This window comes from Lycorma delicatula, chromosome 11 (genome assembly GCF_047948215.1).
Source record: "Lycorma delicatula isolate Av1 chromosome 11, ASM4794821v1, whole genome shotgun sequence".
NCBI classification, from domain to species: domain Eukaryota; kingdom Metazoa; phylum Arthropoda; class Insecta; order Hemiptera; family Fulgoridae; genus Lycorma; species Lycorma delicatula.
Window position 1 is genome coordinate 3,212,704 of NC_134465.1, and position 72,089 is coordinate 3,284,792.

A 72,089-nucleotide genomic window follows, 5' to 3' on the forward strand; every position below is an offset into this window, starting at 1 on the left:
TCGTATTTTTATTATTGGACAGCGGATTCAGTGTTGTAAGGGAGTTAATAGCTATTAAAGTTGTAGGCGTAGCAGTTCAATGCGAATTTTTAATTAATCCCTTTTCCCATTAATATTCTTTTTTTTCAGCCTTTATTTCAGATTTAAAAAAGTATTTTTTAAATTATAATACTAAACAGCTAAGTACAATTCATCCCGATTCGATGTAATACAATACCTACGAGCAAATATACCAAACAATTATTATGCCGACTTTAGATGTTAAATTTGATGGGGTAGAGACAAAGCCTATATTTTATCTTAATTTTTATAATTTTCAATAACCGGGTTGAAAAAGAAATATGTATGATTAACTACTAAATTTTGCTTATTTAATGTATAGAAATAAAATAATTGAACAATTTTTTTCAACAATATGAAGAAATAAAAATGAATAAATTTCATTACTGTAGAAACACGCCAGTTAATTTTCATTTCTGAAAATCATTTTTACATTATATACATACACAATGTTGGTCTAGTACGGAATAGGTATTTTGCTTACTTTACAACGGGAACCTCCCCTTCGCTCCTGTTATTACGCCAGGAACTTACACAAACACGATAGAATCGGGATAAGTCGGGCGGAGGACTGTCACCACTGTGTGGTAGACGGTTACGTCTTTACGAAGTGCACGAACACGGTGGTGGATGGGTGGGTAGGTAAGCCAGCTAGCATAGGGCAGGTACACTTACATACATAACAAGATAGGCTCGGGCTCGGGTAGGCAGGTTAATATGTTTTTTTCTAGGAACGTTATTAGATTTTTTATTTTAAATGAGAATGTAGGCTCGGGATAAGACGAATTAGTTTTGTATCAGAGTTCATATATAGTTAAGCTAGACGTGCACTTTAATAGGGACGGGAGATAAAGAAATAGGCTCGGAAGCCCGCATCCTCACTCGCTTGACACATCTCAAACCGCAAACAAATCTTCGTTTACACATACACATATACGGTTACACATACACATATATCCCATAGGATCGCGAACGCAAGTAAGTATTTGGTGAACTGGACCCTCACCAAGTACTTCTTGCACGTAGATAAAGTGCGTTTTAGCAGGACGGAGTGGACGTTTCCCGTAAAATAATATTAATATTTTTTTTTAAATTACTAATTTACTAAATAATTAAACACAGAGAATATGCTTCCTTTATTATTTACCAATAAACTATAAATAAATCTTATTAAAAATTTAATTTTTTATTCAGAAGAATTCACTTTATTTATTATTTTTATAAGTTACCTCGAATTAAAATTTTGAAAACTTTTACAGAATTGAAACATATTTTATCCAGTAGGATAAATAAAACTAATAGTAAAATTTTGGTAATATATTATATTAATGGAATTAAAATTGTCGTTCAGCGGAAATTATTTTGGATTATTTATATTTACATATAAGAAAAGTTCCCTTTTTTTTAATTTTATTTTTTTGTCTGTTTTATATATATATATATTAAATGGTACAGTATATTTAGTACCCTCGTACAAATTAAAAAGTTTTTTAAAGCCTATTATAAATTATGTTATTTCTATATATAAAGTTTTGTTTTTATTCAATTTTAAATAAAACCAACTTTTGACCTTCCTAAATGAGGATTGAGATGTGTTCTACACACGAAGTGCATGATAAAAGTAATGAGACTGACTTTTTACTTATCAAAGTTTATATTTTTTTCAAACAACAATATTATCCCCTTCAAAATAGATCCCTTAGGCAGCTATACACCGGCGGAGTCGTTGTTGCCACTCCTGGTAGCAGCGCTCGAAGGCTTCAACTGGTAGGGCTTTTAACTAGTCGGTCACAGTCGTTTGAATGTTCTACAGAGTTCAAAATGACGTCCTTTTAAGACGTGTTTCAATTTCGGGAAAAGGAAAAAGTCACAAGAACTTAAATCAGGTGAATGGGGTGGGGGGGGGGGTGAGGAACCGTAGGAATGCGTTTTGAGGTAAGAAATTCCCCGATGGAAATGGCCCTGTGACACGGGGCATTGTTATGATGAAGCATCCACTTGTCTGCAATGTCTGGTTTCACGCGAATCACTCTTTTCCTGAGCCTTTCAAGAAGACCTTTGTAAAACACTTGGTTGAAAATTTGTCCTGCAGGAACAAATTTTTTACGCACGGTACCCCTACTGTCAAAAAAGCAAATCGGCATGGTTTTGATCTCTGATTTGCTAATTCTACATTTTTTCGGTCGAGGAGATGACGGAGTATGCCACTCTTCGTTTTGCCGCTTTGTTTCAGAATCGGACTCAAATATCCAGGATTTATCACCTGTGTTCACACGATTGAAGAATTCTTTGCCGTTGTCAGTCCTCGCAAGAAGATCAACGCACCCGTTTCTTTGATTGTTCTTCTTTTCCGTTTTGAGGTTTTTTGACACCGATTTCGCACAAACCTTTCGCACGTCCAAATCGTCTGTCAAAATATGATTTACGGTGAAAGCGTTTAAATTTAACTGTTCATTCGTCATCCTTATTGTTAAACGACAGTCTGATCTCATAAGAACACTCACAAGCTCAACGTTTTAGTCAGATTTTAAACTCGAAGGTCTCCCTGAGCGAGGTTGATCTTTAACGTGTTCTCGACCTTCCAAAAATGATTTGTGCCAGCGGTAAAATTGTGCTCTTGATAAGAAATTTTCCCCATAGGCCTGTTTCAACTTTTCCAAGGTCACACTTGCGGATACCTCAAGTTTAACACAAAATTTGATTGCACAACGTTGCTGTAAATTCCGGTGCTCCATTTTCGTAACACACAACTTTACTGATTGCGCTGTCAAAAATAATGTGTTGGCTGAACGGATTTGAAATTCGTACTGAATATGTGGAACGAATGAACAAACTGGTCTAGCACAGATCGGTAGACACAGCGTTTCCAGATCGCTCGCAGTGTTACCAATCTCATTACATTTCTCCCACATCTTGTATATCTGAAAATACAACAATCAAGAAATGTGAAGGTCTTAGTAAGCGCCTAAAATATCATTCATACAAAATTCAGTCGATGCATGCGATTGAAAATGACGATAAACCACCCTGTTACAATTTTGACGTGGATGTTCTTAATAAAGTGAACGAAGATAATGCGTTTTTGTAAAATGTAATATTCTCTGAAGACATTATCTTCCACGTTTCTGGTCAATTTAACCGTCATGTTTTGGGTAGCGATAATCCGTTTACCGTTCGATAAACACGAAGTGATACCTCGAAAACTAACATTTGGTGAGCTTTGAATTCTTATGATATTATCGGACCATACTTCTTCGCCAAGTCAACAATTAGTAGCACTAATAATTAAGATATGTTACAGCAGTATGCAGTACCACAAATCGAACGTCAGCACCCAACGTTTACTTCCAACATGATCGCGCACCAACACATTACGGTTTACATGTTAGGAACTATCTACATGAAAAGTGTCCTCGACGTTGACTTGGCTGTGATAGACCAATCCTATTCCAGTTGGAATCCCTGGCGTTACACTAATCGATTTCTTTCTTTGGGGGTTTGTCAAAAACAGAGTTACACAATGAAGGTTGTTAACATCAATGAAATAAAATGAAAAATCGAAGGTGTAATTAATAGAATATATTCTTAATGTGTGGCGTGAAATTATCCTCTAGACATTTTACACGCCACAAAATGTGCTTGTGTGGAACTTCTTTGATGTTAAAAAGTGTTATAAATAAAACTTTTTGGAGTTACCAGTACAACAGTCAAACTTCCATTAATTTCTTATATTTAAGTAACACTTAAAATGAGCTGAATAATCTAAGATATCATCTCTGTATTTTTCATACATTTTTAACATGGGATTCCGTTTTATTTTTTCATAAAAATAAATTTTTTTGTGCTCATTTATTTATTCAACCGTACGCAAAATTAGATTTTTTTTTTACAATTTAAATACAATTAAAAAATTTTAAGCTGTTTTACGTCACTAGTAACTACATAACACTGATAAGGGTATATTTTATTGAATGAAAATTTTTGGATGGAATATAATTCAGTTTGTTATTACGAAAAAATAAGATTGATAGAAGATACCTGTGTAAATCAATAGATACTATTCATCTTAAATTTTATTACCAATAAATTTTTTCTCATAGAAAATATACTTAATCACAATTTGCATAATAAAATTAATATAAAAAGTGAGAAAGTTTATAAAATATTACAACAGGTGTAAATGGTAACTGAAAATTTGCTTAAATGGTTACAAATATACCATAAATCATTTTTTTTTTACCAAAGATATTATTCTTCTTTTTTTTATAAAATACGATAAGGTGTATAATAAATTTAGTTCATATTTTTCTACCACTGAATTCGTTACTAAAAAAATAAAACGGAATTTTAGGTAAACCATATTACAGGAATTCTCGTATGAGTTATATCACTTCATAAATGCTCTTATAACGGCACCTGGGTGCACACGAATATAAATGGATGAACCAGTTAAGCTGTCATAATTTAAAAATCACGACCATGTGTGTGTGTGTGTGTGTGTTTGTATACCTTCATAATTTAAATGGGAATATTATGAATAATCGTCTGGTTTCATGATAGATAATTTATGTTTTATCTATGGCAGTAAATCGATTTTATTTTCTCGATTATTATAATTTATTAGTAAAAAAATACCATTGCTATTCTTAAAAAAAAAAAAAAATCTTCTGGAATTTTGTATTTCGTAAATTTTTAGGTCTCCTAAATTGAAAAAAAAAAAAAAAATATATATATATATATATATGTGTGTGTGTGTGTGTGTGTGTGTGTGTGTCATGAAATTTAGTAAACTGCTTTTTCTATTATACAAAACTTACTAAAACAACTCTGATGTATCAGTTTAAAATATGCAGTAGTGTCATGAAAGGGACTGAAATTAAGAAAATTTTAAATAAATTAAAATATAATTTAGCCAACAGAAAAGTTAATTATTTTCATTAAATTTTAATTTTTTAACCTATTAACAACTAAATTCTTTTTATTAAATTGGCGGTTTCTTTTAAAACTTAAAAACCATGAAATTATTTATTTTTACTTTAAAATGGAAGATATTGAAAAAAATAATTTAATTTATAATTTTCGCTTTTAATTTCTTTAAAATGTAATTCATAAATAAATAAATTTTTCCTTCTGTTCAGTACAGAATAATACATTCAAGTTAGGAATGGATTGATATGCTATTTCACAGGTAAGAAAAGGTACTTCCTCAGCATTTCCTTGAATGGATCAAGGGAAAATAGGGTAAAACCTTGATCAGAGCAGCATCACAAAATAGAAAATAAAAATCTGATGTGCATACCATATGACACCCTTGTACGCTTATTAAATTACACATACACATTTTTAAAAGTACATAAAATTTTATTTCATTAATAACTTCTGATATTTTAACTTTTGTTTCATATAGTGTTTCTTATTGATTATTATTTATTGCAATTTTTTTTTACAATCAAAGATTAATAATTATTAATAAATCAACATATTTAAATTTAAAAAAAAAAAGTTAAGAAAAGGAAGTCGGATTCGAACTGATGTGCCTTCCCCTTGTAAGATTTAAATATTTCATTAATTAAAATATTATTTGGCTATAACTCTGGAACCAATGAAAATAAGTCACTTATGATATATCGTTGAAAATCTTTCAATAACGGCTTATAACTGCAGTAAAGAAAAAGCCAAAATTCCAATTTTGGGGGATTTTGGGCATTTTTTGACACTTCTGGTCCAGTTGATTGCAATCAAAATGGAATCAATCAATCAATCAATCAATCAATCAAATTGCAATCAAGATGTTACAACAGTCCTAAATCCAAAATTTCAACATACTAAGGCTAATCGTTTTTGAGTTATGCGAGATAAATACGTACAGACGTCACGCTGAAACTAGTCAAAATGGATTCAGGGATGGTCATAATGAATATTCCTGTTGAAATTTGAAAACCGTTCACAATAAGTACAAGGTATTTAAAAGACCAAATCGGCTCAAATTTTTATGTCTTTACAATAATTTTCTCGGAAGTTATTGGAAAGATATTATTAACCCCCTTTTTGTTATTTTATTAATGAATTTATAAAAACACTAAGTTTTCCCCATAATTTAAATTTAAAGAATTTTACAGGTTAAACACAAAATTATTGAAATGTTTTGTTAGCTGTAACTCGGAAACAAAGTTTTTCCCTATCCCATGTTAGTACGATTTTTTTCTACTAAATTAATTAAAGGAAAACACGTGAAAATTTTAACAGGAACCTCCTGCATTTCTCTGTAAAACGGGAAATAAATATTTTAAAGGAATATTTTCAATCTTAATAGAAACGTTATCACTCTTGAACTTGTTTTGTATATTTATCAGCTAATTTCCGGTTTTTGTTGAAGAGAACAACTTAGTTTTGATTCAATAAATGATAAAATATATTTAGAAAATATTCGTGCAATAGAATCAGATAACTTCATGTTATATTCCCTTTTATAAATAAATTTTATCGTTGTTGAAAAATAGAATTTATTTAATGAACTTTCGTATTATAAATGTATTTTATCTCCCCCTCTATTTATGCTCTTCGATGGAAGTATGCCTGTCAGGTCGAGGTGAAGCCGTTTGGCTTGGCTCGGCTTGGTTTGTGCTCGGGGTCCTTCGGTCCTTAATAATGAGTTAATTATTACTAAATCTGTTACTAAGAAGCAAAATGCGTTTACCGAATTCCTTTTCTAATTAAGAGACCCTCAAGCATCTGAGATAGATTGCGTAATACAAATTTAATTGTACAAACATTTTATTAATTTTCCTTGTACCAACCTTAAAAATAACTACTTACAAACATCAAAGATAATGTAACCAAATATGTTCTAAATTTATTCCAGCACGCAAAGATATTATAGTCAAACGGTTTATAGCTCGTTTAATAAAAGGAAGAAGTTTCCAGAAAATGAAGCCTACTAGTGTTTTCCGTTTAAATGTATCATCCTGACCTCGTAGGGGAAGACACCCTCTGCCACCACCTCCGTTCCGAGCCATTATGTCCTTTACCGGAGGTCATCTTCGTAACCTCGGCATTTGACATATTCCAGAATGCCACGAGTGACATTCCCATTGATGTACTATTATTTAATGAACTCAAAATAAAACACATCTCACAGAGTCTTAAGCAAGACCGAAAATACCTAACTACCTACCCGTAGAAGGTAAAAGTGAGTTCAACACACAACACGAAACGTAAAAATATTACACGGAATAATAACAACACAGTAATATTGAAATAAAACAAAGGACAAGACTACAACAAAAACACAATTTATAAAAAAAAATCAACAAAAAAAGAATAAAAGAGAAATCCAACAGAGCTCTAGATCCCCTCAGTAATCCTTTTCTTTGCTAAGTACACTATAAAACTCTCCACTATTGCCCATTCGGCCTGGCTCCTCCAGGTTACACGGATATCCAACGCCGACCCGATAAGATCAAGCCGACAGACGGTATCCGTACGAATTAACTCGAACTTCGAGCACTCATAAAGAAGATGGTAGGTGTCGTCCAACTCAGAATCTACCAGTCCGAATTTCTGCAGTCTGTCCCTAAAAGCACCACGGCCGGAAAGAAATTGCATCATATATTATATGCAAATTAATGATTTTTAAAAGTATATCTATAGCTTTTAAGTTCCCTAATGATATGGCAATGATTTTACAAAGAAAGCCGGTCTGAATTTATCGTTTTAATTTTAAACGTTTTCTAATAAAATAACCGTTGAAACCATGCCTCGATCTGTCATAAAAATATTAATCAGCCGATTTCATGCAGAGATAAACACATTTAAAAGATTTAATAATCTTTGATAAACGATATTATAGAATAAATAAATACTTTTCTCTAAATACCGGTTAGCAATTGAAGACGGAAATTTACGTCTTCTTTAGTGAATCTATCTTTTGACATATTTCAGTTGAATTTCCTCCAGTCTTCTTCTTCCTGAATTTGTTTTTACTGTTTTTCTTCTTCCTTCATTTAATTAGTGTCTTCTTCCCTTCTTAAGAAGAATTACGAGTAACAGTAGTAATACTTTGTATAACGGGTGGCAAGATATTGATAAATATTTTAGTGGTACAGGTAGCGCCGTAGTATATTCTTTATTTAAATCGTTGATATATTTTAGAGGAATTTTTAGTGTTCTAATCTAATCGTATAAGAATGATTTTAATAGTTAAATACTTTTTAATATAATTTTCTTTACTGCAAATCATTTTTATTAAATCGCAATGAGGATAATATTTAAAGTAAGGTAACTTCTCGAATGGTTCGTTTGTAAAATTCCAGGGCGGGTCCGTCGGCGGTGGTCAGTGCCGTTATCGCTTTTCGGCCTCTTGGCTAAAATCAAAGTGTAGTATCTATTCTTATCGGCTTAATATCTGATACGCCCGGCATCGCTGGGCCAGAATATTAAACTGATTTTTGGAAAATGACGGAGTGCAAGGGGCTTGCTCCACCTCTGTCGCGGGTTGACTCGGTATTGCAGTACCGCCGGAACCGGCCCATCTAATTTCAAATCAATTTAAATAATTATACGGTTCGACTTTGTGTCGTGCATTATAAGCACGATTGGTAAGTAGGTAAACCACTTTATTTTTACCTATCGGAAAACAATACCATTGTGCATCGGTGTCGCTTGGATTGTGATTGTTGTTAACATTCTAGTAGGGGTTTACGGCTGGTCCATTTTTATTCTAAACACGACGGACAAACGCGGATGATAATGAAAATTATTTATTATCACCAGTTCGTTTAAAAAAAATTCCTCATCTTTTAACGACTTTGAAGAAATAACGGTGTTAATAGGAAAGACTTAAGCCACCAAATTACGCACGTATCGAGTGTTGAGTGTTAACGGTATTTAAATTTCATAACTTGCATCTGGTGGTGGTCATTTTATATTCCTTAAACGATTTTCACTGCGTGCTGGTAATAATGTAAGTCAATTGATTTGATTAATTATAATCTGCACATTTTTTTTTTACTCTGAATTACGCGCAAGATTATTTTCATTTTTCTTACCACTCTATTAACTGCGATATAAATAACTAATATCAGACCTGCGCTCTACAAAGACTACACGTTTTCCGGTACATTCACACGGATCTCGATGGGTCGCGAATCACATTCAAAATATTGATGGGGACTTAATAAGTAAATAAGATTGGTATGAAAAAAATAATAAACTAGTTTTCCTCATTTTACTATGTTGCATTGTTTAAGTTTACAAATGTAGTATGATTAACAAGTGGCAGTGTAAATCAATAAAAACTTTTTTTTACTAAAATAGAGGTTCATTAAATTAAAATTAAAAAAAAAATTACAAAATAATATAAAGTTATGGAAAAGTTAGGCAGATCATTAGCACACGCGTCAACGGCCATACCACGTTGAACACACCGGTGTCTCCTCCGATCACCGAAGTTAAACAACGTAGGGCGCGGTTAGTACTTGGATGGGTGACCGCTTGGGAATACCGCGTGCTGTTGGCACCTTTTTTTATCAAAAGAATTTGTTTCTCTTTTAAATACAGCAGGCAAATGCAGTCCAAAATGATCGCTGAACCAGCAGCTACCGTTGTTATTTTATAGAAAAACATGTACTGTAATATATTTTATTTTGTATTAAATATATATTTCACTTATTTGTTATATTTTAAGTCTCCTAATTTTTATGAAAGAAACTGTGACGGTAAAAAAGAACAATAACCAAATTTTTTAATATCTATTTATTATTACAAATTAAGAAAAAAATATTTTCGACTTTTTGAAAATTTCAAGCTTCATGGATCGGGGAGATTATATTAATAATGGACATATTCACTATAATTATTATCGTTTAATATATGTATATCAAAATTAAAAAAAAAAAAAAAATTCCGATTTAATTTAAACATCTGTGAGCTCCCCGACAAGGTTAGGGAATTCAATTATTTAAGTGGCATTCGAGCATTAAAATTTTTAAAATGCGAATAAAAGAAAACGTATTTCGCGGTTCTCATACTGCAGAGAAACCGTACGGGTAAAATTAATGTTATTTATGTAATAACGATCGTTGCTTCTAACTTCGCCGCTCAAATTCTTTCGACCTTATGTTGATCGTGACTAAAGAACGACTCTACTCGACCAGACCAATCTTCACCAAATTTTCACATGCGCAACTGCATGTGAAAATTTTGATATGATTTACTGCAGCATATCAAAATTTCGAATAGAATTTTTGTGGTTTGGAACATTTGAATAATTCTTTTCATATATTCTTTACAAGTCATTTAAATCATTTTTTTGGTGTTTTACTACCTTGGACGAAGTAAAGGAATATTGTAATCACGAAAAACTTCGGCTTTCAGATTTCATCGGAAATATCCGTTTTGACCATCCATGAATATAATTTGACTAGTTTTGGCATGACGTCTGTATGTACGTGCGGATGTACCTTCATAAGAGAAAAAAGGATTAGCCGTAGGTTGTTGAAATGTTGAATATAGGACTGTTGTAACATCTAGTTGTGCAACTCCCCTTTTGATTGCAATCGATTTGACCAAAAATGTCGAAAATAGCCCAAAATCCAAAATATTTTACCTTTTTCTTAACTTTACTAATAAGCTTTCATCGAGAGCTTTTCAACGATATGTCATAAGTGGTACTTATTTTCATTAATTCCAAAGTTATAGCGAAATGATATTTTAATTAATGAAATATTTCGATCTTACAAGGGGAAGGCACATCGGATCGAATCCGATTTCATATCCTTATTTTACTTTTAGTTTAAGTATATTAATTTATTAATAATTATTAACCTCTGATTGTAAAAAAAGTTTTACAATAAATAATTATTCAATAAAAGTAATAAAAAAAATTAAATCAACAGTTATTCGTGAAATATAATTTTAAGTACTTCTCATTTAAAAAAAATAAAAGTGTCTATGTAATTTAATAGCCTTATAAGGATTAGTCATGTGTCTACACGGGGTTTTTGTTTAACTTTCCTTAAGGACAGAAATAGTAAAAAATGACAGATTTTGTGTTGATCTATCTATAAACTTGTCGTTGTTGTTGTAATTGCTGCATATTTTGTTGTAACCGTAAAATTAAAATAACCTCTTTTTCGAAAGTTTAAATGAAAAAGACAGATCATGCTTTCTGTATTTTTAGATAACGTAGAAAAAATTATTTTGTTGGCGGACAGTTAACAATGTTGTCAGCGGCCATACCACGTTGAACACACCGGTTCTCGTCTGATCACCGAAGTTAAGCAACGTCGGGCGCGGTTAGTACTTGGATGATGACGGCTTGGGAATACCGCGTGCTGTTGGCTTTTTTATTTTTCGAAAAATTTTTTGTCATACGAAAAAAGTTCAATAAATCGGCTACAGTTATTTTTCATCGTTGTATTAAAAACAAACCTGTACTGTAATATATTTTAACGATTTTCATGGAAACAAATTTTTTTGTATTTAATTTATATCTCACTTTTTTAAAGTTCTTAATTTTTATTATTGAAGCTAATACGATTTAAAAAAACTAACTAAATTTTTTAATATTAGTTTTATCAGCATCACAAATTCGAAAAATATATTTTCTACTTTTTGAAAATTTCTAAGCTTTATGATGGATCAGCGGGAAATTTAATGTTGCAAATATTCGCTAAATTACTGAAGGTTAATAAATTAAAAACGAAATTAAATAGCAATTTTGAATTTTTTTTTAATGTCTTTAGGTTCTCCTTAGCGATGCGGTATTAAGTTATATATGTGACTTATTGTTTTAACAAAACATGTTTAGAGCATTAAAGATTTGACGTGTCCAAAAAAATAGAATTTATGTCGCGATTGCCGTACTGAGCACAAAGGGTGCGGGTAAAAGTAATGTGTAAGGCAATAATCCTCCCTAAGTCATGATAATAAGTTTAAATATTCCTTGACAGTTCTGGGCAAGACCCCGGGAGTTCTTGTTCGTTTAATTTTTTTTTATTTCTTAATTTTTTTTTTAATTGGAGTAAATGTGGCTGATAAAGAACACATAACCTTCAGCGTCCCACTTTACAGCATCGACGTTGCTTCTAACTCGACCCGGCCAAATTCTTTCGATATTACGTTGAGCATAACTCAAGAACGATTCAAGCAATCTTCACCAAAATTTCAAGTGCATTACTACAGATAATTTATTACAGTATATATAAATTTCAATGAAATTTATGTAGTTATGGAGATTTTCAATCTACAAAAGTTATACATATATATACACGTGTATATACAAGTATGTTTTTTTGTTAATTTTTTTACTAGTTTACAGGGTAAGACACCAAGTGAGATGGTAACAGCAGTACTCAGCAGAGATGTCAATGCACCTTTACGTTTATATGTATATAAGGAAACCACAATTTAATTGAATCGTATTTTTGTACTTCTCATACCTCAACAGATAATGAAAATTCAAAATTCAAACAAAGTTGTAATTTTCTAAGAATAGGAAGAGTACTTTGGCTGCTACTTTTTCTCAAAAAATACTAAAGACTGAGGGCTATTAACAGATAAAAATTTTCAGATTTTACAGGAAATTGTAAATTTCGAAATAAATTTAGAATTTAAAAAAATATGAAAATAAACGATTTTAATTTAAAAAAATTGTTTATTATCGAAATTTATTTTATTGCCGAAGGATGGGCAAAAATAATTTTTTTTTTGGTTGTGGTGAATATTAAATAATCATTTTTTAGTAATTTGGGTTAATCTTAATAATAATATACATCAAGTATAGTGAGAAAAATAGTTTCCCAAATTGCCCGAGTAAAGTTTAGCAATTTTATATCGGCCATTGCACTTCAATCCTTTTTTCAGATTTTTCAAAAAATTAATATATTAGTCCCAACCTGACGGTGTTACCGGTCTAACAAGTTTGTCGAAAATATGTATACGGACTACAGAATTATAAGATCAACGTACGTATGTGCTACACACGTATATTCGAACAAAAATAGAAATTTTGAACATTCCTTTTCGTAGATTCATTGCAATCCATTTAGTTCTACTTTTAATGTTTTTTAAGTTTTTCCTTAGTACAGAAATCGTTAAATATGACCGTTTTTTTTTTTCACTGATCTAAATACTTTTCTATTGTTGTTGCTGCTGCTACCGAGAAATTAATAAATGTCGTTTTTAGAAATTTTTAATGAAAATTAGAGGTCGAATGTTATTTTAATTAATAGACAGGGTAGAAAAAAATTAAGCTGTTGGCGAACAGTTAGCATTCATGTCAACGGCCATACCACGTTGAACACATCGGTTCTCGTCTGATCACCGAAGTTAAGCAACGTCGGGCGCGGTTAGTACTTGGATGGGTGACCGCTTGGGAATACCGCGTGCTGTTGGCATTCTTTTTTTTTGTTCAGCAATTCACATTTTGTAGCACAAGTTTAAGAAATTATTTCTGTAGATACTTTTAATACGTAAAAACTATAACAAAATTTCAATTTAAATAAATTAAATTTGTAAAACGAAAAATGAGGAAAGCGTAATTTGATTTTATACGAATCATGTTGTTGACAGATAAACCTTTTGCCAACGGCCGTACCACGTTCACGTTGTGCATACCTATCGATCACCGAATTCATGTTTATTTAAATTTGATTAATATTTTTACAAGCTACAGTTACTGGACGAGCCGTTACTAAAATTTCACAAGTTAGATTTAGACCTTTACCCAAATTTAGATATTCATTCGTGAAGTAGTTTTATACACCGCTACTGGTAGGCTAGTTGAATTTAAAATTTCAGCTGTTTTTCGACCAGTTTCTCACGTACAGACTTCTAGCCGACGTAAAGAGCGGTTTTTTTATCACTAATAAAATGAAATGATTTAGTTTAGTTGTCAGAGTAGAATTAATTTTAGTAACAAATCCTAAGGAATACACAAAAGAACGAGTGAGTATTCCAACAACCTGAAACTATTATAATAAACATAATCCATTTGCCGTCTTGTAATCTCGAATTAAAAATTGATAAAAGAATAAATTCGTAAATATATACCTATTGGTAATTGTATTATCCTGTAAAGTATTAAAATTTTTAATAAATACTGGTAAATTAATTTCGATTTAACGCAATACGTTATGAAATGATATATTTTTTAAAAGTTTAAAAGGTTGTTTTTGTTGGTGGTAATTTAAAAGTGTAATAATATAAATTAAGATCTGTGATGGATGTTGCTATTTAATGTTTAAATATTCATATTCTTCTTCCTATTTTTCCTTTCCCCTGAGCCGGACCTACAGTCCGGGGGAAACTCAGTTCAGGGGATTGTCCTTTAACTCTAATGAATCAGCTGTACTTCCGACAACTCGGTTGGATCTTTTTTTATTGTGCCAGTCTCTAACCCTCAGCGAGGAGACTCCGGATTAAGCAATTCTGCAACCTTTATCCCATCGCAGAAGGCCGGGTCTCGGTCTTATCTGTGCCTTATGTCTCAAATGAAGGGTCCCCAAGAGGATTCCTTACCGGAACTATGGTTTGAAATCTCCCGATAAGGAAGTCAGATCTTTTTCTCTTCCTATTTACGTTTTCCACCATATGTGACCCTTTGTTGAATCTACCCAAACTGAAATATTTTATTCTTCCTTTTATCATGTTTATCAAGCTCTGTTCTTCTTCTATTATTCTTATCAATTCTTAATTTGTTATTTTATCTATCCATTTATATTTTTTCTTTTCTTTTCTCAATCACATAACAAAACTATTCTAGTACTTGAATTCCTTCTTTCTGACCATCTACGATTCAGATCCATGTAACAAAACACTTAACCCTAAAGCATTTGACAAATCTGCTTCATAGTTCAATTGTAATCCTTTTTCTTTACTGAAGTTAATTTTTTTAAAGTTCTTTTCAACTGTAGATGTTCTCCTTCTACGTCCTTCGTACACCTTCCGTTCCAAAAAATAAAATGTATTCCTGTAATTATAATTTGTAAAATCAATAAATTATTTAAAATACATGCAATTACGATTTTAAATAAATATATTAAAGCTTGTCATATCTAAATACGGTAATGTTTTATAAGAACGCTTTAAATTTTAAATCGTCTATAAGAAAATATTTATCATTTTTCTTATATTTTTAATATTGTAAGTTTACAGCAACTCCTTCATTTTCCCTTAATTCTTCACCGCTAAAAAAATTAGGTTAAGTGCCCCCTGGTCGTAATGAAAGAGGAAAGAGAGAAAATTTCACTCTCTCAAACCTTCAACCATTAATTATCACAACTTAACGGCTTAACAGTATTTAACACTTTTCAACGTTATGCTTATATAAAGGAATAAACATAACTAAATATATTTTCTTTATGTTTTTTTTTTTTTTATTTATTATTTTTAATTTCATAAAATATTTAATGGATTACCTATGAATAATTAAAATCAACTAATTATTAGTAATGTATTTTGTTTTAGTTGTTTTTACATAATTATTTCTTGTTTTTTTTTTAATTTTTTAATTCGTTCTATACATTTTTTAAGGTTAGAACAGCAGGTATAACTTCAAAATTTTTGTCAAAAAAAAAAATAGAAAAAATAGCAAAAATATGAAAAAAAAAATGAAGTCGAAGATCGATTTTTCGTTATTTTATTTTCTTTCTTTTTGAAAAAATACCAACTCATTCTAATATAAACGTTTACAGAAAAACCTATGATCGACAGAAAATAGTTATCAAAAAACACACTACAACAAACAATTTTAGTGTTTAAAAATTATGTCGTGTTTAGTTAAACAACAGATATCGCAGTTAAAGAAATTTCAACGCATAATTATAACGTATCACACTTCTAACTTGCCCTGCTAAATTTTTATGACCTTAAACTGAACGTAACTCAAGAACAACTCAACGAATCTTCGTCAAAGTTTTACAAGCACAACTTCAAATACTTTCCTAGAAGATAATTAAATTTCATTGAAATTGATTGAAGTAGTTTTGAAAATCTTTGATCCACAATATTTGAGCTTTAAACTGATCATAACTCAACAACGACTCAACCAATCTACATCAAAATTTTACATGCACAACTTCCGGTACAGCATATCTACAGCATACTACAGCATATCTAAATTTCAATGAAATTGCTTTGGTAGTTTTGGAGATTTTTGAGCCACGAAATTTTATATGTAGGCCTGTAAACATATATATATATATATAAATATGGAATGGAATACAAATTTAAGTGAATGGTATTTTCGTAATCCTTATACCTCAAAACGTAAAGAAAATTGATTTTCACCCCTTCCTTCACACACATCATGCGACCGAAATTAATACCGTATTTTTCTTCGAAAAATCTGTAAGATGTTTTTATTATTTTGTTATTGTTAATGAAAATTATAATTGTTATTAACATTATTTTGATTAGTATTGTTTTTAACTTAAATATTTCTTTTATATGCATGAACTTCCTTAAAAGAATTTGGAACAAAATTGTATATCAAAAAACTACTTTAATCCATTTAAAGAGAATTTTTTGATTCTCAGATATCTGTATTTAATGTTTCACTACCATGATATGTTATCTCTTCACTAAACACAATATGATCAAGAAGGTTACCTCTTCCCGCTGTATCGTTTTTGATTTTATTTTCGATTGCGATGTCGGTACGCACGCAGGTAGCTTTCAAAGCCTGTAACAGCTGTAAACAGTATGGTATCGCTAGTTTGCAGTTGACTTTTCTAACAGAATTTTAGGACTACTCAAGAAAGACAAAAAAAAAGCATTCAATATTTTCTTTACATTTAGCAAATTTCAAAATACAGAAGAAGGTTTACTGTTCAAGCTACCTCATATTTGGTAGTGGCGCAGTCAAGCGGAAGTACAAGAAATCATTTTACGCCATATGTCCAACTGGAAATGTCCTTTTTGTTCTTTGATTGGTCTAAAATCAACACATCCAACAGGTATCATAAATTAAAACTCCTACGTTCTATTTTTTACCACCGATATATTTTCACGCAGACATGTGAAACAAATAAAAAAATTATTTAAATAATAAGAATTTATAATTGAAAAAGAATTCCAGAATAAAATGTAATTATAGAACAAAACTTCTTCCGGCAAGAAAACACTCTAAAATATAATTTGTAATTCTACATTATTTACTTTTCTTGTTATGAAAATTGAAGACAAGTTATTTCTATTGTTTATTAGGATTTTGAATTTCTTGCCAACCCGGATGACATTTTTGTCAAACGTAGTGGATGGTGGTTAATATAATAAAGAGCTGTTCTAAAGAACAAATTATAATTATATAATAAATTAATGTTTTAATTCTACGAACACAACTTGTTACTAAAGATTTTATTGTTATTATTATTACTAGTCGATCAATACTCGCTTCGCTCACCCGACCGTCTAGCCAGAAGGCTCTGCTTCCTGGATATTCGACGCGTTTGTATCCTCATTGTTCTGAAAATATGAAGTGTTTTACAAATATTCATTAATGAAAAAAAAGAATAATTTTACTTAAAAGAATTCTTTAACTACTTTGATACTTTAAATTTAAAAAAAAAGAGATAAAGTCTGATTCGAACCGATGTCATTAATTAAAATATTATTTGGCTATAAATCTGTAACTAATGAAAATAAGTACCACTTATGATATAACTTTGAAAAGCTCTCAACGGCTTATTGCCTTACTGCAGTTGTGTCTAGACTGCAGTGTTAAAAAAAGACCAAAATAAAAAAAAAATTGGATTTTGGACTTTTTTGGACATTTTTGGTCCAGTCGATTGCAGTCAAAAGGGGAGGTGCATAACTAGTTACAATCAGAGGTTAATAATTATTAAAAAATCAATATATTTAAATGAAAAAAAGGAGATGAAGTCGAATTCGAACCGATGTTCCTTCCCCTTGTAAAATATAAATATTTTTTTAATTATTAAAAAATTGTAATTGGCTACACAAATAACTCTAGAACCAATGAAAATAAGTACCACTTATGATATATCGTTGAAAATCTCTCAATAAGGGCTTATTACTGCAATTAAGAAAAAGTCTAAAATCCAAATATTTTGGATTTTAGGCTTTTTTGGACACTTTAGGACCAGTCGATTGCAATCAAAAGGGGTGGTGCAAAAGTAGATGTTACAACAGTCCAAAATCGAAAATTTCAACATCCTACGGCTAATCGTTTTTGAGTTATAGCGAGATACGTACAAACGTCACGCCGAAACTTATCAAAATGGATATTTCCCTTGAAACTTAAAAACCGAAATTTTTCGCGATTACAATCCTTTACTTCGAACTATTGAATAACACATTCATTTTTTTTTTTTATTTCCCAATAAAATTTTGTATACTTTATTTATAATGGATAACTTTTAAATTCTATACGTTTAAAAAGACAATATTTCAATTTTATCCCTATAGATAACGCTTAAGGATTTACTAAACTAAATTATCTAGACGTCAGACTTAATATGATATAGAAAATGTTGCAAGAATTTCTCCGGACGACTTACTACAAAAAAAAAAACGCAAAAAAAAATTAAATTGATTTAGTGGTAGAGAATGTATAACAGAACGTGAAGGTTATTGAGGAGGGGCGTAAAGGGAATAATCCACACCAACTTCTTTTTTTTGCTTCTTTTTTTGTTTTTTCTTCTTTACTTATTAACGGGGGATGTTTTTAAAATACCAAGAACTCAACGGAATTCCTTCACGTAATGCATACCTCTCACTTTTCAAAGAATTTTCAGATTAAAAAAAAAATGTACTATCTAACATAAAATGTAATTAAATATTATAAAATCATTAAATTTTAAGTGTTTTAATTTTAAATTAAGTTTACTGGCATATATATATATATATATATATATATATATATATATATATATATATATATATATATATATGTATTTATATGTATATATATTTATACGTATATTATGAACATTTTCATACTAAACAAATATAAAAATTAATAAATAGAACTTACAGAATTAAAAAAAAATATTAATTATATAGTATTCCACTAAGAATCAAAGAAACTTTCAAGACATGTTGTATTGGGAAAATAATGAAAAAAGTTCATATAAATATAGGTTTGAAAACTCGTTGTTTTCGAGTACGGCTAGCGAAAGATTTTGCCCGGATTCTAATAAAAGAAGCCCTACTTTAATTTTTGGGACCCAAATTAAGGAGTAATGTTGGATGTTTCTTATGTAATTTGAGCTGGGAAATGGGATAAAATAGGTAACATAACTGTAACTTCAATTTTTTTTACATACCCGATGTAAAACACGTAATTCAGTGTGGTAAACAAGATTTTTTTAGGTTTGTAATACATCTCGAAAAGAAAGCATTTCCAGTCTTGTTGATTTTCATAGCTAGAGACCGGATTATATGCAACACAAAAAGCTTAAAATATGCATGAAAAGTGTCAAAATATACAACTTTAAATAATTAAAAAATGGTAATTTTTAGTTTTATTTCATAATCGGCTTACAATTAGTAAGTAGTTGAATAACATATCAATAAATTCGATAATTAACCATTATTTAACATTTTGTTACTTTTTAAACATAAATAATCAGAGGTACCGTTCCGCGACTGTTAAGCGCGCTGTAAGAGCCATACAATTCGGTTTGGGCGGCTACAACGTAAGATTTAATTTATTAACAAGGTACCCTACCGAAAAATATTGTAAATATAGCGAAAATACGCAACTAGATTTTAAGGAAAATATGCAATAACCGGTGAAGACGGGCTTAATATGCAAGTGCATACGCAGATATGCAAACGGAAAAAAGATTACCATTGCAGTGGCACGAACTATTAAAACCGTTTGTGGATCAACTAATCGGTACATTAAATTTCATGGGAACTCTCGCAAAGCTTATAGAGAAAAACTTTAATATCAAGCGACAGTGGCAGATATCGAGGGACGAAAATTATGAGTGGAAAATAGATAGAAACGGTGCCTGCTCATGTGCCGGGCATTAATTTGCCAAGGGCTTTAAGTTGTGATGCAGAATTAATCGCGTTAGAAATGGACTTGGTCGAAGTAATTACCTTGTAAACAATTCGGGCATGTCAAATACGGCTGGTTGTGAGTGTGATCATTAACCGCTCCATATTGTTGAACAACTAAGTATCGCCCACAGCGAGAATACAAGGGAGATCTACCTGAAGTCGAACGACTGAAAAAATTGGATGTTAATTTGTAAATATATTGAAGTTTGTACATATATTTTTGTAAGTATTTTATTCATATATTTACCACTTATTATTCTTTTATAAACGATTAGTTTTAATAGCTTTGGCGCAGTACATCTGTGTACCGTACTATAATTTTTTTTAAGTTTAGAGATTTTATAAAGAAACTTTTTAACTTACAATAAATTAAAATTCTATAAAAGTTTTTATAGAAAATGATGTACGATAATGAATTTTCCCTAACTAGGATTCGAACCCAGAACATCCGGATGAAAGGCTGAAACGCTATCACTCCGCCATACAGATCAGAAAATTATTTTTATAATTAATTTTATTTCAGTATCGTTCCGCTTTTCTAAAATTAATAACGAACATTATAAAAAGAATTTTAAAAAATTGTAAGCCATATTTTAACGACAATATCTAAACTCTAGTCGATTAAAATACATAATTAAAAATAAACTTATGAACTGACACGATTCATTAGTCATTTCTATTGAAATATATTTCTTTAAAAATAGAATAATAATCGCTGTATAAATTAAAAATACAATTTAATTTTTATTGTTTTATTATCATTAGTATTTGTTAAAAAAGCTTCTAAGTACAACGATTTCTCTTTTTGGAAATTGATTTTAAAAATTTTCAAACGGTGTTTGTAGTGTTTAAAGAGTTTAAAAAACGGAATTACAACAAATAAATATTAAATCTTACCTGATAATCGTTATTTATAAAGCTCTTTGTCGATTCTTATTTACTTACGAATACAAATATTTTAATGGATATAAAAAAATTTTAAAGATTTTATTCGAATTAAATTCAATTCTATAGCGTCAGTTCTTAAAAGTTTTATTTTACAGAAAAGCTTACAAGTTTCTTTTTTTATTCTTGTTCAAGAATCCTTCAGAAAAAAAAAACACTTTTTTATATTCTTCTGGACCCTCAGCGGCAGTGGGAACCCGACTGCCGCTGATGGGAGACCCGGTCGAACCGCAATGGACGAGCCGCAACTTCCCGACCCTGCCAGAAACCAGCTTCCGGACCCTGCAGCTCTTATCAGAGCTAACGCAAAAGACGGCCCTTATCAGGGCCACCACAAGGTTATGAATTACGAACCATCGAAACCATTCGACAACAGCACTGTTCAGGGCTACGATAAGGTTAGTAATTACAAAGAACTGTCGAAGCCAATCGACAACAAAAACGGCCCTTTTCAGATTTACCATAATGTTATTAACTGCCACTTGCATCGAATCCATTCGGCGATAATATTTTAGAGCGTAATATTAATCTAGTTGATGTTTTTTAAAATATTTTATACTAGAAATCATAATATGTTAATATTTTCTTTGATATTTTTAACTAATTAACCTGAATATTAAAAAATGAGTTATTTTTAAATACGAAGGACATCGTTTATCGATAAGCAATATTTATTTTGAGTATAAAACTCTTGATTTAGAAGTAATGTACTTTAAAAGTTAAGTTTCTCAAAAATAAGTTAGAATGATTTTAGAAAAGAAACCGTATGTAAATTATAATATGTACTACTATAATGAGTCAACGTATCTACTATAATTACCCGTATGTAATATAATACTTTTGTTAAGTTTAGTAGGAACTTTCTTTTAACTTCTATTATTTGGAACTTTTAACTCTCTGGAATATTCAGTATAATTTAAATACTATTAAATACAAATTTCATCAACAAATTCTGAAGACCTTTAAAGGTGTATTTACCTTTTTTTTTACATATGTATTACGTTTAATTTTTCAGTCTACGGATTTTTTTTTCACTAAAGCGTTGCTATAAGTAGGTAAGTTATAAAGATTATATTAATAAGCATATTATATAAAAAATATGCTTATTTTACGCTTATTAAGGTAAAATAGGCATCCCTTTTTTTACACATATAGGAAACGTTTTCAGCCTATAAATATAATATTAATTTGTGTTTCTTATATCATTATTTAACTATTATTAGTATTTTATTAGGTATTTTCGTTTTAAAATAAAATTTCCTAAATTATGAAAAGTAAATCCTTTTTTACGTCAGTATTTTATGGTGATAAATAAATAAATCAATAATTTCGTTTGACGCTTTGTACATGTTTATATTTAGAATTTTTACTTTCCCGTCTAGATTGAGCTACAGTAGAGCTATAGCTTCACAAGGTAAAGTATTATAATCGATCCGATTTGGGCATATGAGCTTTTCACCGTATCTTAGTGTTTTGGCACCTAAGGAACACAAAAAAACCGGATGGAAATTTTCCGGATGTTCTTATGTACGTGTATGAGTGTGTGTGTGTTTTTTATGTGTGTGCGCGCGCGTGTGTGTGTGGGTTCGGTGTTGGCCTCTAAATCACCTTATATCTCCAGAACTATTGAACCGATTTTGACCAAACTTCGATTACTTCCATGTATGGTGTATTGTTGCAATTAAATTTTCAACTTAAAAGGTCAAGAAGGTGACGTTGTAGAGCAAGATACCCCTCAGAATCTCGAAATTTCGTCTAATTAAGGTCATATTTTTCTTAGACACATTTTTTAACAATTAAAATATAACAATATTTGCGAAAAAAGGGGTTTTGCAAAAATTGCACCCCCACCCCAAAAAATTCTCTAAACTGTGAAGCTTTGTTGTGATCACTATGATTGTTGTTTTGCATTGTGATTTTTTCTATATTCCTCCACCCTCACCAAAAAAAAATGCTGTTGTAGTAGTCTGTTATGTTGTCACGTCACGGGTAAGCGGTAAAATTAAATAAATGAATAATATTTGAAATGTAAAAGAGTAACTCGGTATGGCTGGGTCTCGAAACTATATTGCCCGGTCAATTCGGTACCTCGTGCGTTAAGCCGTACGGGTAAACCAGTCTGCCGACCGTACAAGCAAAATTTGTTCTATGTAAGTTGTAATATAACATTAATTTAGTTAGTGCCCCACCATCGCCGCTAGTACTGCCACACACGCGCGAATTAAATACAATATGTGCACGCGCTTTAGTCAGATTTATTGAATTATATAAAATAACAAATATTGTACGTAAATAAAGTGTTAAAAATTTTTAATTAAGTTGCGTGTGTAAGCCGTGCATCTGAAACAACTCACAGTTGTAAGACTTCCCCGGAACGCGGTTTTAGCTGCGTAACGGGAAATTCCTACAACTGTATTGTCAACTTTTTTAAATAAGATGTAAACACCATTGTTGTTTTCGATGACCATAAAATTTAGAGGAGAAGAAGAAATAAAAAAAATAAATAAATAAAAGAGAAGAAGTTTATTACTTCGTTTGTTATAAATTAATCGCTTTAAAATATAAATCACAAAACAATTCAATTTAATATAAAATGGTAACGTATATTACTTTATAAACTAGGTTTTAAGTTTTATAAATACTCTAATTCTTTGTTTTACTTAAAAGTTTCTTTCTATTCAAACAGCTTATGAAAGCGTATTTCTTGTGAGATAGTTTCTTTCTTACGTTTTATATCACTTTTATTTTATTTATTTATTTATATTTTCTTCCTTTCTTGTACTATTCTTTTTGAGATTCAGTTTTTCTTTAGAATTTTTTTCTTATACCTTATTCAATTTTCTTATTTTCTTTAACATTGCATTCACGTTTTTCTCTATTTATCTTTTATTTTGTTTTGTAACGGATGTCTCCTTTTTTTTCTCTTCGTAAATGCATACAACTATCATCGTAACATGTTCTGATGATTTTTTTTGTATTCTTTTACATATTGTTTTTATTTATTTTTATAAAGTTTTTTTTACATATTAAATTTTGCGCGATTTGTATCGTATTTGGAAAGCGTTATTTGAACATTTTTACGTACATAAGATGATTTTAATATATTATATAAACTTTTTACGGTTTTTTTTTGTTGTTTTTTGTCCATAGTATGTATTTTAATTTTTTTTTCTTTCTTTTTATTCTCTACCATATTTCTAAGAAATAATGTCGCTGTTCTTTATTCTGTTTTATTAATTCATTTGTTACGTTATTTTTAAATTTTACATTTAATTTTAGTTCGTGTATTTTTTCGTCACCGTTTTTATTCATGGGAGGTGGCTGTTAGAGGGAGGGTGGAAACTGATTAATTGGTGAGGGCTAATCGGAGGCGGGAAAAATTCTTTTTAAAGTAGGTTAATTATTTTTATACGAGTAATTTATTATTGTTCCCTCTAAACTACATTTGCAGCCTAATCACCTTTTGATTTTATCTGTAATCATTTTTAAAAGATCTTGCATGTTATAGAGCACGTACAGTTGTCCACGACTGAAGATGTTTTTTTCGATATTCTCAAAAATGAGGGGGTAAAAGGGGACAGGCGACCGCTGATGACATATCTAGGGCAAATAAGCTTTCATTTAAAGAAAAATTGGCGAAATAGATCTAACGATTGGGAAGACGACACTCTATCAAGATTTTTGCCAATTATTTTATATACAGATTGTACGAAAATCGTTAAAAGGTTATGGACGATATTTTTACGCAAACTAATAATAATAAAAATTCTTGTATTAATATTACTAATACTACGCGCGCGCGCGCGCGCGCGCACACACACACACACACACACACATGCACACCATACTTGTACGTGCTATATTAAATGTTTATTAAAATATACTTGTAAATAAGAAAACGCTTAAAGATAGTTTCTAATGAATAACAATTAAATCTGAAACGAAATGGAAGATTTGATTTAAACCAATCATCTTCAGTAATTAATGAGGAAAGACCAAATTTTTTCTCATAAATATAATTAATTGATTACGTAACATTACAAAACGTACGAATACAAAAAATTAAAATAAATATTAACCAAAAAATATAATTTGACTGCATCACAATCGAAAGAGTAAATTTAAACCGATCGAAATTTCTGCGTTGTTTCTTAAGTATTCTTTTTTAAATAACTTTTCAGCTGTTAATCATAGACAAATTATTTACAATATATTTTCTTATCTCAAAACGAAATATTTTTTTTTAGTACGAGACTGAAACACCGCAAGCACTCAGGGATCCACATATAGAAGGCAACTTAAAACTTTTAAAGAGAAACAATTTTAATGTTCCGTCAACATTTAAAATAGCATTGAAAACATATATTTTAGAGTAAAACGTTTGGTCTATGATTACCCTATTCAAAACAGTTTTTATTTAATATTTTTCACACCAAGTTTCAAAAATAGTTTACAATACTTTTTTAATAACTACTCATAATGTAAAATAAAATTCATTTAAAAGTTTGCTAAATTTCATTTTTTTATATTTAATTGTTGAAATATTATTTAAGAGTTTTTTAATTTTATTATTTATTTATTTATTGTATGGAAATTAAATGTCTGAATCCAATTTATTAAAACTAAACATTCAAATAGGTATTCAAGACTTCAGATGAGCGGGAAATACATCTTGTGGATTGCCCTTGTAATGTTTGCTGTAGACAGTATTTAATTAAATTTCAGCAGTATGGAATGGTTCAGTCAACCGTAAATGACATATCCCGTAAGTTAATTGCATTTACAATGTTCAGTTGTTACGAGATTAATTCTGCCCCAGAACTGTCTTGGCAGACTAAAACGCGGTACTTGTACCTGCACAACCTCTATCCATTGGCAGGCCGTAGTTTTTTTGTTCTACAAGATCTGCTATTGTTTTTTGATATTAAAAAATTCCTTTATAAGCTTTCGGAACAGTTTCCATGCAGATTTCAAGACCCGATTATTTGATTCATCGTCGGTCATGTAGATTGGTGCCACTAATTGATAATCTTTTTGTAGAGTAGTACCAGGGAATATTTGCTCCCAGTAGTACCAGTAGTGGAAGTGTATTAATATTTTATATTTGAACACAAAGTGTCCCGCGAAGAAAGGAGGAACTATCAGGATATGTTTTACTGGTGTTGTGTGTTACAAAAATGAGCGATACTAACTATGAGCAACTTTCTGCGATGAAGTTTTATGTTAAACTCGGTGAGAATGCTACTGAAACTTTTTCAAAATTGAAAAGGACGCATAGAGATGACGCTGTGTCACAAACCCAAGTTTTTAGGTGGTTTAAAGCATCTTCAGATGGTCGGGAATCTCTGGAAGACCGTTAACGTCAAAACGTGACGACAGTGTTGAGCGAATCAGAGACTTGATACTGTATAACCGGCGATTAAGTGTCAGAATGATTGCAGAATAATTTAATTTGATCTCTGTCACAGCCCATCAAATTTTGCAAACGAATTAGACATGAAAAAAGCTTGTGGAAAATTGGTCCCAACAAACCTCAGTGTTGAACAGAAAAACAACAGAGTGGAAGTGTGCCGCGATCTTCTAGGGTAAATTTAAACTCATCCTGATTTTTCTAAAAAATGTTTATTACTGGTGATGAATCTTGGATCCTTGAGTACGACTCAAAAACAAGACAGAGAAAGGAGTGGCACAGTTCAAACTCACCACGTCCCCAAAAAAGCAAAAACGAGCAAATCAAGAATCAGAACCGTGCTAATTTGTTCTTCGATTGTAATGGTATTGTCTATAAGGAGTTTTCGCCAACAGGACAGACTTTTTTTTTTTTTTTTTTTTTTCTCTCAGCTCCCCTGGGCCGGACCGACTTGTTGGTATTACGCCGCCCAGGGGAGTGTCTTTAAACTCAAATAGGCCTCCCCACCTACCGGCTATATACCGGCAAGGCAGGTCGGCCTACCGGTTAGCTCTTTTTGAGAGTTCTTTATCAATATTGGCCCCTTGGGGACCCAAAAGGGCAATACTAATACACCACGCCAGACCCAGTTCGCCGCGACGCGGTACCGGGTCCCTTCAGTATTCAGTGTGCTGTTGCCTGACTGTTACCCGTGGAGTAAGTTACCCTTGGTGGCTCATCAGTGCCAACACACTGCAGCATGCTGGACCTCACCAGCAAGGCTGTCCACCCAGTCCTATTCTAGCCAACACCTTGTCTTCTCTCGTCGGAGTATTTCTGTAGAACAACTTGTCTAACAAAACTAGCAAAATTATTCCAGTTTGACTCGCTTCTTAGCATGTAGTCTATTGTTGTCTCTGGAGTTATACCTGTGAGTGCCTTACTATGTCTAAGTGTGTCCCACCTATTGCACTCAAAAAAGCTGTGCTCAGCATCATCTATCTCGTTGCAGTAGTTGCAAATCGGCTCTTCTCTCTTGCCTATTTTGTGCAGGTAGTTATTGAAGGAACCATGTCCTGTAAAAAACTGCGATAGGTGATGATCAACCTCACCAAATCTTCTCGACAACCGTGGCTTGATGTTGGGGATGAGGGTTCTCGTCCATCGACCCACAGCTTCCTGCGACCATCTTTCCTGCCAGATATTATAAACGGCATCCCTGACCATCTACAGGACAGACTGTAAATCAATATGTTCACCCGAGAAATTCTTGAAAGACTGCAGAAAATAGTTGCCCGCGTGAGACCAGCCATCAAAGAGAACTGGATGTTGCATCATGACAATGCACCTTGTCATACTGCACTCTTAATTGTTGAATTTTTGGTAAAGAAAAACATTCCTGTAGTTCCTCAACCGCCTTATTCACCTGACCTGAGTCCCTGCGGATTCAACTTTAAATACACTTCAAAGGACACCATTTTGTAACACTAGAAAACATTTTAAAAAATGTAACCGACCATCTGAAGAATATTCCTTTTTTCTGAGTTCCAATAATGCTATGAAGAGTGGAAAAACCGTTTGAAGCGTTGCGTGACTTCCCAAGGGAACTATTTCGAACCTGATAGAATCCATGTTTAATTGGATTGTAAATAAAAAGTTTTTCTGAACCAGTCTCATTACTTTTACATTTACAGACTACAGACCTGGTTTATATATTTATATATGTATACACACACATATAATACATATATTTATATACATCTCTATCTCTGTCACTCTCTCTCTCTCTCGCTTTATCAAGTGGCATGAATCATATCCATTATTGTGTTCTTCAAAACGTTTTTTTAAACATTTCTTCAATATTTTTGAACATATTCTTAATACATAACAGCTTAATTAAAAAAAAAAATGCTAGTATTACAAAAACACCTAAGAAAAACATACAAAGACGACTAAACATCTTTTATACTGCAATTTGAAGTATTTCATCAAACAACAAAAGTTTAAATTTCAGTTTATATAAATATTTTTTTCTAAAATATATTCATTTTTCTTAAATTTATTATATTTACATTGAAAACAATTATCATAGCTAGAAGAACTGATATGTTTCTGCTCTAAAGGGATTTTTTTTTTTTAATTTATTCAGGTTGCTTTTTCCTATAAATATAAAAATTTTATTGATCTAATAATTATTTCATTTCCCGAATCAAAAAAACCTGAAATTTGAAAAGGGTATGTAAACTTATCTTTAGTATTAAAAAAATAAATAATAATAATTCCTTTAAGCTCTTCTGTTATTTTAAATAATAAAATATAAGACCTACAATTTTTCCTTATTGGGTTTTTACATAGCAAAAATTAAATTAAGTAAACATTTTTTAAGAGTTAAAAGAACAATTTCTTAATTTGTCGTACAAAAAAGGTAACTTTATTAAATTACCTAAAGATTAAAACAAAATAAATCTATTAACTAAAACATTTTATCGATTTGGTATTACATCAGATACGTTTCTTTTTAGGTAAACAGCTTTATAGTAACACAAAATATGAGGGGGATGTAAGCGATATGTATGACACAATTTCAAAATTATAACAGATATACGTATGATGAAATGCTTTTAGCAAGTGCATTTAAGCCAACTATTACGTAGAATATCTAGGTCAGTTCGATGGATAAAGGTTTGATCGATGAGGTTTTACTAAATTCATTATAGATTTAACTCCGAATAATTAACTAAGATATCTATACGTAAAATGTTAATTAACAACAATCCAAATAATATATATTTGTTTTATTTATCCATAGAGAACGTTAGCGACAGATTTTTAATTAAATATTAATTCAAGATATTTTAAATCTAGTATTTAAAAAATTTCATAGAAATCAAATAAAATAAAGTAATATAAAAAATTTAAATTCCTAAAAAGCTTTTTAAGAAATAATGAATCAAATAATAAATATAAATAATTGAAAAAAATAATCTGATTCATGTGGTCTTCCTGTATTTTATTATACTATATTTCACAAGAGATCAGGAACCAGAAAAAACGAAACCGTGTGGTACGATAACAGAAAAAGAAGGTCTTAAAAGGGAAAACAAAAAGACCGAACAAAAAAAATGAAAGGCCCGTGCCGTGTTTACCTAGTTTTCTGTAGAAAAATCTCTAACACGGTCGTTTATTTACTCCACTTCGACACAAAGGTTATCATCTTCATGAACCGGTTGAAATTAGTATGCCTACTTATAACATATTGGTCAATGTAAAAGAGAGAGAATCCGGAGAGACTAAGGTTCGGATGATCCATTACACATTTCTTACTACAGAAAATTTGCAAAAAAGCATCACCTCCTGCTAATACCGTTGTTTTAAGTGTGAAATATGTGAAAACTTGTCTCCTTATGGTGTTCTGTCAACACTCTGGAAACCTTTCATTCTTTTTTGGTTTAGCCTCCGGGAATTACCGTTCAGGTATTACTTCAGAGGATGAATGAGGATGATATGTAATAGTGTAAATAAAGTATGTAGTCTTGTACAGACTCAGGTCAACCATTCCTGGTATGTTTAATCGAAACCCAACCACGAAAGAACACCGGTATCCACGATTTAGTATTCAAATCCGTATAAAATAACTCTCTTTACTAGGACTTGAACGCTGGAACTTTCGACTTCCAAATCAGCTGATTTGGGAAGACGCGTTCAGCACTACACCAACCCGGTGGATTAACACTCTTGAAACCTATCTTATCTTCTTTACGATACTTAAGCTAGTTGGTAATGAGCAGTGTCCCTACTTATAATTTTTCAACTTTAATCCGTCGGCTCTCTAAGATGAGAATCTATGAGAATTTCAAGCACTGCAGTTGAAACTTCGATTGGATACCCAGAACGGTGTTTGTCAGTCATTGAAGTTCGACCGTCTTTAAATTTTTCTACAGGCTTATAGAAATTTCTACGGTTTATACACCTTTATATGTATTTCTTTCGCCGTAAGACAGTACATGTTAACTTGTTCTCATCTTCGGAAAGAAAAAAACGAATCATGGCATGCTGTTCAACTAGTTCGTAAACTTCAGGTGTCACAATCGTAATTTGGTTAACTGGCATTTCTCCCACCACCACCCCATTCGTTCGCCCTAGAGCATAGACCAAATGTTCCGTGCCAAGAACGGCTACTGAGCCTCAAAACGGTTTAGCGACCCAAATCCTAAAAGCTCCTAGTGAGCTACCTAACGTGCGTGAGCGAATCAAGCGGGGCGCCATACAGCACACGCTGAACTGTCCCAATCGCTCACTTGTCAAACATAAAACTAGATCGGGGAGGCGCACCCCTTGTACAACTTATTACTAATTACTATCGTCGATAAATTAAAAGACAGCAATTTTGGCTGCCACGCCTCGGTCGCTGTATGCCAGCCACCATTTAACAGCGCTTGGAGCTGATTTGGCTGGTGGCCAGCCCTATTTCCAAGGTTGGTTTCCAGCAGCAGAGCTATAGGAGTCCAATCGCATTTTACACTTATCCCTTATATTTACTGATGACGGTTGAAGATAGCAACCTCATCAAGGAACTCCCACACGGTCCGACAGTGCGGCTCTCGCCACACTGCCTCGCCGCTTGTGAGCGGCCAGGTTTCCCCCTGACCTCTAAGTTCCAGGGTGGCTCGGTCTCTGGCCCCCCCCAAGGGCCGGGCAGTCGTACATCATATGTACATTAGACTGGTCCTCCCCGCAGACACACAACTCATCAGCCACCAGGCGAAACCGAAACAGATATTGGTTCAGATTCACATGGTTGGTGAGCACCTGGGCACCCGACGCCCTTAAAAAGGAACTCGAGGCATACCATCCCCCCAAATCCTGTATGAAATTATACAAGGATCTACCCTTAGTCGTTGTGTGCCATTTAAGCTGCCATGCCTCCATCGCGAGGCTTTGTAGCCTTTTCCGCAGACGGGAGATGGGCAACTGGACGAAATTTTGCTCCGGTGCATTGTGATCACCGTTCCGCTCCGGTTCTAGCCAGGCTCGAAACCGCATCCCAAATGCCTCGGCCTCCCGACCTCTTCGCAACTTCCACATGGCTGCCCGAATTTTCACCACTAAATCGATTGGGAGAGCCTTTCGCGATACAGTAGTAGCCTCGTAGGAGGTTGTTTTAAATACACCAGTGCATACTATCATGGCTCTGCGCTGGGCACTCCTTAAATTTTGAAGTAGTGCTCTATTCCTATGCGCCCAAACCGGCGCCGCGTATGCGATCATACTTTCAAAGACGCCTCGGTACACCAAGTACATTTGGCGGCCCGACAGCCCGTAGTCTTTCCGAGCAATCCTTCTAAGCTTGTGCATCACAGAGACAGCGTCCGCCGCAACTTGCTTAATATGGTTACTAAACAGCAACTTATCATCAAACAAAACACCTAGGTACTTATGAACCTAGGTCACAATCGTAAAATGAGATTTTGAGATTATAAACAAAACAAGTTTACTTAAATAGCTGACCAAAGGCTTAGTATCATTACCAACTGTTTTGCCTCCACAACTATTTGTGTCATTATTTATGACACAATATTTTAGAAGTAAGTTTTTTTTTTTTTTGTTGAAAGATCATGAATATCTTATGAATTCAAAATGCTTTGCAAAAAAGCTTTTCACAAACCTTTACACATCATCAGATGTGTCTCAATTATCTCCACCTTCTTAAGATATCAGACCAAATTTTAATTGTATCAATGCCTAATATATAGATGGCAATGTACCAAATTTAAGATATTTTCAATAATTTCTTGTTGAGATATAAAGTTATCGTCGAAGGCGTTCCTTACATGTAGGTTCACATACACGAAGAGGCGGGTGTATAATTTTCTTACAAATTTCTCGTTTTAAGAACACTAAAGACAATAATTATTAAATTTTGGAAATTTTTTTTACTCCAAAGGAAATTCTTACTCTTTTGTTAAATATAAAAAATTCTTGCACAGTTCTGCATAAGAAGATCGACTATGATTATTTTATTTTGTATATTTTTTTTTATACGAGAAATATTCAAAACGTAAATTAAATGAGAAAATTAAAAGAGGTATATATTGTTACTTCCTTGTAAAGGAAGTATTATGATCGCGAAAAATTTCGATTTTCAGATTTCAACGGAAATATCCATTTTGAGTAGTTTCGGCATGACGTCTGTACGTACGTATCTGGCATAACTCTACAACGATTAGTCGTAGGATGATGAAATTTTGGATTTAGGGCTGTTGTAAAATCCAATTGTGGACCTTTCCTTTTGATTGTAATCGTCTAAACCAAAAGTTTTCAAAAAAGCTCAAAAGCAAAACAAAATTGGGTTTTAAACTTTTGTTTATTTGCATTAAAAAGTGCTTATTGAGAGCTTTTCTACGATATATCATAAGCGGTACTTATTTTCATTGGTTCCAGAGTTACAGCCAAATAAGATTTTAATTAATGAAATATTTGGATCTTACAAGGGTCTCATTTTTTTTTTTTTAATTTAAATATATTGATTTATTAATAATTTGTTAACCTCTGATTGTAAAAACATTTTTACGATAAATAATAATTTAATAATAACAATAAAAAAATTATGAAAAAATATAAGAAGTTATTAATGAAATAAAATTTTATGTACTATTCATTTTTTTTTTTAATATTTGTATGCAGTTTAATAGGGGTACAAGGAAGTCATGTAGTGTCCACATCAGATTTTTTAAATTTAATATTAAATTATATTTTCTGTTTATAAGAAAATAAAATTATTATAACCGTAATTTGATGAAATAATTAAAACTAACGAGTACAGCAAACATAAAAGTATCAAATTAAATTCAATCATCACTGTGACTCTCTGCATCAGCGCGTATGAAAAGAAACATCAATACTTTGTCAACATGACTTCAAATTGAGGTTATGTTGTCTGCTGTCGACTTGTAAATTGAGCGGAATTGAAAAACGACTCAACCAATCTTCATTAAGGTTTCACATTCATTACATCAGGTACACTACTAAAGTATATTTAAATTTCAATGAAATTGATTAGATAGTTTTGAAAATTTTCGAGCCACAGAATTTTCAAAATTTTTTTAAAATCATTGAGCAAAACTCAATAATGACTCAACCAATCTTCATCAAACTCTCAAATAAACAAGATCAGATGTACTAGTACAGCATATCAAAATTATAATGAAATTGTCATATACTTTTGGAGATTTTCTAAATTTTTATATACGGTATAGGCACATATTTTTATATAAATACATACGAGGTGTGTGAGAAAAGTAATGAGACTGACTTTTTACGTACCAAAGTTTTTATTTTTTTCAAACAACAATATTATCCCCTTCAAAGTAGTTCCCTTGGGCAGCGATACACCGGCGGATTCGTTGTTCCCACTCGGGGTAGCAACGCTGGAAGGCTTCAACATTTCTTTTAACTGGTCGATCACAGTCTATTGAATATTCTCCAGAGTTCCAAAATGGCATCCTTTTAAGTCATTATATCAGGTGAATCCCCCCTATTCACCTATTCACGGTTGAGGAATCGTAGGAATGCGTTTTGAGGTCAAAAATCCCCTGATGGAAATGGCCGTGTGACACGGGGCATTGTCATGATGAAGCATCCAGTTGGCTGCAATGTCTGATCTCACGCGAATCTCTCTTTTCCTGAGCCTTTCAAGGACACCTTTGTAAAACACTTCGTTTACAGTTTGTCCTGGAGGAACAAATTCTTTATGCACGATACCCCTGCTGTCAAAAAAGCAAATTTGCATGTTTTTGATCTTTGATTTGCTCATTCGACATTTTTTCGGTCAAGAAGATGACGGAGTGTGCCATTCTTCGCTTTGCCGCTTTGTTTCAGCATTGTAATTATACATCCAGGATTCATCACCTGTAACCACATGGTTGAAAAATTCTTGCTGATTGTCGATCCTCTCAAGAAGATAAACGCACCCGTTTCTTCGATTGTCCTTCTTTTCAGTTTTTCTGCACCAATTTCGCATGTCCAAACCGTCTGTCAAATTTTGATGTACGGTGAAAGTGTTTATATTTAACTGTTCATTCATCATCCTTATTGTTAAACGACAGTCTGTTCTCATAAGAATCCTCACACGCCCAACGTTTTCGTCAGATTTTGAAGTTGAAGGTCTCCCTGATCGAGGTTGATCTTTAACGTGTTCTCGGCCTTCCAAAAATGATTTGCGCCAGCGGAAAAAACTTGCGTTCTTGATAAGCAATGTTCCTTATTGGCCTGTTTCAAATTTTCAAAGGTGACACTCGTAGATTCCCTAAGTTTAACACAAAATTTGATTGCCAACGTCGCTCTAAATTCCGATGCTCCATTTTCGTTAACGCACAACAAAAACACAACTTCATTGATGGCGCTGTCAAAAATAATGTGTTGCCTAAACGGAGTTGAAACTCATACTGAGCATGTGAAAGGGATGAAAAAACCGGTCTAGCACAGACCGGTAGACACAGCGTTGCCACATCGCTCACAGTGTTACCAATCTCATTACTTTTCTCACACACCTCGTGTACTTAGGTGATAAAATTAGTTCTTTAATTTTATTTATTTTTATTTTTTTTAAACAATTAAATTGTTTTTAAAAATCGATACCAAGTATTTTTTTTCAGTTCGCGTATGCGTTTTAAATTTTTAAACTCTCTTTTTATAAAGGAAATTTGCTAATATAAGTTTCAAAAACTTAATTATTTTTTACCACTTCTCATTTTAGTGTTTATTGTATTCTATTTTTTTTTTTTTTTTGTCCTTTCAGTCTTCTTACACCGGTAAACTTATAAAGTAGTTAACGGAAAATATATTAAAAACGATAATAATAATAATAATAATTATAAAATAAAAATTGAATAAATAATTAATCAGTCATAAATTATCGCGGTGAATAGCGACATTTGTCATATATGATATTTTAATCTTGCCCCGTCACCCGAAGTTTATGGTCAATTTTATGAAGATAGAAAAATCATGAATGTAGAAAATATTTTATCTCTGAAAAAAAGAAATAGATTTACTATCAAAAAAACGTTTTTATTTAAATTTTTTGCAAGGTTTCTATGAGGAAATTATGAATAAATTATCGATTATCTGTGATCTGAAACGAACGTCGCATTTAATAATAATCGTATTTACTACTTCTGAGTTTAGTTATTATCAGTAATGAGTCAGTTTTTAGATTTATGCACCTGCATTTCTGTGGGCTTATCTTATTTATGGGTTGTAGTATATTCGATTCGGTAAACATACCTCTGGTAATGATGAAACATTTTAATTTCACTTTCTCCTAATAATCTCGAAATGCGATCCTTGCTATTGTTGTACCGTTTTTGAGAGCGACTAGTTTCTTTTTTATGTCAGGTTATTTGCAATTCTACGGTTATGTTGTATAGAACCAGCAAACTTATTTTAGGAATCTTAGCCACAGAACCGAAGTATATATTTCTATTTTCTCAGTTTTATTTTTTCGTATGGTCTTGTTTTTAACGTAGTGGAAGATCTGTATTATTTGAAATTGATATAAGTTTATTAAAACTTTTTGATGAACTATCTTTTAAGTGTAAAATTACAGAAAAATATAAGATATTTGCATCGGTTTTTAAATAGGAATATGTTTTGAAATAACTACAAAAATTTTATAACCTTATTAGGCTTAATAAACATCGTCAGAAGATTTTATCATTTTAATTACCATTGTTTTTTTCAAATTCAAAAAAGGAAATGCAATTTTTTCTGGGTAAAAGCAGAACCGTTACGAATGTTGGTAGAGTGTTTCTCAAAAGGGAAATTTGGATGAAAATTTTATGATATTTTACTCGGAAAAAGATTTAGTACTAATAAAAAATTACTTTAAATTTAAAGAAATTTAATTTTTCATTTTTATGAAGATAACATTGTAAAAAGATTTCCAAACAATAGTCCAGACCAGCGGCGACTCGCGTATAGCCACTGTGGAATTGCATCAACCCCCTATTTCCACTTGATATAATCAATAACATTTAATGTAACGAGTCCTTTTTTCTTTAATCCTGTCTTTATACTTGTACAATATATAATTCTGAAGTTTAATGTCGGTAGCCATTTCCCAGTTTATAAAAAAGATTCAAATTTTTTTGTATGGAAATGTACTGTTCACAGTTCCAGAAGTGTGGTGTTTGACTGTGGTGCGCATGACTGTTGTGCGCACATAGTAAGCTGCATGAAAGGCTGCGAGGGAGAGAGAACACTGTCGCTCTAGTTAAACGACAAACACGGGTTCTTTTATGAATAACTAGTCTGTGTTTGTATGTAACGCATAATACTCGTATTTTTATTATTGGACAGCGGTTTTAGTGTTGTAAGGGAGTTAATAGCTATTACGGTTGTAGGCGTAGCAGTTCAATGCGAATTTTTAATTAATCCCTTTTCCCATTAATATTCTTTTTTTTCAGCCTTTATTTCAGATTTAAAAAAGTATTTTTAAAATTATAATACTAAACAGCTAAGTACAATTCATCCCGATTCGATGTAATACAATACCTAAGAGCAAATATACCAAACAATTATTATGCCGACTTTAGTGAAATCATATATAAAACGATGTTAAATTTGATGGGGTAGAGACAAAGACTATATTCTATCTTAATTTTTATAATTTTCACTAAACGGGCTGAAAAAGAAATATCTGTGATTAACTACTAAATTTTGTTTATTTAATGTATAGAAATAAAATAATCGAACAATTTTTTTCAACAATAAGAAGAAATAAAAATGAATAAATTTTATTACTGTAGAAACACGCCAGCTAATTTTCATTTCTGAAAATCATTTTTACATTATATACATACACAATGTTGGTCTAGTACGGAATGGATTATTTGCTTACTTTACAACGGGAACCTCCCCTTCGCTCCTGTTATTACGCCAGGAACTTACACAAACACGATAGAATCGGGATAAGTCGGGCGGAGGACTGTCACCACTTTGTGGGAGACGGTTACGTCTTTACGAAGTGCACGAACACGGTGGCGGATGGGTGGGTAGGTAAGCCAGCTAGCGTAGGGCAGGTACACTTACATACACAACAAAATAGGCTCGGGCTCGGGTAGGCAGGTTAATATGTTTTTTTCTAGGATCGTTATTAGATTTTTTATTTTAAATGAGAATGTAGGCTCGGGATAAGACGAAATAGTTTTGTATCAGAGTTCATATATAGTTAAGCTAGACGTGCACTTTAATAGGGACGGGAGATAAAGAAATAGGCTCGGAAGCCCGCATCCTCACCCGCTTGACACATCTTAAACCGCAAACAAATCTTCGGTTACACATACACATATACGGTTACACATACACATACATCCCATAGGATCGCGAACGCATTAAGTATTTGGTGAGCTGGACCCTCACCAGGTACTTCTTGCACGTAGATAAAGTGTGTTTTAGCAGGACGGAGTGGACGTTTCCCGTAAAATAATATTAATATTTTTTTTAATTACTAATTTACTAAATAGTTAAAAACAGAGAATATTCTTCCTTTATTATTTACCAATAAACTATAAATAAATCTTATTAAAAACTTTTTTTTTTATTGAGAAGAATTCACTTTATTATTTTTATAAGTTACCTCGGCATAAAATTTTCAAAAATATTACAGCATTGAAACATATATTGTCCAGTAACAAATGAAGTACTTTTAATCTATTAATTTGAATATATGTAATTTTTCCATATCTATATCATCTATACAGAATATAATAGTAAAATTTTGATAATATTTGATATTAATGGAATTAAAATTGTCTTTCAGCGGAAATAATAATTATTTTTATAAGTTACCTCTACATAAAATTTTCGCTTTTGGAAAGTGGGAAAACTTAAAAAAATCTAGTTTAGTTTTAAGCATTCATATATACATAAATAAAGCAAAATTGTTTATTTTTTCAAAGGATATTAAACCTGACTAGATGACTATCAAAATTTCTTGAAAAGTATTTTTCTATTTAAAAACATAAAATATTGAAAGACTAGAATCAAAACGTTAGAGGTCGTGGGCACGTATTATATTGTTCTCTATGCAACAGCCTGAACAAAAATCACAGACTACGACCAATTAGGGGATTATATCTTATTTGTATTGTCTAATAAGTTTTTTATGTTTTGTTAAAACATTTTATAGTTTTCTTGAGCCTTCATTCTTTTATGTTGCCACGTGTAATTTAATTAAGTTCACGCTTACTTTATTTATTAGGGTGTCAAAAAATTGCTACACAATAAATTTTACGCTAAAATAAGGTTACCGGTAATTTAGAGATTTTTTAATTATAAAAAAATTCGTAAAAAATGAAACGGATTAAATAAATTTAGAAAATCTCATTAATACTTTTCCAGAAAATAAATCATCGATGAGACATCACTTAAATTATTATTTTTTTTAAATAAGCGGATCTACCAACTGGTCCGCCACTTCAGTTGTCGAGATATCTGGAGCAGCAAAATAATGCGACCGTTTACTTTCAATGAGATTGTTTTGGATGCATCATACTTAAATTTTTTGACGAATAATTTGCCAGATCTATTGGACAATGATAACAAGATGACAGATGATTTTCCAGCACGATTGGGCAACTTCATACTCCAGACCGGCAGATTCACCGTTGCCAGATCGCCTACAGTGTTACCAATCTCATATCTTTTCTCACATACCTCGTATTTATATATATAAATAAGGAAATTACATTTTAAATGAATGGTATTTTCTTCTCTGACTTCATACCTCAAAACGTAAAGAAAATTATTTCCTCCTCCAATCCCATCTTGCAACCGAAAGTAGTGCCGTATTTTTTCTTTAAAATGTTTTTTAAATTCCGGAAAAGTAACATTACTTTCTTTGAAACAAAAGAAAAAAGAATTTGAATTGGAGGAAGGAAAAATTTAATTCGAACTATGCTTATTCATATTTATTTTATTAATTTATAATGGAATTTCTAGAATATCGCTTATTATAAAAAAATTTAAATGAATATAACTTATTTAATTAAATATAAATAAAAAAACAAAAGAAGAAAAATGAATTAGTTATAAATTGTTTCTTTATCTCTTTAAAAAAAATTTACAATCCTTTTTAATCTAGATAAAAATCTAAAAGAAGGATTTAAGATAAAAGAGGAAAATAATTAAAATAATAAATCTATGGACTTTTATCCCTGTCACCATTAGTTTGTGATAATCAAGACATCTGTCCGACGAAATTTAGAAAAATCTAACTCAGACTGACAAGTTTTATGTCGTACTATTATGAAGTTATAATCATTTCTTTTTTCTTTATTCGTTTAATAAAATTTTCCATCGTCTTTAATAACGAAATAAGAAAATATTTTTTTATAAGTAAAAAAACACGAATAAAAATGGAAAGGAAAAATAGAAGTAAGGAAAAATCAAACCGACTCATTATTTTTAAATACGAAAGATTTTTTCAAAGCAATATTTTCATACAAGATAAATTAAAACATAGTTTCTTTTAAATAAATACGTTCATTAATTTACCTATTAAAATTTAAATCGAGAGTAAAAATATATATTTATTAATAGGAAGTAATATTTTTTTCATTCCCAGCGAGTAAAGCCTAGAATAGCTATAACATTATAGGGGAAATTATGGTGGTCATGTAAAAAATGGTGTATTTCAAATTTTTATGTTTTAACATCAACTAGATCATCAAGAAGAAAAATAAATATGGATTGCCCAGCCGAGTTTTTTCAAAATTGGCTCATATATTTCTTTATACAATATATATTGATATCGATATTGAATATATAATATATTGATCGTATTCGTTTTTCTATCACGAAAAACCATATCCGATTTTTTTTTTAGAGGGAAGTTTATAAAATCAAATTTTTTGTTATCTACAATGCTTGTAAAAATAATCCAAAGAATCAAACCCCCACCTCTTAAAATTAAAATATTTGTTTTTTATATTGTTTTAATCCCTACAGTAAAGATATTTTTCAACATTTTTTTTGAAAATATATACTTCATATTTTGACCTATGAAGAAATGGTTTTCTTAAATTCTAAATCACGGTCCTAAATGCAGAAAAGATTTAAATTTTTTTTTTCTTGTTTTAGCTTTTACGGAAGGTTGTTAAGACATATCAGGTGTTATTCATCGTAGTCGAAATAAATCCATATCAAAGTTTGCCAACGAAAACCACGGTATTGCAGCTGGACACAAGACTATTCTTCGCTGCCACGCCAGGTCGCTAAATGTCAGAAAGTACCTGCCCACCATTTTAAATCGCTTGGAGATTTAGTCGGCTGGTAGCCAGTCGTAATTCTCTGATAGCTTCCCACAGCAGCGAGCTAGATGTTTTTCCCTTAGATAAACTACTGATGTCGGTTGAACAAAGCAACGGAATCAAGGAACGCCCACAGATTTCGACAGTGCGGCTCTCACCACATTGACTCGCCGCTTATGAGTGGCCAATTTTCCCCTTGACCACTAATTTTCCGGGTTGAGCTATAGACCCCCCCCAAGAGCTGGGCAGTCAAAAGTCATATTCGTTCGACTGGACCTCCCCACAGACGCACAACTCATCAGCTGCCAGGCGGAAACGAAACATATATTGGTTTAAACCGACGTGGTTGGAGAACACCGAGGCTCCCATTGCACTTAAAAACCAACTAGAAGCGTACCATCCCCCAAGTCCTGTATAAATCTATACAAGAACCTACCCATAGTCGTTCCGTGCCGTTCTTGCTGCAATGCATACATCGCGAAGCTGTAAAGCCTCCTCCGCAGGTGGGACTTTCTAACGGCTTGCGGCCACTTTGTACTCCAGACTTAACTCCACCGGACGTTACTTTTAAGATTATGCAAAAGGTACTTTTTATCCAGAATACCCCCGCAGCCTTCAGGAGCTTTGTTCACCCGACATCAGTAGTTTACTTATGGGAAAAAGTCCTACCGCACTGCTGTAGGAAGCTAACCTAGAGATGTATGGCTGACCACCAGCTAGATAAGGCTCCAAGCGCTTTAATGTGGTGGACAGGTACTTACTGGCATTCAGTGACTTAGGTGTGGCAGCGAATGGCTCTCTAGACGAAATAAATTTCAATTTATGGATGTCATATATATCTTTAGCAGTTGACGGGGTGCGCCTTGTCCGCTCACGCTGTTAGGTAAGCTGTAGGAGCTATTGAGGACATTGGTCGCTAAACTGTAACGAGGCTCAATAGTTGTTTGTGGCACAGACATTCGGTCTTATGCTTTAGGTTGACCGTGGGATGGTGGCGGCAGAAATTCCAAGTCTCCAGGAACTTCAAAAAGCTGTTCGTAATTTCACCAAGAACATTTCAATCGAATAACTTATGAGTCTTCGAGAACGAGATGATACGCGTGCAGATACGTCTAAATGTTCGTAGGAACAATTTCTAAGAACTATAGTAAATTAAGTTGATGTTTGATATTGTTATATTAGTGCATGACTATTTCTGCTACAACTTGGTTATTTTAAAAAAACGAAGAACTATTGTTCACGGTAAAAGTAAGGTTATCGTTATATTAAAAATATTTTTATAAAATATTATGTTTATATATAATTATTAGCTAAAAGTAATCAGTAAAATATTCTAAAATTTATACTTTAATTTGGTTTTTTTAAATTGTTAAATCAAAATCAGGTTGTTTATTTATTACCTATATGTATAAACGTAGTACTTCAAGATATTTTATATTTATTTTATATCATATAACTTAGTCATGTTTGATTTACACAATATTTACTCAGGGTTTAGATAGAAGCACACAAAAATAAACAGAGCGGAATAAAAGCTAAGTAAGTAAGAAAGACAGAACTTTTATTTACTGAAAAGGATCAAATTATAACCATTATAGGATCCTTATAAGTATTGCTACAAATAAAAATAACTGAAATGATACTAAATAAATATATTTGTTGTATATAAAATTCTCTTCGTTAAAACATACATTTCTTAATTTATTTACCTTGCTAAGAGATGAGAAATAGAATATTTTATTTTGAAGTTAATATTTTCAAAAAACTATGAAATTAAACCGGCGTATTATAAAATTACTGTTAATCTTTTATATATATATATATATATATATATATATATATATAGATTATATATAAAAGGCAATTTTCGTATGTTTTTCTGCTGTAGACTGAAAAACTACTGAACCGATATACGCGTGGAGGAAAAGGGAAAAAATAAAAAAGGGAAAAACGGGAAAAAAGGAAATAGGGATAAATTGAAAAAAGGGAAATAGGAAGAAGGGGTAAAGAAAAACGAAAATGGAGAAACGGAATAGGAAAAGTGGAAATTGGGGGAAGGGGCAAAAAGGAAAATGAAAAAAAAGGGGAAAAGATGAAAAGTAAAAAAGGGATAAAGTGAAATGCCAAATTTGTGAATTCCGTAATGTTCAGTTTTTTTAATGTTTTATCAAACTTTCAATTGTGATCATTTAATCTATATATATATATATATATATATACTCAAATCTAGTAATAGCGAAGCATTGCCGGATCAACTAGTTTTTTATAAAAAATTGAACATCTAAAAATTATATTTACCTGTGACAAATCATTCAAATAAATTTGCGTGATTTAAAATCATACGTAAATTTATTTGTTAAATAATTTAAATTTTTAAAAGGGCGAAGACAGGTAGACAACTATATAAACTATTATACTATGTATTATTATAAGTGCAGTTATATTTACGGTAATTATAAAAAAATTTACTCTTTTATATGTAAAATACTAACTGCAGAGGCAGTTAGTATGGGAGCGCTCCGCAGCTAGGTCCTCTGGAGCGGGTTGCCCTGGCGGCCTACGTCTGGGAATGGGATTATTAGATGATCAAAATTGATTACTTCTTGTGTAAAATTTTTTTTTTATTTTGTATGATAAAAATTGATATCACGAAAGTTAAATTAGAAATTTAATTCTAGATATTGATACTAACGAATCGGGATTTTCCGTTAGTGATCGGTACATTCCGGTGCCTACTTTTTGGTTATAGTTCATTATTTTATAAAGAGAAACAATCGCATAAATAAAAAAAATCTGGTGTGGGCACGACATGACTTCCTTGTAAGTCTATTAAATTATATATACATATTTTAGCTACACTTCATTTAAACTTATTACTTTTTTACATTTGAAAGTAACATACGATCCTCTAAAAATTTCATAGAAGTGGGCAGCATCAAAATTGTTAAATTATTACTTTTATTAACATCAAATATTAATTCAACATATTAAAAAAATATATTACCTGAAATATTAGGTTAGAATAAAGTTTCTTGCTTTAAATAAATTATTTACCAAATAATCCAATAATAAAAACTGATTATTCTACACCGTAACCTCAAAATTAATATTTGTAACCAGTTTACATGAGTTCAGTAAGCGGAATACTTTAATTATTATTAAATTTTATTTATACGACCCACCAGAAATCTTGTACGTATCACGCACAGTGAAAAAGTTTCAACAATCACTTTAAACTGAATACAATTCAAAAATTTATTTTATTTATCTGTCAAATAATTAAATAATACATATATATATTTTTTTTTAAATAAATATACAATTTTTGCAAGCATTTGATAAGAAAATCCACAAACAATACAATTCTAATTTATAATTTTCAATTGATATTAAATAATCAGATGTTTCACCAAATCTATTATTTGTATTTTATTTTAGTTAGTTTTATTTCCCTAATAATGTTTTCATTTTTTTTTTATCATCATTGAATTATTATTTATTGTAAAAGTTTTTTTACTACCACGGATTAATAATTATTTAATCAATATACTTAAATTAAAAAAAGAAAAGTTGAAAATAATAAATAAAATAACAAAAAGTTAAAAAAAAAACAAAAGGAGATGAAGTCTTCCCTTCCCATTTAAGATCCAAATATTCATTAATTGAAATTTTAATTTTAATTTCGATTGCAATCAAAAAGGGAGGTACACAACTAGATGTTACAACAGTCCTAAATCCAAAATTTCAACATCCGATACCTAATCGTTTTTGAGTTACGCAAATACATACGTACGTACATACGTCACGCCAAAATTAATCAAAATGGATTCAGGGATAATAAAAATGGATATTTCGGTTGAAATATAAAAATCGAAATGTTTCGCGATTACAATACTTCATTTACTTCCTACAAGGAAATAAATAAAAGTTAAAATAAAAGATAAAAGGAGATGAAATTTCAGGACCGAAATTTTTCGCGATCAGAATACTTACTTTTCATCGTACAAGGAAGTAAAAATGTATTATTAATATATATTTCGGGTATATATCGCATATATATAATATTATAACGAGTATACACCTGACCACCACGAGATATGTACTAACGAATCGAAATTTTCCGCTAGTGATCGCTATATTCCGGTGCTATGTATATATTACTTTCCCGGCAAATATAGCTAGAATAGCTGTATAGAAGAAAGTATGGTTGATTGTGTCAAAAATGTTTTTTTTTTGCAAATGTTTAGATTTTGGTCCCAACTTGTTCATCTAGATCAAAATAACGTATATATGCATCTATGCAAATCTAGATTGGTTTTTTCGTGACATCCCTCCGCCCCTTAACAAATTTTGAAAAACAATTAACATAACCAACGTCTCATATATATATATATATCTTTGTGCCAAATTTGACGAAAATCGGTTGCTTCAATACTGAGATATACGGCCAAAAGCAGTGCGATACACTTACGTAGATATGTTTTTTCGATCTAGATGGACTAGTTGTAACCTAAAACATAAAGATTTGCAAAAAACCCGATACCCAATTTTTGACATCATCTTTAACATAACGACTCTAGCTGTATTCGCCAGGAAAGCAAAACTGAAACAAAATATATTTCTCATCCTTTTACAAGCATTATTACTAAACAATAAGGGGGTATAATTTTTCGTTTCTTTTCTTAATTTTATACAAATATGACTCTTTTAATCACTTCCATTCAAGATAGCAAGGGTAGTTGCTTTCTCTGAGAGTAATTATGTTCATTATATAGCCTTTCCTTCTGATAAATAAAATGGATCAAACCGATGAAAAACTAACCATAAAGTAGACTTCAGCGGTTTGAGATACTGATGTCACCGCGTTTGGCTTGATAATATTAGAAAAATTTGTAAATCTTGCTTTATACTTTTTAACCATACTTTAATCAAATTATTATTATTATACATTGTACGAGTTTAATTAGTAGGTTAATCTGAATTTCAAAAATTTTTTTACAACCGCACTCTTAATTTACCTCCGTACCGGTGGATTTGCAAAAGTAACGGTGGAATATTGTATTTTCATCCGATGTTAGTAACTGTACAAAATTTCATCAATAGGCAATATCAGGAAGTACGTTAAATTAATAATGCAAGTTTTGAGGACAAACATGAAAAAAAATTACTGAACAAAACCTTATGAGTTTAAATAAAGCAAGTAAAGAAGACAGCAGGCCTCCGTGGCGCGAGTGGTAGCGTCTCGACCTTTCATCCGGAGGTCCAGGGTTCGAATCCCGGTCAGGCATGGCATTTTCACACGAGCTACAAATCATTCATCTCATCCTCTGAAGCAATACTTAATGGTGGTCCCGGAGGTTAAAAAAAAAAAAAAATTGTATAACTTAACTAACTTCAGGTAATTGATGATTCCGTTACCTTAAATGACCGAACTTACGTATTTAGTATCTTCATATATTTACCGTAATATTATTTCATATTTTTATATATTTTAAACGATTGTTATAGAGTTTAATATTGTCACGTTTTTTTTTATCTTATAATTAATTTTGTATCTACGCATTCCTGATGTGATTTATATAGCTGTTATTATGTAACAATCAGAATAAAAGCTTTATATGGGCGCGCGTGTGTTTGCGCGCGCACCTAAAATCCAATGATTGTTTTTCTTGTGTTATGCTTATTTATTTTTATTATTATGTTTGTATTGTAGGATGCATTATTTACGAGCACAGAAAATACAGAATTACTATGTATATTTGTTCAATTTTGTTGTTTCATCAGTAATACGGGCGTAAAAGCACGTTTTAATTTAATTTACATTATTGGTTTACCTAGATTTATGTACGTGTTATGCGCTTTAATTATGCGTGTATGTTTTTATAGTAAATATAAACGTTTGATGGGCAATCACAGAGCTTGATATAAGTTTGTTTGTTATACAAATATAAAAATATTTTGAATGTTTTTTTGATTAACATGTGAATAGTTACTTAACAGTCGTTTAATTCAATAATCATTATTCAAATTATTAATAATAATTAATCAATTTAATCATTGTAATTCCATTATAAATACAGATTGTCCCGGAAGGATCTTGCTAAACTTCATAGACATATTTCTCTTATTAAAATAATGTAAAAATAAACACGGGTCCGAAAACGATTTGTTAACGAGTTACGGCTAGTGAAAGTTTTGACTATGATTTCTGTTCCTCGCTGAAATGAAACCCTACTGAAATTCTGTAAAGGTAAATTAAGGGACAAATTTAGTGAAAAAAAATTGCTTCCAGAACTGTATCGCTATTATTTTGTATCAAATAGAGTGTAAAAACAAAAAAATTGAGATGAAAAATACAGTTTTTTGTTTTGGCGTAAAATACAGGGTTATCATAAAAGAATGGTGCGGTTTCAGTAATTCATAGGAAGATTGTAGGGAAATTTCTAGATGTTATATTGGTATCCCTGAAAGTCTCCAACCAAAAAGTTTGTTTATCAGCAGTTGTAACCACAACGTCAGTTCTTGTATTGTTGTTGCGGTGAGTTTAGCGAGTTAATATGTTCTCGGATAAAGACAAAGCAAAGTGTGTTTTATTGATGGACGAATTAAAATCCGTAATTTTAGTTCAACTTGCGTTACGACGTGAGTTCGGAAGAGATCCACCGCACAAGAATAACATAACACGTCGGTTCAAACGATTCGAAGAAACCGGATCAGTTAAGAAACAGAAATCAACCGTCAGACCAAGTGTACTGGACGAAACGGTTCAACTAATTAGACGATCGGCAATTAGAAGTCCTGGGAAGTCCATCCCCCTTCGAAGCGTCGAATTAGGTATTCCAAAATCAACAGTTCGCAAAGTTTTACATAAAAAACTGAAATTACACGCTTATAAAATCCAGATACTGCAGGAATTGAAACCCGATGATGGTGAAAAACGTTACAATATCGCTGTTGAAATGTTGGACAGAATAAGTGAAAACGAATCATTTTTAGATGATACTTTTGTTAAAATGTCAATCAACAAATAAAAATTATGGATTAAATTGACGGAGAATTTAATTTTGAGATAATTTATGTAAATTAAGTCAATAAAAAATAAATTTTATTGCAAGAAAATAATATATTTTTTAACGCAGAACAATTTGAAGGATTTAGCAGAATCCTCCCGGGACACTCCGTGTATATATATATATATATATATATATATATATATGTATATTTGTATGTGCAGGCGCGCGTGTATGTGTATGTGATTCTCCACAAGGATAAATGGATAATAGAAAATAATATAAGCATTAGTTGCCAGTAGAAGATTTTTATAAAACATTTTTTTTAACAAATTTCTTTTGAAATGTACAAATTTGTAATTAAAAAAGGGAAAAGGGTATTTTACGCCATTTTTTTATGATAGTCGTAGAAAATTAAGCTGTACTACGAAAGTATTTATTAAGTTACTTAAAATTTCAAAGTTTTAAGTACATCTGATTAATGGTTGAGGAGGTGTTTCATTGTTAACTATTTCATTGTTAAACAATGGTAGGGGATCAATATTTATAAGCCTTTTTCATTAATATGATCGTATTTTTTTTTTTTATTAAAACTTTTAACAAAAGAGCAATTAAAGTGTTATTCCTTCCCTTAATTTTTGTCATTGAGGGGTTACACCTGTTTGATTGCTTTAAAATTCGTGTTATATCCATCTTTATTAATCAGATAAGTTTTATATCTTTTCCAATCGTATTAAAGTGGCGTGGTCTTGTTAAATAACTTGAGATGGACGTCTAATTTGTATGTAAAGTTTAAAGCTTAATTTATCCTTTCGTCTTAGGTTGCCGTCCAACAACAATACATCTGTATATTTTTACTTTCCCCGCTATACCTATATTGCGACGCAGCACCATAGCTATATGGGGAAAGAAAAAATCGATCGACCAAAATTTTGAAAGTATCGATGTTTCATGACTTTCTGATCCCAAAAAAGAAGACTAACTTTTCGTTATTTTATTCCTACTTTCCAACTTACAGCATCGTAATGAACCACTCTTTTAATTTACCTCCCTCAAATTTTTTCGACATTTAATTGAGCTAACTTAATAACGTCTCAACAGAACTTCATAAAATGTTCACATGCACAACTTTAGATAAACTACTACATAATATCTAAATTGCAATGAAATTTATCTATTTTTTTTGCAAATTTTCGAGCCACAAATTTTCAACTTTTATAAAATAGTTGAGCATAACTTAACTAATCATCATCAAATTTTTGCATGCACAAGTTCAAATAGAATATTGCATCATATTTAAATTTTAACAAACTTGATCAAGTAGTTTTGGAGTTTTATGAACCACAAATATTTAAATATAAACCTATAAATAAATGTATAAGGAAATAAAAATTTAAGTGAACGATAATTTCGTACTTTTCATACCTCAGAACGTAAAGAAAATCCATTTTCATCTCATTTCATGTGACCTAGTATTACCTTCGGTCACATGACCGAAGGTAATACTAGGTCGATGGAAGGACAAATTAAAGTTATAAAAATTTCCGAAAGATATATGGACATGTTTGTTTGTTGGCCTATACTTTGATTGATATCTATCTCTGGACTGATGGTATGGCTAAACAAATTACTATATATGAGACAACGACATTAAATTTTGGACAAAATTTAAAAAAAGGGAATGGGCAATTATCGCCATTTTTAAATTTTTGATTCTGGCCTGACTCCACTGGAGTCCGTTTGACAAGGTTTCATAGCGATAACCATATCTGTACTCCATTCTTAGAATATCAATTTTTTGAAATTATAATTTTGAAGGAAAGTAAAGCAAGTAAAGAAGACAGCAGGCCTCGCCAGTAGTAGCGTCTCGGCCTTTCACCCGGAGGTCCGGGGTTCGAATCCGGGTCAGGCATGGCATTTTCACACACGCTACAACTCATTCATCTAATCCACTGAATCTTGTCTAACGGTGGATCCGTTAAATAATAAATAATTATTATTAATTATTAATAGGTTAAATAATAATAATAATAATAAAGTAGATTTAAGGTGGGAAAAAAGTAGATATTTAAAATTGCTTTTTTACTTTCAATATTATAAATCGAGTTAAACAAACCGTTAACCTGGAAACGCTAAAGAATTTTTGTAATAAAAAACTAACTAATGTAAGTCAAATTTTTTTTTAATTTTTTTACGAATAAATGTGCATTTCTAAGTAAGATTTATAATTATGAGAATAAATTTACTTATAATTCATATCAAAAACTGTCAGTCTTAATACAGAAAGATATTTCTTAATACAGTTCTTCATTTTTATTTATCTTTTGAAAGAGATTCCAAATTGATACTGATAGATGTCTCACTTAATTATATGAAATTTATACTGAAATGGTATACTCATTTCAAAAGAAAGAGAAAGAGAAGAGATAAGATATACTCTTTTCTATTATGTTCATATCTTTCTTTCTTTATACGATAAAATTATGTTGAACTAAACAAAAAAAAAAAGTCTTAAATTTATAAAATGTATAACGTAAGCAGAATATTTTATCTTTATATAGCAAGTAATTTTTTTTCTTTATAAAAAAAAAAAATCGTTGAAGAATTTCTTCCATATGCATTCATAAAGATATGAACATATTTATATTTATAAGCATAAAAAAAAAACAAAAAAAAAAATTATTAAATGTTAAAAATGTCAGATTGTTCTTAGTTGAAAGACAACCTCTTACATTAAAATAATTTTTTATTTACAATTTACAATTTCTTTCTTCTCAATCTCATTTTATATTATCACTTACAATTTTGCATTTGAATACATTAAATAATAAACATTTTAAAAAATGTAAATTTTTTGTCTCATATTTTTTTGAAAAAATTTTATTATAAAACGCTTTTAGACGTTAGTCATCTTCAGTAACTTGTACTGCTGTTTTAACAATGGTTTCAGATAATATTAAGGTTTTTGTTTTTCTGTAATTATAAACAGGCATACATGATTACTCGAAAAGTGCATTTGATTTCATTTATCTGTATTTAGTATACGAGTTGTGTGTGCGCACGCGCGTGTGTATAGAGTGTTTCATTTTAATCGCCTCAGGGGATTTTCTCGTAAACTAGAAACGATACAAAAAAAATGACCTAAACAAAAGTTATTCAGATTGGCTGAGGGAAAGAAAAATGAACAGAGCAAAGGGAGCGGGAAAGAGCCGGCTGCGCGCAGCCGCTCGGCGCACCACGTGGTCCGCTCTGCTCCAATACTAGCAGAGTAACGAGCAGCAGCTGGTCCGGCAATTAACACAACCTTACATAAACACATACAAAACCAAACGAAGAAGACGGCTTTCCCAAGCCAACTCCTTGTTATCAATATTTCCTTATTATTTAATTTTATGATAATAATCTTATTATTTAATATATTTTACATATTATCCAAGGTCACCTCATAGTGACCTCGGATTTAACCTAGAACTGTACCTTGACCTTTTTTCAAAAAATTAACCCGATTTTTTTTTCAAATGGAATGACCTATTTTTGACTCCACAAATGAAAAGAGTACAAAATTTTAGGCTGGAATATGTGGTCATATATATGACTTTGGAACTTTCTCGAAGGTCATACGGCCGTAAATTTAGTTTAGGAGTAAATCACTTACGGTATCTGATTAACACAATTTGCTGATTCAATGTAGTACCAGATACACGCAATCCTCTTGTCACAATTTAGAAATCAGTGACTGCAAATATCTGCGAAAAGAATCCAGCAGCCGTATAACACTATCTCTGATGGTTATCAGTATGACCTTCTAAAGGTTCCGAGGTTGTATGTGTGACCGACCATATATTCAAATTAATTTTTTTTCTCTTTTCATTGGAGAGGTAAATAAAGTCATTCCATTTGAAAAAATCGTCTTAACCTTGAAGTAAGGTTAACGTCAAGTTCAATGCCAAATCCAAGGTCACAATGAGGTGTCTCCTTCCAACCTGAGTAGCTTTTATTTAAGTCATTTTTTTGAACTGTGCATATTTTACGAGAAAATCGCTTGGGGCGATTAAAATGAAACACTATATATATTTTAATACTGTTAACATTATGTTGAAATGAAGTGATTTTTGTTTATGTATTCACGAAACGTAAATTAAAATTTATTTGTAAAAATACGAGAGTTATTTCTCCCTTGAGAGCACTAAAAGACTGATTGGATACAACAAGTAGTCAATAATTATATTTTGCTACTTTATAGTAGAAACATTTGAATTTCAAATATTTTTAATTTAAATTTGTCGATAAATTAACTCATTTAAAATATATACTTTTTTTTATTCTCCGTACTGCTTTAAAAACTAATAAAAATGAAAAACTGACTTTAATCCTGGAGGAAATATTAAATGAACTAAATGATTTTATGATTGTAATAGAATTCATGGCTTTACCTCAATAAATATTTTCTCCCTTGGGATTTTTATGCAAATATATCTTTAATGTAAAAAACAAATTATGCTAAATAGATATTGAAAAAAAAAATAAAAAAGATAAATTGTTAATAAGAATTATTATTTATTTGTATCATTGTTATTTTTATAAGAACTTATATAAAAAAAAGTATTTGCCCGCGTGTGCATATTAAATATTAAAGAATCTTCATCAGTACAGATGAAGAAATTAAAACCAAAATTAATTTTATATACAGGAAAATAAAAATTAATTGTCTAACAAAGGAAGAAATACAATACTTGTAAAAAAATTTTAAAATGTACTTACAAAATGAACAAAGAAAATTGGAACGATAATATTCAGAGTATATCACGAAACCCACCGGGTTGGTCTAATGGTGAACGCGTTTTCCCAAATCAGCTGATTTGGAAGTCAAGAGTTCCATCGTTCAAGTCCTAATAAATTCATTAATATTTACACGGATTTGATTACTAGATCGTATATTCCGGTGTTCTTTGGTGGTTGGGTTTCAATTAACCAAATATAACCTTATATATATATATATATAAGCATAATTGGTCGACCTGAGACTGTACAAGACTACACACTTCAATTTCACTCATACATATCATCCTCTGAAGTATTATCTGAACGGTAATTACCGGAAGTTAAACAGGAAAAAGAAAAGAGTATATCACGAAGATCTCCCGGGACTCACAACCTATTCGTGAAAATAAAATTCATATAAACAAACATATGTCCTAAAATGCTTCGTTTGTGAGTTAAGGCTAATGAAAGATTTAGTTCGGATTTGAACTACCCCAGGAAAAAGAGGTCGTACTGAAATTTTAAACTGTTAATCAAGGGACAGAATGAGTGATTACTTATGGTTATTGACCTGAAAATTTGAATAAAATAGTTCCAGAACTCTATTTTCAGTAGTTTTTGAGAAATCTGGGGTGAAAACCAGTAAATTGGAATATGAAACACCGTTTTTGTATGTTTGACTTTACTTTGTTAAAAGGGTAATAAATACATTTTTTTTGTCTTCAGTCATTTGAATGGTTTGATGCAGCTCTGCAAGATTCCCTATCTAATGCTAGTCGTTTCATTTCGGTATACTACGTACATCCTACATCCCTAACAATTTGTTTTACATATTCCAAACGTTACCTACCTACACAATTTTTTCCTTCTACCTGTCCCTCCAATATTAAAGAGCCTATTCCAGGATGCCTTAATATGTGGCCTATAAGTCTATCTCTTCTTTTATCTATATTTTTCCAAATGCTTCGATCTTCATCTGCTTGCCGCAACACCTCTTCATTTGTCACTTTATCCACCCGTCTGAGTTTTAACATTCTCCTATAGCATCGCCTTTCAGAAGCTTCTAATCTTTTCTTCTCTGATACTCCGATCTTCCAAGTTTCACTTCCATATAAAGCGACACTCCAAACATATACTTTCAAAAATCTTTTCGTGACATTTAAATCATTTTTGATGTAAACAAATTAAATTTCTGACTGAAGCCTCGTTTCGCCTGTGCTATTCGGCATTTTATATCGCTCCTGCTTCGTCCATCTTTAGTAATTCTACTTCCCAAATAACAAAATTCTTCTACCTCCATAATCTTTTCTCCTCCTATTTTCACATTAAGTAATCCATCTTTGTTATATCTACTACATTTCATTACTTTCGTTTTGTTCTTGTTTATTTTCATTTATTCTTCAATAATTTTCATTTATCTTTTCATCATGTACTGTTACTCCGGATCTAAATTGTTCTTTAACATCATTAACTGCTAGTTCTATATACAGATTAAAAAGTAACGGGGATAGGGAACATCCTTGTCGGACTCCCTTTCTTATTACGGCTTCTTTCTTATGTTCTTCAATTATTACTGTTGCTGTTTGGTTCCTGTAAATGTTAGCAATTGTTCTTCTATCTCTGTATTTGAACCCTAATTTTTTTTTTTAAATGCTGAACATTTTATTCCAGTTTACGTTATAATAAACACATAAAACCTTTAAACAAAACTTATAGAGAATTTAATCCTGAACAAAATGGTTTGTAGATAAGTTGAATATAACAAAGAAACCTTAGAATGATTCGAATTTTTTTTAGTAATAATATATTGTTGCCTTGTTTTATACCGCTGTATTTTGGTGGTTGGGGTTCAATTAACTAAATTTTCACGAATAGTCAGCCTAAGTCTGTACAAGACTACACCTCATTAACATGTCATTCATATTATCTTCATCTCATTGGGCCATGGCGGTAAATATATATATATATATATGTAATTTATTTATTTTCCTCTTGATTGGATAGAATTAAATGTAATAACAAAACATATTTTACTTAAAGATATTTACTTATTAATTTTTTGGATTAACCAATCAACTATACAAACTTATAAATTAAATTCACTTAGAATTCTCTAAGCTTCCTCAGGTGACAATACTCATTGATACACACATCGCAAAGAATTCTCTTGCATATTCTGCTCTAAAGGATTATGTAAGAGAATTCTGTATGATGTGTACATGAACGTGCAATAACAATGCTGTTTTGCTTAATTACGGTTCCGACCCCTGGAGGTGGTTGGAGAGGTGGAGGTTTAGTTGGTATAGCGCAGGTATACATACGCGAACTGAGACTGTACAAGACTACACTTCATTTGCACTCATACATATCATCCTCTGAAGTAATATCTGAACGGTAATTCCCGGAGGCTAAACAGAAAAAAGAAATGGTATACATACGTACTTTAACAATATCTTGCGGCACCTGTTGAGAGCCCAACATTTTGTTCGTAAATGGGATTCCTCCCCTCCCAAAGAGAGAGAGAAAAAAAAAGAAGCGTATTGAATTTAATTTATAAGTTTGTGTAGTTGATTGGATAACTCAAGAAATTAATAAAAATAATATCTTTGAGTAAAATATGTCTTATTATGTATATATGTTAAGTAGGAGTTAAATTTACAATTTTCTCTTTTTTTTTAAATCGGTTAAGAAATATTAGAACTTAGCTTTGGACATTTCAAATTTATAGATAGTGTTAATGTTTATTCAGTATAATTTCTCACTCTTTCTGTCTCTCTTACTCTCTCTCTCTCTCTCTCTCTCTCTCTCTCTCTCTCTCTCACTCTCTCTCTCTCTGTCTCTCACTCACTCTCTCTCTCTCACTCTCTCTCTCTGTCTCTCACTCACTCTCTCTCTCTCTTGTTATCAATCGAATGAGATTGGACTGAAGCTATTTTATAAAGTCTTCTGTCTTAGTTTTTTATTTAAATTTAACCATTATTCGTTTTTTGAACTAATTCACTACATAGATTTATCTTTGGTAACCTTCATACGGTGTAGTAACTATCAGTCTTTTACAACGAAGATATTGGATTTAAATCTTAATCAGGCTTGCCATCTTTTTTCACACACTACAAAATTTAATTTTCATTTCGTCTTCATAAATAAAATTAAATAAAACAATTATTATTAAGTAGATGAAATAATTACCTTTTAAATTATTAAATAATTTTCAAAATAAAAAGTAATAAATTTTTTTACTCGCAGTAAAATTATTATGACTTCTGCATAAATTTTTAAAGAAGGACTTTTTCATTACTTTTTTCATTAGATAATTTAACTGTTAACTGATTTACAGGCGAAAGAAAAGTTTATCTTTATGTATCCTGTTTATACACTTCAATTTCAAGTTATTTTTTTCTAAAGTTTAACTTAAGTTAGTTTTTCTATATTTCTATTCATTCATTATTAAAAATGTAATAATAGTTCTTCGGGCATTAAACTGTGATCGTTTTATATAGAATTTAACAAAGTGAGATCTAAAATAAAATCAAATTAAAAAATAAAAATTAAGCTAAAATACAGAAAAAAAAGCAATAGTCGTATTGATCGTGAAAGAAAGGTAGATATTTTACTCTACCTAACGGTTTGGTCTAGTGGTGACCGCGTCTTCGCAAATCAGCTGATTTGGAAGTCGAAAGTTCCAGCGTTCAAATCCTAGTAAAGTCAGTTATTGTTTCACGGATTTGAATACTAGATCGTGGATACCGGTATTCTTTAGTGGTTGGGTTTCAATTAACCACACTTCTCAGGAATGGTCGACCTGAGATTGTACAAGACTACACTTCATTTACATAGATACATATCATCCTCATTCATTCTCTGAAGTAATACCTGAACGGTAATTCCCGTAGGCTAAAGAGGAAAATGAAAGAAAGAAAATCAGTTTAAATTCAAGGTAAATCAAAATCTTTTTTAAAAATGCTACAAATATAAGTAAGTAAATTAGGGATAAGGTTATTTATTTCTTTGATAGAACGCCTCAGGAGAGATCGCACAAAAACGTTTACTTTCGGAGAATCCCGAATGTGTTCCACATAAGCGTGTGGGTTTTCAGTTCCCCAAACTCGCACGTTATGACGGCTTACTTTGCCGCTAATATGAAAAGTAGCTTCATCGCTGAAAATTATCTTGTTTACAAAACCTTCATCTAACATCTTTTCCTGTAACTGTAAACAAATCGAGCCTACGTGTTTTATCTCCTTCAGAAAGATTCTGGATTAATTGAAGATGGTACGTTTTGCATAATAAATGTTTAAGCGAACTCTCCACGCTGTTGTTTTCGGAATTCTTAATTCTCTGCCTGCAGCCGCAGTCGATTTTGATGGGCTGCGAATGAAACTTGCACGCATACGTTCGACATTGATTTCTGTGGTTGATGGACGACCGGTTGATTTTCGCTTGCACAAGCAACCGGTTCACTGAATTGTTTATACCGTGCACGAATTGAATTGTCACCTGGTGGCTCCTTATGAAATTTCAACCGAAACGCACGTTGCACAGAAATTACTGACGTTGGCAAGTGAAATTCTAACACACAAAACGACTTCTCGCTTCTCGTGGCAGCCATTTTCTCTACTGTCGACGCCTAGCTAATATATTTGGAAAAAACTATTTGAAGTACTCTTTCGTACAGAACTTGTTTTATTCTTATGAGTGAAATAGCTTTTTGTTAATGAATTTTCGAAACTCCGAACAACATTATGAAACGCCCTGATTAAATTTTGTCTATTTGTTAACGCATCACGCGAGAACCAACAGACCGATTACTTTCAAATTTCCAGGATACATTGGTGTTATCCCAGGGAAGGTTTCAAGCCATCGACCGAAGCCCTACAAGATCTCCCTTGAACATTAAGGTATTATTCATTATTTCTTCGCTCCCCAAGGAGGTTGAAGTTGTGAATTAAAGATATTCATTACGGTAAAGATAGATAATTTCTTTTGCTTCATTATTATATTTCTGTCCCCATGGCAAAGAAATAAGTTACGAATTTATTGTCGTCAAAGGTGTATACTTGAGTTGCCATAGTTACTATTATTCTATCGTAATTTAGTTTATTTTTCAGGTTTCTATAAAGCTTGCTAAATATTATAATTATTATTTATCATTATTACTCTCACACCGGAGGGTACAGCATCTGGGTACATGGACCAGCTACAGAGTTATTTTTTTTTCTTTTACCCAATTTTAAATGTAATTTAAAAAAGGGAAATTTAGGTGGAATAAAAAAAATTATTTGTTACTTACAAAAGAGATTTAATAAAAAGCTGTTACTTACATAATTGTTAAAGAGTATGCTCAAAATGCCCACCCCTTGCGGTTATACACGCACGGACTCTTTTCAGCATATTAGCAGAAACCTTTTTAAGAGTTGCATCGGAAATATTCGCGATTAAGTCTGTAATATTGACTTAAGTTCATCAATAGTGTGAGGATTGTTTTTGAAGGCCTCGGACTTAATATAGCCCCACAAAAAGTAGTGAGAAGATGTGAGGTCTGGCGACCTTGGAGGCCATAAGCCCTTGCTTATTATTCGATCATCAATGAACGCGTGCAGAAAATCCACGGTTTCTCGAGACGTGTGGCATGTAGCGCCGTCTTGCTGAAAACAGCAATACCGTTCTTGAAGTTCCAGGAGGGACAGAAATTGGCGCACAATATACTTCACCGTTTACTGTCTGTTCGAAGAATACGGGTCCAACTATACGATGACGAGATATCGCACACCACACATCAATTTTTTCAGAGTGCAAAGATTTGTCTTGTAAAGCGTTAGGGTTTTCAACCGCCCAAATTCGACAGTTTTGACTGTTCACATAACCGTCGAGATGGGTCCAAGCTTCATCACTAAAGAACACTGTTTAAAAATTCGATTCCGTTATCATTTAAGAGAGACCTAAACCAACGGCAATATTGCAATCGCTTGTTTAAATCTGGAGACTGAAACTCTTAGACTAATCATATGCGGTACGGATACAATCTCAATTTTTTGTGGCTTTCGGAACACTCGAATATGACAAACCGACTTGGAACGTTTTCGTAAACTTTTCCGTGGAGAATTGAGCGATCTTGTTTTCACATACTCTAAAACGTCATCTGTCAAGCGAGTTGATCGACCGCTACGTTTTCTGTCGCAAACACTACCTGTCTCTCGAAATCGGTTTGCTAGCCTAGTAATTTATATTTTTTTCTGACGGAGGAACACGCAAATTTAATTTGAAATATATCTGTACCGGTTGAGTAGCACTACCAAGTTCGTGTCACAAAACAAAATTTCCCTTTCTTAGAAAACAATTACCAGACATTAACAATTGGGTAACAGGACTAAAAAATCATCTGTAGTATATATATATATATACACACACAAATAAAACTCTGTATAAATAAATACCCCTTATTTATAGCTCGTTGATGTGAAGGATCATGACCGACAGCCTTTGAATTTAATCTTCTCTGATGGTAAAGTATTTATGTCAACTGGATTAATTGGAAAAGTATGATTGGTATATAACCTTTAGACTATGAAATTGTATTTAAAAATTATCCTACATTATAATCGAAATCTTATGTGTGTTTTTTAATCTTAAATTTTGTTTTTACTGTGTTTAATTTCTATATTTAAATTTTTTTTACATATTGTGAAAAACAAAAAATCAGTTATAATAACAACGTATTATTGGCTATTAATTCATTATCAATAGACAATTTCAGGCAACAGCAACTGTACCTTTGTTCGGATTCGTTTATTACAAGTCACATTTAAAGCTGACATACTTCATTGGTTTCTAACTAACTAATTAGATGTATTTTATAGTATAATTGTCTTTATTATTGGCTATTTCATTTATAGAACTTTTACTGTTTTGTTTAAACAGTGTGTGTGTACGACAAATCCAGCCGCGGAACGATTCGTTGGTTGTGTGGTAATAACATACACTAAGTAATTGCCGGATAAATAAACAAATGGATATTTTACACTTCCTTTATTCATATATCAATTTACATTAATTTAGTTAAACATTGTATTAAATCATGTCATCCATGTTAATTACACATTTATAAAATATTAGACTTTCTGGCTAGCATAGATACATTTTTGTGTTAATTGGTTGACATTTTAAAGGAAATTAAGTATTCATATATTAATAATTCTAACAATAATTAAAATCAGCTGATTCTTTAACAAATAAGAAGATAGAAGAAAATGACAGGAGATATTTACATTGAGCAATAGGACAAAGAAAATAAATGAATCTGAACAGTATGCACATACGTGTGTGTTATTTATATATATATATATATATATATATATATATATATATATATATGAAATATCAAAAATGTATTATTTAATAAAATATTACTTAAAACACATCATTTAATTTTTTTATAGGCTGTTTTCATTATTAATTAAATATATAATTTTCTTTTCTACTTTTAAAATGAGAAAAATAAATGCTTACGTAATTAAAAATATATTTAGTCATTTTTCCTTGTTTTTGCTACGTATATGTCTGTTACTATCACTTAAAACAAGCTGAAACAACCTTAATAACATTTTCACTACCCTAATCTCATTTTGCCTTTTCATTCTCTCTCTCAGACTGTTGTTAATTCTTGTTAAATAAACAAGTTCCAACTTGTTTATAACCCTTTCTGTTAGCATATATCTTACTTTTTAGTTTATTTTACTCTTTGCACTCAACTTTAAAATTTTGCTTTTGATTATCCTTCAAAGTTTACTAAACTAGATGATGTTCATTTACACGATTCTTTTTTTTCTGATTCTTTTTTACCCTTATTTTACAAGCAACTGAAATTTCTTACCGTGTCACTACATGTATATATTATATCTATATCACAAACCTACCTAAATTAACACTCGTAGTATCTTTGGTTAAACTTTTTTCATTCTTGTGAATATTACGAATTTGTTTTTATTACTTTTCTTCTGTTAAAAAAACCATTACTGCTGAAATATATCTGTTGACATTTCTTGTTTGTTTATTAGAGATTTGATGTGGTTTTTATTTAATTATATTATTTAAATTTCGGTGGGATTTTTAATCAAATATATATACATACATGTACAAAAACACGTGCGAATTATTTAATTAAATATATATAAGAACAGTCCGTAAAATTAAAATTAAAATCTGATATGGACACCTCATGACTTCTAACTGTTATGACTATAAAATTACATATACATATTTTTTTCTGCATTTCATCTAAACTTATTTCATTTGAAAGTAAGATACGATCCTCCAATTCCTTAATGAAGTGAACAGTTGCATTGGTGGACACCACATTAACCCACCGGGTTAGTCTATTGGTGAGCGCTTCTTGCAAATCAGCTGATTTGGAATAGTGATAATTTATTTGAACAAATGTAGCATGACAAATACGCTTTCAGAACTCTCGTCGTGTTAGATTGGAATAAGTGAGTTTAAATTCCATTCAAATCCTAGTAAAGGCAGTTTACTTTTATACGGATTTGAATACTAGATCGTGGATACCGGTGTTCTTTGGTGGTTGGGTTTCGATTAACCACACATCTCAGGAATGGTTGACCAAAGACTGTACAAGACTTCACTTCACTTACACTCATACTTATCATCCTTTGAAGTATTACCTGACGGTGATTACCGAAGGCTAAACAGGAAATAGGAAGGTGGACACCACATTCCATCACATTTTTTTATGGTGTCCGTATCAATATTAATATTAGTTTATATATTAATTTCGTTTCAGGTCGCTCAAGTAGTTATGTGGTGTAAGTGAGAACGTGTCGGATCCGTAACCGTGGACATATCAATTCGAATCCGACTTCATATACATATATTTCATTTATAATTTTTTTAATTTAAATATATTTATTTACTTATAATTATTATTACCCTCTGTAAATTTTTTGAATTAAAATGAAAAGTACATAAAATTTTATTTCACAAATAATTTCTAATTTTTTCGTATATTTTGTATCCGAGGTTAATAATTATCATTAAATCAATATATTTAAATTACAAAAAAAAGTATATGAAGTCGGATTCGAACCGATGTGCCTTCCCCTTGTAAGACCACGCATTTCATTAATTAAAATTTTATTTGGCTATCACTCTGGAATCAATGAAAATAAATACCACTTACTCGTTGAAAAGCTCTCAACGAGGGCTTATTACTGCTGTTAAGAAAAATTCCAAATTCCAAATTGTTTGGATTTTGGGCTTTTTTGGAAATTTTTGGTCAATTCGATTGCAATAAAATGGGGAGGTGCACAACTATATGTTACAACAGTCCTAAATCCAAAATTTCAACATTCTACGGCTAATCGTTTTTGAGTTATGCGAGATACATAACTCGTGACGGTGTATACTTCGTACGCCGGTACGAAGAAAAGGAAGTATTGTTATCGCGAAGAATCTCGGTTTTCAGATTTCTCCCGAAATATCAACTTTATCCGCCCTGAATCCATTTTGATTAGTTTCGGCATGACGTATGTACGCATGTATCACGTGTAACTCAAAAACGAAATTTTGGATTTAGGACTGTTGTAAATCTAATTGTGTCCCTCCCCTTTTGATTGCAATCAACAGAACCAAAAGTATCCAAAAAAAATTTGGGTTTGGACTTTTTCTTAACTGCAGTAATAAACCTTCTTGAGAGATTTTCAACGATATATCATAAGTGGTACTTATTTTCATTAGTTCCAGATTTATACCCAAATAATATTATAATTAATGAAATATTTGGATCTTACAAGGGGAAGGCACATCGATTCAAATCCGACTTCATCTCTTTTTTTCTTAACTTTTTTTTTCTCAATAACGATTAGCCGTAGAATATTGAAAGTGTAGATTTAAGACTGTTGTGACATCTAGTTGTGCACCTCTCCTTTTAATTGAAATCGACTTAACAAAAAACCTCCAAAAATTTGGATTTCAGACTTTTTCTTAAATACAGTAATAAGCCCTTATTGAGAGCTTATCAACGATATATCGTAAGTGGGAATTATTTCCATTGATTCCAGAGTTGTAGCCCAATAAAATTTTAATTAATGAAATATTTAGATCTTACAAGGGGAAGACATATCGGTTCGAATCCGACTTCATTTCCTTTTTTTCTTACCTTTTTTTATAATTTAAATATATAGATTTATTAATAATTATTAATCTCAGATTGTAAACAATTATTTACGATAAATAATAATTCAATAATAACAATAAAATAAATATATATAAAAAAATCAGAAGTTATTAGTGAAATAAGATTTTATATATTTTCATTTTTAAAAAACGTTTATATGTAATTTAATAGAATTACAAGGAAGTTATGTGATGTCCTCATCAGATTTTTTTTTAAATTTGATTTAAAAAATATGAATTTGAAAGATAATATTCAAACAGGTAACGTGATTAAAATATTTAAAATATATGATATTAAATCATTGCAATACCAAAAAATGGACAGATGAAATTCCTGAAATTTGTTGAACTGGTTCAAAGTAGTTTATGATCAACTTCGATTTCATTAAAGTTTAATTTTGGGAATATATTCTTTATCCAAACATTTTATTTTATCAGGTGATAAAGCAATAAATCTAATAAATATTGTGAATAGCAATAAATCTATGAGCAACAGCTCACACATAATTACTAGAAAGCTATTTCCAGTTTTTTTAACTTCTGTGAAAATATTGTTTTGTTATATTTTTAGCTATGTAAATGATTAATTATAGTTTTTCATAAAATTCAATAGAAATATTTTATTAATTAATTAATTAATTACTAACTCATTGTTAAAAGTAACAACGGTTGGTTAGAGCTAAAGTAAATCAGTACATCTTGTAAAATAAATGAGCCTACAATAAAAGCTTTGTATTTTCTTTTTAAGTTTCGTTCAATTTACAAACGCTTTTAACGTCGTAAAATATTGACTTTAAAAGAATTAACAAAAGATAAAAATCACCGTCTTTGTGGAATAGAAAATTCGATTTTCTCTTGAATTAAATGATAAAATATTTATGATCTTATTAAAACAAAGAGGAAAAGAATAAATAAATAGTAGTAATAATAAAAAGTACAAACATGAAAAGAATTATAAATTAGTTTCAACTAACGTCTTCTTACAATACTTAGTAATAACAGAATCTTATAATTTTTTCATTGTTTTAAAATTATGTACGCGTAACAATCTGCAGTCAATTTCCTAAAATTTTACTTGTTATTTGAAATTTAATTTTCACTTGTAAAAGTAGAAAAGTCATTTTTAATTTTTATTAGGATATTAATTTTCATCTCATCGATGAAAAGTTAATTTTTAACACTTTATTATGTATCTCTTGAAAATTAGTAAACTGCTTTTTATAAGTTTACTGATTTATAAACTAGGGTTTGGAAATATAAACTCGTAAAACTATTGGTGAAAAGAAATAAAAAAATAAAATTGAACGTTGAAAAAAGAACAGTTTGTTGTAAATTTTTAAAAGGAAGTATTTCAAAGAAAGATTTTAACAATCATGACATCGATTTTTTAATTATATTATTTTGAACATTATTTTTACTCTCTTGTATGAAGTAAAGGAACTACTGTGATCGCAAACATTTAGGTTTTCAGATTTCAACGGAAATATCCATTTTGCCCATACCTGAATCCATTTCACTAGTTTCGGTGTGACGACTGTACGTACGTATCTCACAATAACACAAAAACGATTAGCCGTAGGATGTCGAAATTTTGAATTTAGAACTGATGCAACATCTAATTGCGCACCTCTCTTTTTGATTGCAGTCGACTTGACCAAAAGTGTCTAAAAAAGTCTAAAATCCAAAAAAAATTTGAACTTTTTCTTAACTGCAGTAATAAGCCCTCATTGAGTGGTTTTCAACGATATATCGTTACTAGTACTTATTTTCATTGGTTTCAGAATTATAGCCAATAAAAGTTTAATTAATGAAATATTTGGATCTTACAAGGGGAAGGAATATCGGTTCGAATCAGACTTCATCTCCTTTTTTTTAATTTAATTATATTGATTATATTAATAATTATTAACCTCTGTAAAACAAATTTAACACGAATAATAATCCAATAATAAAAAAATAATGATAAAAATACATCAACAGTTGTTAATGAAATAAAATTTTATGTAGTTTTCTTTTTAAAATTATGTGTATATGTAATTTAATAGGCGTACAAGGAAGTCATGTGGTGTCCACATGACATTTTTTTTATTACAAATAGTTTTTTGGTTTTTGTATTTTTTCATTAGTTACAGGTTTATTATAGTTAAAGTAGTTTTGATCCTTGTATTTTGGATCCATGAGAAGAAATTTTTTTCTTTGCTTTCAAAAAAGTTATATTTTATTTTTCAGTATTTTTAAACAGTATTCTTTTCAATTAGTTTTTTTGTTTTACTTTATGGAATCGCTTCTTTATAAATAATTTTTTTTGTTTTTAATTTCCTTACCGAGTATGGAAGTCCATAAAATCAAAACTTTTTTCGGAATTTGAGAATCTTTTATTCTTAAATTTTACTTTGATAATCATCATAATCAATAAAAAAAGTCCTCATGATATTTGAGCAGCCAAATGTTAAATTGTGCAAGAACATATTAAGAGAAATTTATTTTACAGTTTTGTAGAACTTTATACGATTTCATTTTTTTATAATTTTTTAGTATTGTCTTCATTTATAATTTTTTTAAATATCCAAAAATCATTTTTTAATTATCTTTCAAAAATTCTGTTGGAATTCTTCAAACTGCTGGAATTCATTCTAATTAAACTTAAATAAAACATGATTTTATATTTTTTTCTAAATTTTTTTAAACGTCTTGATCAATTTCTTTGTTGGATTACAGTTTATATTATTCGTTTACAGTATCGGTAAGTTTCTTTTTCTTATCAATTTTTTTTTAATTCCATTTATTCTTATGAATGTTATACATTTTTGTAAGTACAATCTTTTTCGTAAAATTACGTTTTTACATTAACTTTTAACCCGGTTAGTCTATTGGTTAAACTTGTCATCGCAAAATCAGCTGATTTTCGAAGTCGGTAGTGCTAAGGTTCGAGTCCTAGTAAAGGCAGTTGCTTTTATATTCATTTGAATACTAGACTGTGGATACCGGTGTTCTTTGGTGGTTGGGTTTCAATTAACCACAGTGGGAAGTAATGGCAAATCACCTGTAAAACCTGCCAAGACAATTCCAATGGCAAAAACATCAACGCCTATGGAATCGCCAGTGGTTGAACACGACTGAATGGCTAAATTTAATTTTTATTACATTAACATTGGATTTTTACATAAATTTTAATGAACTAACGAGCTATAGACCATTTTGCAAAATGTTTAGATTAAACTAATTTTACTTTTTCTAATCTTAAAGCTTAATTATATTCAGTTAATTATTTAAATATTTTTACTTACAATTACTATTTCTTGTGTACTTATTGATGTTTTTTTTTTCTGTAGTGGGAGGGAAAAGCTCTACCAGCCGCCGTCAGGCCCCAACTGACGACAGTGCGGGGCTCTCACCCGCTAAAAAACCTCCCCTCCTCTCATCGTATTGATGATATTTATTTAAAAATCGAAACGTACATCTATTTTTTAGATTCAATTTATTTATTTATTTACTAGCAGACCTGGCAATGTTTCGCTATTGATAGATTTGAGTATATATATATATATATATATATATATAGATTAAATGAACACAATTGAAAGTTTAATAAAACATTAACAAAATGAACATTACGCAACTTCACAAAATTTAACCTTTCACTTTTTCCTTATTTTCCTTTCTCCCTTTTCACGCTCGTAAATCAGTCCAGTAGTTTTTTAATCTATAGCGGGCGCACATACGAACAATGCCTTTTATGTTTTTTTTTTGTCTTCAGTCATTTGACTGGTTTGATGCAGCTCTCCAAGATTCCCTATCTAGTGCTAGTCGTTTCATTGCAGTATACCCTCTACATCTTAAATCTCTAACAATTTGTTTTACATATTCCAAACGTGGCCTGCCTACACAATTTTTCCCTTCTACCTGTCCTTCCAATATTAAAGCGACTATTCCAGGATGCCTTAGAATGTGGCCTATAATATCTATCTATCTCTTCTTTTAACTATATTTTTCCAAATCCTTCTTTCTTCATCTATTTGCCGCAATACCTCTTCATTTGTCACTTTATCCACCCCTCTGATTTTTAACATTCTCCTATAGCACCGCATTTCAAAAGCTTCTAATCTTTTCTTCTCAGATACTCCGATCGTACAAGTTTCACTTCCATATGAAGCGACACTCCAAACATACACTTTCAAAAATCATTTCCTGACATTTAAATTAATTTTTGATGTAAACAAATTATATTTCTTACCTAAGGCTCGTTTAGCTTGTGCTATTCGGCATTTTATATCGCTCCTGCTTCGTCCATCTTTAGTAATTCTACTTCCCAAATAACAAAATTCTTCTACCTCCATAATCTTTTCTCCTCCTATTTTCACATTCAGCGGTCCATCTTTGTTATTTCTACTACATTTCATTACTTTTGTTTTGTTCTTGTTTATTTTCACGCGATAGTTTTTGCGTAGGACTTCATCTATGCCGTTCATTGTTTCTTCTAAATCCTTTTTACTCTCGGCTATAATTACTATATCATCAGTAAATCGTAGCATCTTTATCTTTTCTCCTTGTACTGTTACTCCGAATCTAAATTGTTCTTTAACATCATTAACTGCTAGTTCAATGTAAAGATTAAAAAATAACGGAGATAGGGAACATCCTTGTCGGACTCCCTTTCTTATTAGGGCTTCTTTCTTATGTTCTTCAATTGTTATTGTTGCTGTTTGGTTCCTGTACATGTTAGCAATTGTTCTTCTATCTCTGTATTTGAACCCTATGCTTCCTTTTTCCCTATACTTTTCCTGAAACCAAAGCCGTTTATGTATATAGAAGAAAAAAGTCTGTTTGTATATTTATTTGTTTCGTAAATATCTTGGAACCGGCGCCACCTAGCGGGTATAGTTTTTGCAAAAATTTTACTTTTCACATAACTAATATATATTCTGGATATGAGTTAAATCGGTTCATAAATACAATTTTTGCGCCGTCTATCGGATCCATTTTTTCCCGTGGAATTTTTTTTTTTTTTCTATGAAAGTAATACGTATTCTGAATATGAGCTCAATCGGACAATAAATACAATTATCCGAAATATCTCCACCCCAGCGCCACCTTGCGGATCGAAACTAATTCAGAAACCTTCGCGGGCGTGCGCACAACAACTCACCAAAATTTTATCGCAATCGGAAGAATGGTGGTGGAACGCGCATACGGGACAAACAAACATTTATACATCGTATAATTGCAGTCCCCAGCAGTGCTTCGCTATTGCTAGATTTGCTAGATTTGAGTATATATGAACATAATTGAAAGTTTGGTAAAACATTATAAAACTGAACATTACGGAATTCACAATATTTAACCTTTAACTTTATCCCTTTTCCCCGTTTCACCCTTTCCCCCATTTCCCTATTTCTCTTTCCCCTATTCACCCTTCTCTCATTTCCGTTCTCCGCTTTTCATTTTTCTTTTCCAGTTCCCCTTTTTAGAATTTTCCCTTTTTTATTTTTTCCCTTTTTCCATATTTCCCTTTATTATTTTTTTTCATTTTACCCTTTTTTATTTTTTTCCTTTCCCTTTTTTTCCCACGCGTAAATCGGTCCAGTAGTTTTTTAGTCCATAGCGTACACACATAAGAACACTACCTTTTATATATATATATATATATATATATATATAAGAAGAAAGTCTGTTTGTATATTTGTTTGTTTGCTTCGTAAATATTTCGACTCCGGGGGCCACCTAGCGGGTCCATTTTTTGCAAAAAATGTTCGTTTTCACGTAATTAATATATATTCTGAATATCAGCCAAATCGGACTATAAATATAACTTTTGATATATCTCGATCCCAACGCCACCTAACGGGTCCAATTTTTGCAAAAATATTTATTTTCACGTAACTAATATATATTCTGAATATGAGCCAAATCGGACCATAGATACAATTTTTCGAAATATCTCGACCCCCAGCGCCACATAGCGGGTCCAAACTAATTCAGAAACCTTCGCGGGCATGCGCACAACTTACCATATTTTATCGCTATTCGGATGAATGATTTAGGAACGCATACAGGACGAACAAAAAAACATACATTTATATATATATATATATGCGACCCTGGCATATATATATATGCCAGGGTCCGGCATATAAATCTGACGATTTTGTAGTAGTTATAATGTTGGTACCACTGTCAATGAGAAGGCGGGAGTGTTGTACATCGACAGGTGTATTCGTGTTATTTCAGTAGCCAGTATGTCGTAGTCGGGTGAACAACGAGCGTTTCTGATCGAAGCCTATTTTAAAAATAATGACTCGGTTATTGTAACACAGCGTTTATTTCGCAGACATTTAAATTTAAATCGACACGCGTCTGTTCCTAGTAGGAATTCGATATTGTTGCGGGTGAAGAATTTTAGGAACACATCATCTGTTTTAAAAATGAAACCGACAGGATGAAAAGGGACTTTGAGAACGCCTGAAAACATTAACGCTGTAAGGTTAACTGTTACGCGGTCTCCACGACGTTCAGCAGCGAAACGTGCTGCTGCGCTAGCCATTTCTGATCGAAGGTGTACGACGAATTATTCATGCCGACCTGAAATTCCATCCGTATAAGATGATGTTAGTACAGCAATTTATTGCAAATCATCGGGCGTCTCGCAAAGCAGCTTGCGAGGTCATCCTCGAAAATGTCCTCCGGGATGCCATTATTCTTTTAAGTGACGAGACGCATTTTTATCCGTCAGGATTTATGAATAAACAAAATTACCGTTATTGGGCTTCGCATAATCCACGGCAAATTCTTGAAAAACCACTTCACAGTCAATATGTTACAATGTGGTGTGCGGTTTCAAAGTTCGGCATTATCGGCCCGTATTTTTTTGAGGAGTTAAATCGCAGAGTAACAGTAATACGTCATCGACATTCCTTGGCCAGTGCGTTCACCTGATCTGGCTGTTTGTGATTTTTTTCTGTGCGGTTGTCTCAAATGTAAAGTCTTCAGTAGTCGCTGTAACGGGCTGTACGTTGTAGCAGAATAATGGACTGTATTATACATAAATAATTACACACCGATTGATAACTAAAGATACTATATTTATAAGAATAACAATATTAAACTCCGTTACTACGATGCAGAGGCCGACTGGCGTACATACTTACTCTAACACTGTCCAACTCCGTCTGATTAGTATACAGATTGTTCTAAATACTAAAGCTGCTCATAGGCAGCGCTGAGTGTCTGATTTTAAACCAAACAGACGCCACAGTCAATTGCAGAACTCAAGGAGGCCATTCAACTAGAAATTGAAGCGGTTCCGTAAATGATGATTGAGCGAGCAGTGCCAAATTTTAGAATGAGGTTAAGTGAGTGTGTAAGGAGTAATGGAAAACATTTGGACGACATAATATTCAAATAGAAATAAATCTATGTAAGTAATTCGCTATAAATTGCAAAAATTGATCTTTAATTTGATATATTAAATGTTTTAATAGTACGAAACACAGTTTAATTATTATCCATCAAAAATCGTCAGGTTTATACGTCGGAACCTGCATAAAGATTACGTAAATATATTTTCGTTGTCTTCTAATTACTATTTGTTATAGTGGATATAATGCATTCACTTAATGTGTATATAATACACAAATATGTGAAGGAGTTATATATTTAGTGAGAGACCTACTTACCAATAAATCCTACTAAATACAGTTGGGTAATCGTAAATCTGTTTTTGAAACTGTTTTTGAAACACAAATTATTTATTAGTATTTCTCATATTAATCTAAAGAATAAGATTAATAATTTTGCATCTAATATTTTACTATAAACACAAAACAGTGTTTTTGGTCTGTTCATTAAAATTACATTAAGTTCTGCCTCAACGCGGTATTTTGTATTAAGTGAATTAGATATAGTTAACTGTTGTCTACAGTGTCACAGTTAAATGAATAGTAATTTGCTTTTAATTGCGGGATTCAGTCGTATACTAATACAGTAGTAATGTTTAGTTGGTGTTAATTCAACGACTGTTTATTTTAGACGTAATTATGGTGTTATGTGTTTAACCACAATAATTGGTATCGGTGCTGCATTAAAGGGGAAAGTATGGTGATCATCGAGTTTTTTTTTTGCAAAATTTTACGTTTTAAAGTTCAATTAGTTCATCTAGACCGAAAAAACAAATGTAGATATGTGTCGCACCGCTTTTGGCTTTATATCTCAGGATTTACTAAACCGATTTTCTTCAAAATTTACTCAAATATTCTTATAGAGTATTTATACAAACCGGTTCATGAATTCAGGAAATGGCCCCACACATCGAAATAAAGAAAACCCTTTACATCAATATACGTACGGAAAAGTTTAGTTTACCTGTTATCCTTCATTTTGTATTTATAACATAAAAAATTATTTCTCACGAGTAGTTAATTGTATTGAACTGAAATCTCGTATATTACACGTTTACCTGTTTAAAAATAATGATCCTGATCTCTCAATTCGTTTCAAAAAAGCAGTCAAATAAACTTTTTAATTGTTAAATTCTTCGCAACCCCTGGTTTATTTAAATTTTATGTTATAAAAAAATTCGGGTCTCATGTGTTATACAACCACCACTGTAAATTCCAATAAATATCTGTCCATATTCAGTAATGAGTTAACCAAATAAATATATATATATATTTATTATAAGACCCACCAAACTTAACCTCCGCTCGCTAGTCAAAGTTAGCGAAAGAAGCGAGCTTAGGTTAAGTTTAGTTAAATTATATATATACTCTTATATTTATTTATTATATAAATTTATATATATATATATTTTTAATTTATTTATTAGGTTATCTCATAACCGAACATGGGCAGATATTTATTGAATTTTAAAGTAGTGGTCGTACAACCTATGAGACCCTTCTTTCTTTTCATGTTTAGCCTCCGGTAACTACCGTTTAGATAATACTTCAGAGGATGAATGAGGATGATATGTATGAGTGTAAATGAAGTGTGTAGTCTTGTACATTCTCAGTTCGACCGTTCCTGAGATGTGTGGTTAATTGAAACCCAACCACCAAAGAACACCGGTATCCACAATCTAGTATTCAAATCCGTGTAAAAATAGCTGGCTTTACTAGGATTTGAACGATGGAACTGTCTACTTCCAAATCAGCTGATTTGGGAAGACGCATTCACCACTAGACCAACCCGGTGGGTCAACCCATGAGACCCAAAAAAAAAAAAAAAAAAAAAAAAAAAAACCCTTTCGGCACGCCGATAGCCGGAGGTAGATTTCACCGGTGCTAAGTAGGGAATAAAATATATTTCCACATGAAAGTTAAGAAAAACTTCAAATTTACTCAATACGGTAATGGTTGCATGTGAAAAAGTTTCACGTGTTTAGCATTCGACAAG

The 72,089-nt window shown here is 31.3% G+C and overlaps 4 non-coding genes across 4 annotated transcripts; all 4 read left to right on the forward strand.

Annotated features, from left to right (window-relative positions):
* The first annotated feature begins 8,403 nt into the window (after positions 1-8,403).
* Positions 8,404-8,596, forward strand: LOC142332688 (U2 spliceosomal RNA). Its single transcript, XR_012758398.1, has one exon. It is a non-coding gene; the product is annotated as a U2 spliceosomal RNA (small nuclear RNA).
* An 861-nt stretch (positions 8,597-9,457) lies between these two features.
* On the forward strand, positions 9,458-9,577 carry LOC142332673 (5S ribosomal RNA). Its single transcript, XR_012758386.1, has one exon. It is a non-coding gene; the product is annotated as a 5S ribosomal RNA (ribosomal RNA).
* Positions 9,578-11,284: 1,707 nt separating this feature from the next.
* On the forward strand, positions 11,285-11,402 carry LOC142332674 (5S ribosomal RNA). The gene has a single exon (XR_012758387.1). It is a non-coding gene; the product is annotated as a 5S ribosomal RNA (ribosomal RNA).
* Positions 11,403-13,338: 1,936 nt separating this feature from the next.
* On the forward strand, positions 13,339-13,457 carry LOC142332671 (5S ribosomal RNA). The gene has a single exon (XR_012758384.1). It is a non-coding gene; the product is annotated as a 5S ribosomal RNA (ribosomal RNA).
* The last annotated feature ends 58,632 nt before the right edge of the window (positions 13,458-72,089 follow it).